Source organism: Mustela erminea, chromosome 4 (genome assembly GCF_009829155.1).
Source record: "Mustela erminea isolate mMusErm1 chromosome 4, mMusErm1.Pri, whole genome shotgun sequence".
NCBI lineage: Eukaryota > Metazoa > Chordata > Mammalia > Carnivora > Mustelidae > Mustela > Mustela erminea.
Window position 1 is genome coordinate 150,177,320 of NC_045617.1, and position 64,416 is coordinate 150,241,735.

General features: G+C 51.3%; 2 protein-coding genes, 1 long non-coding RNA gene, 6 other non-coding genes and 1 pseudogene across 9 annotated transcripts; 4 read left to right on the forward strand and 6 right to left on the reverse strand.

Moving 5' to 3' along the window:
• Positions 1 to 1,010: 1,010 nt before the first annotated feature.
• Positions 1,011 to 5,711, reverse strand: LOC116589462. Its single transcript, XM_032341397.1, is given in 8 exon segments — positions 1,011 to 1,802; positions 1,805 to 2,732; positions 2,791 to 3,118; positions 3,120 to 3,662; positions 4,549 to 4,718; positions 4,720 to 4,746; positions 4,748 to 4,853; positions 5,026 to 5,711. Coding segments are annotated over 8 exon segments (3,228 nt in total). The 3' UTR covers positions 1,011 to 1,362.
• Positions 5,712 to 5,936: 225 nt separating this feature from the next.
• On the reverse strand, positions 5,937 to 6,042 carry TRNAL-CAA. Its single transcript has 2 exons — positions 6,005 to 6,042; positions 5,937 to 5,982 (listed from the first exon to the last, which is right to left on the reverse strand). It is a non-coding gene; the product is annotated as a tRNA-Leu (tRNA).
• Positions 6,043 to 13,269: 7,227 nt separating this feature from the next.
• TRIM27 (tripartite motif containing 27) lies at positions 13,270 to 31,705 on the reverse strand. Its single transcript, XM_032338171.1, has 8 exons — positions 31,060 to 31,705; positions 29,803 to 29,898; positions 26,734 to 26,964; positions 19,684 to 19,706; positions 17,914 to 18,029; positions 17,772 to 17,804; positions 16,496 to 16,522; positions 13,270 to 14,880 (listed from the first exon to the last, which is right to left on the reverse strand). Exons 1-8 carry the CDS (start codon positions 31,477 to 31,479, stop codon positions 14,285 to 14,287), a joined length of 1,542 nt encoding a protein of 513 aa, XP_032194062.1. The 5' UTR covers positions 31,480 to 31,705; the 3' UTR covers positions 13,270 to 14,284.
• Positions 31,706 to 34,733: 3,028 nt separating this feature from the next.
• LOC116587686 lies at positions 34,734 to 35,619 on the forward strand. Its single transcript, XR_004284567.1, has 3 exons — positions 34,734 to 35,025; positions 35,223 to 35,319; positions 35,522 to 35,619. It is a non-coding gene; the product is annotated as an uncharacterized LOC116587686 (long non-coding RNA).
• Positions 35,620 to 48,083: 12,464 nt separating this feature from the next.
• Positions 48,084 to 48,189, forward strand: TRNAL-CAA. The gene is made up of 2 exons: positions 48,084 to 48,121; positions 48,144 to 48,189. It is a non-coding gene; the product is annotated as a tRNA-Leu (tRNA).
• Positions 48,190 to 48,493: 304 nt separating this feature from the next.
• On the reverse strand, positions 48,494 to 48,565 carry TRNAQ-CUG. Its single transcript has one exon. It is a non-coding gene; the product is annotated as a tRNA-Gln (tRNA).
• A 3,208-nt stretch (positions 48,566 to 51,773) lies between these two features.
• On the reverse strand, positions 51,774 to 51,855 carry TRNAL-AAG. Its single transcript has one exon. It is a non-coding gene; the product is annotated as a tRNA-Leu (tRNA).
• Positions 51,856 to 52,444: 589 nt separating this feature from the next.
• TRNAM-CAU lies at positions 52,445 to 52,517 on the forward strand. The gene has a single exon. It is a non-coding gene; the product is annotated as a tRNA-Met (tRNA).
• A 1,542-nt stretch (positions 52,518 to 54,059) lies between these two features.
• On the forward strand, positions 54,060 to 54,221 carry LOC116589520 (annotated as a pseudogene).
• Positions 54,222 to 57,005: 2,784 nt separating this feature from the next.
• TRNAM-CAU lies at positions 57,006 to 57,078 on the reverse strand. The gene has a single exon. It is a non-coding gene; the product is annotated as a tRNA-Met (tRNA).
• Positions 57,079 to 64,416: the final 7,338 nt, after the last annotated feature.

Below are 64,416 nucleotides of genomic sequence, written 5' to 3' on the forward strand. Positions count from 1 at the left end.
GTGATGCGGGGTTTAGGGCCTGAGGGAAGTATAGACTATCCTCGTAGGATTGAGCAATAGTCCCTGGTAGTGGACCATGCGAGCGTTGCTCATCCATCGGTCAGGGGGCTGCTTGAGGACGCTTTCAATGGCGTGTGGAGTGGTCACTCGTAATTCTTGACCCAGTGACAGTTTATCAGCGTCCTTTACCATCAAGGTGGTGGCTGCTATCATTCGGAGGCAGGGGGGCCATCCTGCTGCTACTGGGTCTAGTTTATTTGACAGGTATGCTATGGGTCTAGGCCAGGGGCCTAGATGTTGGGTCAACACCACCTTAGCCACCCCATTATGTTCATCCACGTATAGGTGGAATGGTTTGGATACATCTGGCAGTCTTAGCGCCGGGGCTGAAAGGAGGGCCTTTTTCACCTGTTGGAAAGCCCAGTCTGCCTCTTCCGTCCACTCAAAGGTCTGCTGAGTTTTAGAGGCTATGTACAGGGGTTTGGCCATCTCAGCAAAGCCCGGTATCCACAATCGACAGTACTCTGCCATCCCCAAGAATTCTCTTACCTGCCGTGGTGTAGCAGGTCGGGGAATGCGGATTACAGTGTTCTTGCGGGCGTCGGTGAGCCATCTTTGTCCCCCTTTCAATAAGTATCCCAGGTACATTACCTCAGACTTGCAAATTTGGGCCTTTTTCGCTGAGGCCTGGTACCCCAGGTCGCCGAGAGCCTGGAGGAGGTTTTCAGTTCCTTGTAGGCAGGCCTGTTGGGAATCTGCAGCTATTAAGAGATCATCTACATATTGCAAGAGTGTTATATCAGGGTTTTGCTTTCTATATTCACTTAAATCCTCGTGAAGGGCCTCATCAAACAGGGTGGGCGAGTTTTTGAACCCTTGTGGGAGGCGAGTCCATGTCAACTGTCCACTTATACCTCTCTCAGGGTCTGTCCATTCAAAGGCGAAAAGATCCTGGTTCTTGGGGGCCAAGGGCAAGCTAACAAAAGCATCCTTTAAGTCAAGAACTGTGTACCATATTCTGGTGGGCCGCAGGGCACTGAGGAGAGTATAGGGGTTAGGGACAGTAGGGTGTATGTCCATAACCCGTTTATTAACTTCCCTTAGGTCTTGTACAGGTCGGTAGTCCCCACTATTGGGTTTACGCACCGCTAACAAAGGTGTGTTCCAGGGCGAGTGACAGGGGCGTAGCACACCTGAGTCCAGGAGACGTCTAATATGTGGGGTGATGCCTGATTTGGCTTCCATGGGCATGGGGTACTGTTTGACTTGGACAGGGTCAGCCCCAGGCTTTAGCTCTATGAAGAGGGCCGGCCGATGTCTAGCCAGCCCCATGCCTCCTGTTTCTGCCCAGGCTTTAGGGAATCAGTGAAGCCAGGACTCAATGTTGAGTTCCTGGGAAGGGGGGGTGGTTTGGTGGAGTAGATGTTCATCCTCCAAACGCATTGTGAGTATTGATAACGGCAAGGTCTGAGAGCTAGTTACCGTGGGACCGTCGGGTTGAAAATAAATGTGCGCTCCCATCTTGGTGAGTAAGTCTCTTCCCAACAGAGGGCAAGGGCTATCAGGGATGATGAGGAATGAATGAGTTACTTCTCCTGTACCTAAGTTAACAGTCCTTTGAGTTGTCCAAGGGTACCTTTTAGTCCCAGTGGCTCCCTGGACCCAGGAAAATTTGTCTGAAACTTCCCCATGGGGTCTGGTCAACACTGAATGTTGAGCTCCGGTGTCAACCAGAAATTGTACAGGATTCCCCTCCACTTGTAGGGTTACCCTGGGCTTGGGGAGGGGATCCGAACCCCGTCTCCTCTATTCTGAATCTCGGGTAACCAGAGTGGGGCTGGGTTTCATTCCCCATGGTTGCGGTCTACGCTTATTTTTGGGGGGCAATTACGTGCCCAATGTCCCTTTTCTCTACAATATGCACATTGATCTGGGTCCAGATTGCATCGGAACCCTTGGGCCTTTTGAGGTTCCCTTCGAGGGGTTGATTCTTCCTGGACAAAGGCAGTTAGGACTTTGGACATTTCTTTTGTTAATTTGAGTTGCTTATCCTCCGGGGTATCTCGGGCATTATAAACCCATTGTGCAATGCGGAGTAGATCTTGAATCTGTTTGCCCTCTAGGTCCTCTAGTTTCTGTAGTTTCTTTTTAATGTCTGATGCTGCCTGATTTACAAAAGACATGACTACTGCTGCCTGATTCTCAGGGGCTTCAGGATCCATAGGGGTAAACTGCCTAAAGGCTTCCATTAATCTCTCTAGAAATGCTGCTGGACTCTCTGTCTTACCTTGCAAAACTGCATATACCTTGGCCAAATTGGTGGGCTTGCAGGCAGCAGCCCTGAGACCCGCCATTAGAGTCTGGCGATAAATGAGTAGCCGTCCCCTACCTTCGGCCGTGTTGTAGTCCCAGTTGGGCCTAGTTAAAGGGAAACTCGCATTGATGAGGTCTGGATTCACGGTTGGTCTACCATCGTCTCCGGGAACCAGCTTCCTTGCTTCCACCTGCATTCTCTCTCTTTCTTCGGCAGTGAATAGGATACACAAGAGCTGCTGACAATCATCCCAGGTGGGCTGATGGGTGAACATAATGCTGTCTAGAAGGGCTATGAGATCTTTTGGATTATCTGAAAAGCGCGTGTTTTGGGCTTTCCAATTGTAGAGATCACTAGTTGAGAAGGGCCAATATTGGAGTCGGGGATTACCAGTATCATGGGGGGGGGGGCAATCTCTCTAAGGGGCAAAGCCACAGTTGAATCTGCTGGGCAAAATGGATTTTCTCTCTGAGTGCGCTCCCTAGTGTGCCCGGCAGGGCTGTCAGTCCCTCCATGAGCGGCAGGGACTGCAGCAATTGCTTCTCGACCTTCTGCTTCAGGGCCCGGCGCGGCGGCTTCAGCCGGGGCAGGCACAGGGGGAGAAAGCTCAGCCGCTCAGCCGCAGCGGCGGCTAGGGGAGGGATTTGATAAGGGGGCGGATCTAGACTAAGTAAGTCTTGACTATCAGGGAGGACGGTGGAGGGGGTGCAGATGGGGCACGAGGTCCTCGTGCTTCTGTCGGCCTGGCTGCGAGAACCTTGCAGCTTTCTGGGAACAGAAAGGGGGCCAACCAAGGGGGGGCGGTTCCACAAGATCCTGCCAGACTGTAATGTAAGGGACTTGGTCTGGATGTCCCTCTTTACCTGGGAGATATACCTGAGCCTTAACCTTAAGAATTATGGGGAGGCAGAAAGTGCCTTGGGTGGGCCATCCTACTCCGAAGGTTGGCCATTTGGAGCGACAGAAAGTGATAAGTCTTGATCTCCGGATATCCAGGCTCAGGTTATTGCCTCTCGCCCGAACATCCTTAAAGTTAGCCAGGAGAAGGGAGAGCAGGGTACTCTGAGTTTGCCCCATTAGACTAGGTTGTTCCCAGATCAAGATAATAGTTGAGACGAAAAGAAAGGTGCCTAGAATAGGCAGAAAGCGACAGAGACACCGGTGTAAGGGGTGGGAGACGCACGAGCAAGTGAGGAATTCGAAAGGGCGAATTGAGGGTGTGTGTTCCGGTTCAACCAGTCCAAAGGGGTGGATGAAAGCCTTTGGTGGCCTGGGGGTAGGAGCTAGGCAAGTTTCATCCTCCGACGGCGAGAGTAGGAATTCTTTTCCTCTGTTCGCCAGGGTGAACCTGAAAGTGACATGGGTTAGGAGAGTGTGGGCAGGATAATTAGGGAAAGGATTTCCTCCAACCTGGAGGGGCAACTGTTAAGGTACAAGGGACCAGCGGTGTTCAGAACGTTGGGATTCTCATAATTTGTTTACTCTCATATCATTGACTCATTGAATCTGGTTTTAGCTCTTAATACCTATTTCTTATATTCCCACCCGATATGTACGATGTCGCAGACAAGGGGAGGGGGACCTTTCAGGTGCTGTCCTGCTCGCGTCCCTCACGGGAACTTAGGAGCGTCTTAGCTGAGGTCTATCTGTATAAACCCCGGACCAGGCTACTCCATGGAGTAGATGACCAGGCTACTCCATGGAGTAGATGACCGTTATGCCGTATGACGCTCCGCGAGACTCAGGGTGCAGCCCACTCAGACTCCGCAGCCAAAGGCGGTGGAGCCACACAAACACATTCATACAGTCAGACATTCCTCAGATTCAAACCGGTCAGACACCCTCCCCTTAAACAGAATGGAACCTTCATAACCAGTACAAGGAACATATAACCACATTTAAAGACATAACATGAAGACATACATTGTTGGCCTCCGAGGTGGGACTCGAACCCACGATCTCTGAGAGGCCCTGCCGGCCCCCAAGGTGGGACTCGAACCCACGATCTCTGAGGGACCGTTCCTGCCGGGCACGAGGGACGTCTCCGTCGGCCCGCTGGCAACCCTATAGCGCGTCCGCCAGGGCGTATTTGCCAGTCACCGCCCTGGGACTCTAACCCAGGTCCTGGGACTCTAACCCAGGAATAATCACAGAAAGGACAAGACACACAGTCAGGACATAAGAACAAAGCATACGAAAAATATAGGGACAAAAGACAAAGCCGGCTTTCTTACCGATCGGTTGCAGTGACCCGTTGTCTGGTGGGCTTGAAGGGGAGGTCTCGGTGGGGCCTCCAAATGAAATACCAACTGAGTATTACTCCCACCTTAAAAGACCACCAGAGACGTGAGTCCAAGCCAAGCAGCAAGGGTCGTTTATTGCAGGTTGGAACCTGGACCTCTGCACCGCTCGCTGCGGATAACGCGGAGAGGTCCGCAGCTGGGCCGGTGCAGGGCTTTTATAGACAGACACTAACAAGCTCCGGGTGGGGCTGAGCTGATTGGTTGGCAGTTTGAACAGGCGTACTGGCGCCCCCGGATTGGTTCAGCGGCCGCGCGCGAAGGCGGACAAAGCAGTCTTACCGGGGCAGAACCGCGGGTTAGCCGCGCGCGGAAAAGCAAGCGTTGGTACAGAAGCGGAACTAGCTGGTTAACAGGATAAAAACGCACGTCTAGGCAGGGGGTTCTTTTGGTCTTTCACTCCCTCCTCACCGACGGCGAGAAGCGCTCCGCACCCAAACCCGCGTCAGCGCCGAACCGACTGGGGACGGACGCTGGTCCCGGACGAGGGAGCGCGGCCCGCGCTCCGGAGCCAGAGCCGAGGTCCCTTCCTTGTAACACAAGGGCAGGAACTTACTTGATTCTAGTTTCTTTACCCTGTTTGGTGGCGTCCCCGCCGCAGCCCCGGGCGGCCGCCCCCGGCCCCTCCCGGACTCCCGCCGCGGGCGCAGCGGTCCCTCCTCTCTCGGGGAGGCAAGGGCGCCGCCGGGGCGGGACGCAGGGCTGGGGCGGGACGCAGGGGCGCCGCGCGACGGGCTGCGGCCCGCGGTCCGTCCGGAGGTGTTCCCGGGGGCAGCCGGGCGCTCCGCGGAAGACGGCCGGGCCGGAACACGACCAGCGGGGGCGGAGCGGGCGACAGCCGTCCCGGGTCGGTGAGAAGGACCGCGTGGACCGAGCACACGAACCGGACGCTGCCGCGGGGAGGGGCGTCGGGCTCCACGGCTGCTGCACACGCCGACCGGCTCGGGGACCGTGAAGGCCTTCCTGGGCACTGCGGCGGGGACGCGGTGCGGGGCAGAGCCGGCCGCCGGAGCCCTTGAGGAGAGACCCGCCATCACGCCGCCCCTCCCGCGCGCCGCAAGCCGGCGCCGGCCCCAAGTCTCGCGCTTTCCAAACATCTCGCGATGCCATCCTCATGGTCGCGGGTCTCCTTTAGGGCGCGCCAGATCGCTCGGCTTCAGAACATATCGCGATATTTTCGCTTCCGCTAGTTTCGGTGTTTTAAGAGCCCCTGTAAGAAAAATTTAAGTTAATTTTTAATAATATAGCTCGGTAAGACCCCTATCCCTGCTGCTGCGATCCGTCTCGTTGTGTAGGAAATTAGGAGGAGGAGAAAAACGATGTGTCAGAAGTGGGATTCGAACCCACGCCTCCATTCGGAGACCAGAATCCCCAGCGCGGGGAAGCGAAGCTTGAGTCTGGCGCCTTAGACCACTCGGCCATCCTGACACCCTGCGGAAGGCGGCAGATTTTCCGCTAAAGTAGCTGTGGAGGAGTGACGCGCCTGTGACGTGCGCCCGCGACTGGCGGGAGCGCTGACGCCGTCGGGCGGCCGCCGCAGGAGGGAGCTCGCGCGAGGACGCACTTCCTCGGGCCGGACCGCGGCGGGCGCCCTGGAGGACCGAGCGCCGGCTTCCCCGTCCCCCGCTCGGCTCCCGCCTCTCGCCCGCAGCCGCGTCCCGGCCCGCGTGTGCAGGTGCAGGGACAGGTACCGCGGCTGCGGCAGGTACAGCGGGAGGGTCAGGGAGAGGGACAGGGCAGCGGCGGGGCCGGGGAGCGGCACAGGCCCCACTCCCAGCCCTCGGGCACTCTCGGGCGCGGGGGTCCGAGCCCTCCGTCCCGGGGCAGGCGGGGGACCGCTGCGGCCCGGCGCGACGCCCCCCGACGCGGGCTTCCCCCGCTTTGCCCTCTGTGCGCGGCGTCCTCGGGGCTCGGGGCTCGCCGGGGCCGGTCTGCCGGCGGGACGCAAGCGCGGGGGCTCGGGGACGCGGCGGAGACCGCGCAGCCTGCGGGCGGGGACGCGGCCGGCGAGCGCCCAGGGCGCAGCAGGGTCGACTCGTTGCCCCCGCCGCCCTGCTGGGGGCCGACCCGGAGCGGGGACGGGTTTGGGACTTGGGAGGACGTTTTGTCGCAGTGTATTCACGCGGACCCGTTTTTCTTGGCGCTGTTCGGTGAGGAGCCGTGTGGGGCTGTGGCGCCGTCGGCGGACGGCCAGACCCCCGGCCTCGCGCCGGGTTTTGGTGGAGCAGGGACGGGCGGCCTCGCCCTACGCGGCGGCCCCGTTCTGCCCCTGACCCCCATCGGCGGCCCGGGAGCACCGTGGCTCCGGAGCCTGCGTCTTCGTCCACAAAACCGCCGTAAAACGCGAAGCTGCGGTTGCCGCCGCCCTCCCGCCCCAGCCGGGCAGCTCCGCGCGCTCGCGCTCTGCGCTGGGAGCACGCGTCTTCCGCACACGTGACGGATGTGAACACTCACGACACTGTCGTGCTCTGCAGCCTGCCTGCTTCACGGCTGGGTCTGTTGCTGAGGTACTCCTGTGGGCAGCGTGGTTCACACTTGAGCCGTCTGTGTAGAAAACTAAAAGCCCCGTCAAGTATTTTATAATTTTAGGCTGTTTGTGTCATGCTCGGGATGTTGTTCGGAAGAAAGAGAAAGACACCTCAGCTATTCCTGCGCCTTCGTGTCCTAAGGAAACCTGTGGACGACTCCGTGAGGGGTCAGCGGACAGGCGTCTCCGGCCACCAAGGACCTGCGTGTGGCTGAAGTGAGTCCCTAAGTTACGCAAAGGACAGTTGGCACCGGCGCGTTCTTTGCGGTCCGCCCTGAAATGAACATCTTGTCGACCGTTCATTCCGTCAACGGGTGCGCGTTCCAGAGCTCGTGACGGTTTTGTAATCTCACTGTATTTTAGCTACTTTATTGTTTTCCCTCTGGGGGGTACATGTAATGTGGTGTCGAAAATGCTTGATGACATCTTCATACAAGGTGCTATAACCTTTCCTACATAAACATAAAATTTGTTGTAGAAAATTCTTTAAACCAAACATTGTGATCTCGGACTTCAGTTTAATATGTTCCTTGAATCTGTTTTTATGTAGCCCCTAAAAACACCTGAAAATCCATGGCTAATATGGCAATAAAATACTTTCGGTACGGGCAGCCTCTTTGGAGTGTGTTTATATAAAATTGCAGACTTGAATTCATATTCTTTTCTGTGATATGTTGTACTTAAATCAAAAGGCTTTTGCACCTTTTTTTAAGACAATTTTTTCTTTGGATGTTGGTACCAGATTTACCATACATGACTGCTGCTTTTGGAGTTGAACATTTTGTTAGTGAAGACACAACCAGAACACTCCATTATGGGGTAAAATTTTCATAATAGGTGGCATAGGTAAGTATTTTTAGGCTTCATTTAGAATTTATTATCAAGCCACGCCACTTTTTTCTGGAAAGGAAAAAAAAAAAGACGTGTTTTTCATCGTTAGGTTATATTTTTCTGTAGGAAACAGGAAATTTTTTGGTCTATGTTGTAAGCCTCATTCATACTTCAATTTTAAGGTTGTCTTATGTGTATTCTAGTAAATAGATGACTTTCAGAATCAAGCCTCTTATGAGTGTGGTTTGCTCATTTTTCCTTAAATATTGTTTTTCAAAAAAAAAAAAAAGCAAAGAAAATGGTACTGAGGAAGACAGGAAACAATGGTTTCCTAATTTCCCTCCCTCAGAGATGAGAAATTTGCTGTACTTTCTTTCATAAGCGATAGCTCTATGGGAAGGAAGTTACCTCAGAAGTGATTCTAAAGGAGGCAATTGTAACCTCTTAAAAATGTGTAATTGCTCCTGTTCTTCTGATTGCAAGCTACTGCAGATACCCCGTATCAAACCAGCACATTGGACACCAGATTATTTCTAGTTTCTCTTGTCAGCAACACTCAAAAGAATTCTTGTGTAGATAAATATTTGCAAATGTGTCTAGTTATTTCCTTACCTTTCTAGAAGTAGACTCCCTAGATTAAAGTTTATCCAGTGTCAAAAGCTTTTGATACATACTGTCCAACTGCCTACCAGAAAATCTGAAGCAATCTAGATATGGCAAACCTGACCAACAAAGGATACTATGATAAGCAGCAGAACATTTTAATGGGTGAAAGGTGGCAAGTCATTGTTCCAGAGCTCTATTAGTGAGGCTCAGCATTCATGTTTGCAGTTAGTTGCTTATCCAATTCTTAGCAAGGTGTTCATCTTTCCTTATTCATTTGCAAGACTCATTAGATGAAAGATAAGCCCTTGTGATAGGTTCTATTTACCAAGAATCCAGGCAGAAATTCCTTTTACTATTTTTTTTAAGGTTTATTTATTTATTTGACAAGTAGAGATCACAAGTAGGCAGAGAGGCAGGCAGAGAGAGAGAGAGAGGAGGAAGCAGGCTCCCCGCAGAGCAGAGATTACCCCCCGCCCCATGCCAAGGGCTCAATCCCAGGACCCTGGGATCATAACCTGAGGCAGAGGCTTTAACCCACTAAGCCACCCAGGTGCCCCTCCTTTTACTATATTTTATCTTTTAATGTCATTGTCCCTTGTTTACTCAATTTTCATCTCATAGAAACTATGAGCTATAAAATTAACAGGGTTCCCTTAACAACCTTTAAAAACCAAGCTGTGGGTCATATTTGTTTCTCATTACCATGCTGTATACGTTTACTTGTATTCCTGGTCACTTTTGTCCCATCCTTATTTCTCTTTCTTCTTTTACGGCACGTCAAACTCCTGCTCCTTTTTGGAATAAGGTGAGGTATAATTAAATATGTAAATATTTTATTATTTACTAACATTATTTACTGTGCAATAGGACCCGCCCATCCTACAAGTTTTTATGAAAACTTCTTCCACAAGAGGGACTTTGAAGGACCTGAAAATTTTAAAGGGCAGAGGGAACTAAAAAGAACACAAGCTAACAGTGGTCTGTACCTATTTTTTAAAAAAATAATTTAATTCCCAACCTCTAAATCAATGTTTTGATTTAAAAACACATCTGATTCTTTGATTATCATGTCCAAGATTGGCTTTAGAGTAACAGGGATAGGGTGGTGGGTGCCTGGGTGGCTCAGTGGGTTAGGCCGCTGCTTTCAGCTCAGGTCATGATCCCGGGGTCCTGGGAGCCTGCGAGTCCCACATTGGGCTCTTTGCTCAGTGGGGAGCCTGCTTCTTCCCCTGCTGCCCCACCAGCCCAACCAGCCTCTCTGCCAACTTGTGATCTCTGTCTGTCAAATAAATAAATAAAATCTTAAAAGAAAAGAAAAGAAAAAACAGGGATAGGGCAGAAATTCAAAGGAGGTTACACTGGAAGTGGGACTAGCCATAAATTGATTGTTGAAGCTAGGGGATGCTATAGGGTTTCCAAATCGTTCTCTCATTTTGTGTGTGCTTAAAGGTTTCCATAGTGAAGGGTTCAATACTGGTGGTGGGGGGGAATCATTCATAATCTCATCAAAAGCATCTGTTAATACTTTGGCATATTTCTTTACGATTTAAAAAAAATGTAGGTTGAGATATGTGAAATCTCGACATGAAAATAAAAATCTCTGTTACATTCTTGTCGCGCATCACAAGTCCCAAACTAAATTTGGCAACTGTGTCCCGCACTATTATCCAGACACATCCTTTGCCTTCTGAATGAAGCATCAGGGAAGAGTGTACCTCAAAAAGTGACCTTCAAATGCCCTGATTTCATTCAAACTTCAAGGATGAAATTAAGCCCACAAATAAGCCAAATCTGAGGCATTTGTGCTTTCTCTCCAATAGGGAAAAAGGAACTGCGGCGGCCAGTACTGTCGGGATCAGTTCCGGTGCGGAGTTTGAAATCCGAGCTACCCGAGTCCAGGCTAGCAAGGCCAGTGCCCGGGATCCACCCCGATGTGGCTGGTCTCGCTCCCTGTTCCCGAGACCTGGCACAGGGGACTTCCTGGGATGGGGAGGTGCTTGGGCCTCATGCTTTAGTCACATGATCAAGGACAACTTCTACCGCAGGCAGGAGCTCAGGAGTACCCGCCCCTCACCCTCGGAGTGAGGTTGTGGCACTGCAGCCTCCTCAGACCGGGGCCATCTGTGCCACACGTTGCACTTGCCCACAAATGAGCTTCTGTTGACACTGCGTTTTCATTATTTTTTCCCCCCTTAACTGACTTCATGAACTTTTCCAGGAACAGAAGCCATGTTCTCGTCTCCTCCTGGGTAGTCAAGTTCCGCTGGGGTCCCCAACACTGCGTAATTGTGTCATTTGAATCAAGGAATCGTTGTCACCCAACAGTGCACGAAGAGAGAAACTTCGAAGTTTTTTGATTTTGCTGGGAGGTGTCTGACCTCCATCTACCCTCTGACTGGGACTGCAGACGATGGGAGGCACAGACAAACGGCTCATTCACTGTCAGGACAGCAATTAGCTTTCCATCTCCTACACAGCACCGGTGTTGGGCACTTACCCCAAGTGTTTCTCATCTTCTGCACTGCACGTCCTGGGGGCAGGACCCATGTTGTTTCCTCTTGTTCTCTGCCCTGGCCTCTTCCAGGGCGAGGTGCTCTTCTCAGCCTGCCAGGCCAGTATCCGACACAACAGGGGCAGCTGCAGACAGACAGTAGTAAATATCCTGGGGCAGCAAGGCCTAACCAGCGAGTGGTTGAAGTCCTGCTGCCTAATCAACAACTTCTGGCGTTCTGAGGAAAGGGCAGGAGCCAAAAGGATGGTACTGGGCCCCGCGTTTGCCTCGAGGGCCCAAATCCTGATTCAACGAATTCAGATATTGCCTACCTTTTGGCAGATGCGTAAATTTAGAATCATTTACAAGTTCATGCGTTATCCAAAATGGCAGGGTTTTTTGTTTTTTTTTTTTAAAGATTTTATTTATTTATTTGACAGACAGATCACAAGTAGGCAGGGAAGCAGGCAGAGAGAGGAAGGGAAGCAGGCTCCCCGCTGAGTAGAGAGCCCGATATGGGGCTCATCCCAGGACCCTGGGATCATAACCTGAGCGGAAGGCAGCGGCTTAACCCACTGAACCACCCAGGCGCCCCAGGGTTGTTTTTTTAATTAAAAATTTAAATAATGTTTGAATACCTAGGGACCCACAAGAACCAGAAACTAACCAGTAACATACCAATCTCTCCCTCACCTCTTTGCCATCATCCCACACTCCACTGGTAACCACAATCCTTTGCTCATATTATAAAACTGGTATCGTGGAGCGCCTGGGTGGCTCAGTGGGTTAAGCCTCTGCCTTCCCTAGGGTCATGATCTTGGGCTTGTGGGATTGAGCCCCACATTGGCCTCTCTCCTCAGTGGGGAGCCTGCTTCCCTCTCTCTTTGCCTGCCTCTCTGCCTACTTGTGATCTCTGTCAGATTTTTTTAAAAAAGGGTATCATGAGGTATGTGATCTCTTGACAGCCCCTGACACCTCCCCCAGCATGGCTGGGAACACTCACTCCTGAAAGCATCCGTATCTTGCCGGGAGTCGTGTTGTTGAACCCGACACTCATCGCTGCTTTAGCTGCTGCGGCTGTTAGAAAAAATGCTGCTCCCAGAGCCCTGGGTGTCCTGGGGAGCCCTGTAAGCCCAGACAGCTCCAACACTGGCCCCAAGGACTGGGTGTCTGCACCAAGGACATTTGCTCTGACGCCTGCAAGGCATCCTCTTTGCAAGCTCTTACTCCTCCTCCCTGCCCCGTGCACTAAGCTAGGGAAGACTGGAATGCAGTGTGGACTGGGACTCTCATCCAACGGCAGACCCTTACATGGAGTAGACAGCTCCTGGGAAGGGCAGGTGGCCTGGGCAGTGGACCAGCACTGGACCAGCACGGGAGGCTTCCAGCCCACGCTCTGCCTTCCCGTGCACGAGCGCATCATCTGCACATCCTGAGGGGTGGGGCGAGGTGTATGTGATCAATGTTCCATCTTGTTTGGTTCCTGGCTTGGCTGCTTCTGGGCTGTGCACCTTGGATGAGCGAGGTGCTACCCTGTGCTTCCGTTTGTGCATCTGTAAATTAAGGGCAACCCTAGAAACTACTGTGTGCCTTGGTCTGTGTCTGTTAGAGTATTTTACCTGGCGTATGTATGTAAACAGCCCTTTCCACAGGCCCTGAGTGTATTAGCCCCTTTAACAGGATGAGATGAATAAATTAGGACCTCATTCATGATCTTCAAATACAGAACCTCAGTGCTCTGACAGGACTAAGTATAGACCACACAATGTTGTCTTCTGAGGCCATGTCCAGATGCAGAAAAGATCCAAATCCCTGGAACGAAGCTGTTCTCAGCCTGGTGCTGCCTCCTCAGCACGGGGTGGGTGACCTTTGCATCCCCAAGGGCGGAGGCTGGTGGCTCTCAGCCCTCTGATCTATGCCAAGCGTTGCTGCGTTAACCCACTGCCAGCTATAAAAAGGGCTCGAGAGAACCCTTTCCTACTGAGATTACAAGATCAGCCAATACAGAGCTGCAGGCTTCTCCATGCCCTGAGACCGTGACATGGTACCACCGAGCAGTTTTATCGTCCAGTCTGACATAAAAGATTGGCCAGAGCAGGATTCTGGACCCACGAGGGAAATCAACACCCTTAACCAAGGCCTTCACTCCCACCCCGACCTCCACCAACCCAGTCCTACCAAGCGCCAGAAAACGACAATGTAAACAACATCCATACTCACTTTATTTTCAAACAGAGGGCATGTATCCAAAGGGAAGCAGGACTAAGAACCACTGTGGGGGCCTGAAGTCATCTGCCTTAGCCTTCTGGCCCCAGAATGCCTCGTGACCTGATGGCCGTGGGGATGGAACTGCCCCTTGATGGTACACGTCTCAGGTCAATCCCCCCTTCCGCAATGGGGGCACAGAATCAATGGGCCCCCAGAATACTGCCTCAATCATTCCAGGGACGGCGTACGACCGACCGTCAGTCCACAAACGTGAGTGGGAGGGGATCCAGGAACCACGGATGGTGTTGGCAGAAAATTATCCTGGGTGAGGGGCGCCCAACACCAGGATGCACCTTCCGTTAGCATGAAGGGAGCAGACAGAGCCCTCGGAAAAGATGCAGAGGCAAAGAGCACATTGATTAGAACATTACCCCGGGACAGAGGTGGGGCCACTTCCCACCGTTACCGTCAAATAACTGTAAAGAATCAAAACACAGAGAAGCCTCTTTACTGGAGTTAATCAAACTACGGCAGAGTGGGAGTCAGGGCGGAGGTCCTATTCCCAAAGGAAATACTGGGACAGGGGGAGCCATGCTCACAGGGCCAGGTAGGTCCACTCTAAGTCCTCAGAAAGGAGCCCTGGTCCGGAAAACAGCAAACATCCACGATCACTATGTGGGGCTGAACCGGGGGGAGCCAGGTGAGCCGCGGCGAGGAATCTGCTCTGGCTCTCCAAGGTCATCCCTGCTCTTTACCCCTCCAGTGACGCACAGAACCAAAGCGTGGAAACACCGGAGGTGGACGTCGGGTGTTTATGTCTGGGCAATCTTCTGACAGTTTGCATGGGAAGGGAGAGGGCAGCGGACGCCCGTCTCCCACGGCAGGGTCACGGGGAGCGGCGAGGACATCCAGCTGTGACACACGGGAAGAGGCAAGGCAGCCAGACGCCTTAGGCCTGGGGCAGGGTCACGGCCAACAGCCCTCCCGGCCCCAGCTCGCCGCCTGCCTCACGGGGAGGTCTCCATGGAATGAGCATGATTGCCAACATGGCCAGAAAAGCCATCGATGCCGCTCATGGGGCAGATGATGAGGGGGGCCGCGCTCTTCCCCCCCGAGTAACTCAGGCTGAAGTAGGGCCGGACAGGCCCACAGAAGGTGGCGTGAGAGAAAGTAAAGGTGTGACACCTCTCGGTCACGTTGTAGAAGGAGACCTCGCCAGCATCATAGTCCAGGAAAATGCCCACCCGCTGGAGGGGGGTCCGCAGGGGGAGGGCAGTCATCGGGGAGGTGAGAGCCCAGTACTCCTTCCCATACCACAAGGACACTGCCCAGAATCCGTTCTGGGGGGCCGAGGTGACTCCGCCTTTCCTGCACACGGAGTCTTCGCAGACACCTATGGTCCACTTGGCTTTATCTCCCACCTCCACCTCCCAGTAATGTCTCCCAGCGATGAAGCACGGAGAGCCCAGGACACAGGGGAACAGATTGAACCGCTCGGGGTTGTCAGGCAGGTCCTGCTGGAGGTAACTGTACCGCACTTGCCGCAGGTTATCGGAGAGGATCAGGCTGGGGTAGGCCGTGTCTGGGTCCAGGGTCACGTCCACTGCGGAGACACAGCGGGGGACGGGGCGGTCAGCCAAGGGCTGGGCGCACAGCGGAGGACACCCAGCTCGTGTCCCACCTCCCCCGGAGAAGAGAGCACGCCCACCCCACGAGAGGCTGTGTTCTCTCATGAAGGTCATCCTGGAGTTTACGCTCCAGAAACTGTCTGCGTTGGCCGACTGCCTTTCTAAGCCAACAAACGTGGAAAGTACTGATTTCACCTCTGCTCCCTTTTTTAAAAACACCCTAAGCCCCATTATCCATTATAAACTGAATTCCCTACTTAAATTTTAGCGTTCTGGGTATGTGAACAGGGGACTGCAAATCTGTATCACTCGGGCGCAGCCGGCTGGGCGTCTGACTCTTAGTTGCGGCTCAGGTCCTGATCTTAGGGTCCTGGGACCGGCCTGTGACAGGCTCTGTGCTCAGTGGGGGGTCTGCCCGGGCTTCTATCCCTTCCTCTCTCTCTGTCCCTCCCTACCACTTGTTACACACACACACTAAGATAAATAATCTTTAAAAACAAACAAAAAACCCCAAATCACTATATTATACCCTCCATTCCACGAGCTCTTACTCACACCTGCAAACTCCTTCATCCTTGTCTAAGGTCCACGCAACCCCCGCATCTCCCTCCAAGGGCCGCTGCTCACCAGCTTTCACCCTCGCCCTCTCCCGAACCTAAACCCATCCTTCCCGTCCTGGTTTTCCAGTCTTGCTTAGGCTAAACACTCCCAACACGGTGTCCCTGGACCACGGCTCAGGCGGGCTGAAGGATTCCCATGGAATGTTCGTGATGAGCAACCATGGAGGGACCAGGAGCGCCAGGTCCCAGATTCGTGGTTCACCCACCCACCCGTGCACAGCAGTCACCGCTCTGTCCCCCAGGCCATGGGTGTGCTCCCCAATCAGACAGTGAACTCCAGGCTCTTTCGCACCCCCACAAAAGCCTACATGATGTTCGATAGTGTGGGACATGCGCACGGTCTCCAGCTAACACTTGCTGAAAGAACAAAACATGGACCACACGGGAGGGCATCATGGAAAGAACACCTGTTGCAGGCCTCTCTCCACGAGGAGGGTGCCATGTCACCATGGGATGTACACACCCAAGATGCGAACACCCCCAGGACCACAGAACTACCCAGTCCCCGACCCTCCGGTGACGGTGACGGTCAAGGAGAGCTTCCACTCCTGCCCCGGCACAGGGAAGGCACGACCCGAGATCCCCACACTCCCCAGCACTCAGGAGAAGAGCCGAAACCCCTAACTCTTTCTGGAAGGATGACTGCTTTCTGCAGAGCACACGCTGCCCTGAGGGCAGGCGAGCAGGCAGAGCCCCTGTTTGAGGACTGCACTTTCTACTCAAGCACCTGACCTTGATTTCCTCCTACTCCAAAGGCCACCAGCTTCAGCTCTGAGACATTTTAGGAGGCAAAGATACTGTAAACACATAGGAACAATCAATGGTTTTTTTCACGGTTGCTGTTTATCTCTTTGATACACGTCATCTAGAGAACCCCAATTCAGGCAATTTCCAAGATCATTCACAACCACGGTTAGGTGTTTAGGAGTTTCACTCCTGTTTCCATCACCTCCTTGTCTCCATCACCTACCTGAGTATAACTGAGCTTCCCTCAATTCTGAAAGAACAAGAGAGAAGTAGTTACGGACCTGTGAGTATTTCCAAGAACTACCGAACCGAACCGCCAGAGCCTGCGTGAAGCCACGGTCTCAGGAGACAGCCTGGGACTGCTGTCGTGGCCGTGGGCTGTCATCGGCCGTGGGCTGCCGTCTCTACCAACGTCTGACTCCATCGTTCAACCAAGAGCCCTAAAGGAATAGGGCTGGGAACTTTGGGTGGAAGGTAACCATGTGCCTGAGACGGGGAGCAAACGGGGTCAAACTGAGCCAAGATCAAGGATTCCGCCCTCCAGCGGGCAGCTGGCCCTGCAGCGGGAAACACGGTTCCATGTCCCCAGTCATGCGCAACTCTCGGCTCTCCGAAGCCACCTGTTCCATGGCTGGGGGGCTCCACGTGTGGTTGTCCACCACCATGGGGGGGTGAACACCACTCCCTTGACCGGCACTTAACAGCGGACAAAGCATGTTCACAAACAAGCTCTCATGAGCCTTTTAAGTGGCAGGAGAGAAGGAGAAATCAGTGTGAACCAGTCAAGGAAAGTCCTGCCTTCTGGTGTCACCCACTGTATCTAGGGCGGCCTGTCCCTATTTGTGTGATTGTGGAAGACACCGGAGTGTCTCCTACATATGTATTTGGAACGATAAAACGCAAACAAAGTCTTAGGATACATTGCACAGGAAATCACCTGAGATTACGGGGATTTGTGATTTGTAACAAAGAGAAAAAGGGTTTCCTTATTTCAGATCCCAATACACTGTCCAGGAATTTTAGCATTTAGGATACAGCCAACTCTTTATTGAATGTGGCTCACGAAGAGAAAATTTTACATTTAGAAGGCCTTCCCTTGAATACCCAAGCCACTGTATGTAGTAAGCGCGGCTTGACCCCCTCCATCCTGGCCGGCACCAACGCCCATGAGCGGGAGGAGCCCAGCAAATTACAACTTTAAACACTGCTTCAAATGAAATGCAGCCAGGATAGTTTCTGTTCATTCTTCTTCCCAATTAAAGAAAGAATTAAGCAAATTCTGGATTAATTTTCAGATTGCCCGTTTTTCAGCCCCATTAACAGAGACTGAGAACTGAGTACGCACGAGGCCATTAACGGAAACACAGAAGAGGAAGACTCAGAAGATCAGAGAGGCTGCCGGGGGGTGTACCCCCTTGCCTGTCCCCCGGCTTTTAAAGCACATGTCTATCTTCCCAGGAAACTTCAACATCAAAAGCCCAGTAAATACATAAATTTACCTTGGATTTTCTCCATATCTGACTGCATTTTTTCTAAGGGGAGAAAAGAAGACAGTCAGTTTTGATCCCACACCTGGCTGAGGCAAGACAGACATCCAGAGCACGAATGCATTCCCCCGACGGACGCCTCTTCTCCTATTACCTGTGAACTGCTTCAGGCTCTCGGTCAGGAATAGACATTTCTGCGCAAAAATGTGGATTTTCTCTTGCAGATCTGGAGGTGTGATCCAGGGCTCAGGGATCCTGATTCTTTCCGCTCTAAAATTTAAAAAAAAAAAAAAAAAAGTAAATCCCTCCCCCAACCCGACACCTTGTAGAGCCCAAAGCCCGGGTTAAGCCAACCGGCAGTCTCTCAAGCGCAGCCACGCCAGCTCCCCCCCACCTCCTCCTAGACTGTACTGCTCTACACGGGAGCAGGAGAAACAGCTTACTCATGGTCACTACCCCCACAGCCCCTAGCTCATGGATTTTCAAATGGCTCGTCCTCAAAAAGGGTTACGGAACTAAACTGAATACAAGGCTGACCTTGCCAGAAAGCCCTGGATTCCTAGACAAGATCCTAGAGATCCAGAGTGGGCAACATCCCAGAGCCCTCAGGTTCCCAAAACGGTGAGAACCCTCCAGACAGGCACCCGCCCTGCTCAGGTCCATGGCGAAAATGGACTGCCGGATGCCTGCCCAGTATCCCGTCTCCCATCACCCAAGTTCTACAGGGTTCGTGGCTGCCCAATCTAGATGTGAGTTCTGCCCAGTAAGAGGTAAGGAGTGTCTTGTGGCAGCTTGAGAAGCCTGCTGAAAAAAGGACTGTGCTGTGACTTCTCTCCCCCGTGCCGGGTGGCATTCCAGCAACCATCGCACTGTCATCTCGGGCTGTCCCATCAAGGCAGGAGAGTGAAGGGAAGGAGACCAGCAGCCCAGCCCAGGGGTCCCTACCTGCACACTTCCTACATGGTGACATCGTCTTAAATTATGTTTAAGCCTTAAGCCAATGACATTTTGGGATTCCTGTCTCATACAGCCACAGCCAAACACTAACGTCACGGAATGCGAGGCTCTGTACCTCTGTATCCCGGTGCTGGACCAGAACCAGACTGGCCTCAGACAGCAAAACTGACCAGTCAGGGCAGTAATCGCTGGGGCATCTGGCTGGGGCTGGACACGCACTAACTCCTCTCCCTCAAGACCCTCAACTCTACCCACACAGTCTACCCCCTGCACTTGCAGCCGACCTATTCCACCTACACGGCCCTGCCCGGCCCCTCAAACACTCCCACGCAGCCCCGCAGCCCGCCTCTGGAGGGTCTTCCCTGTCCAGTATCTGAGCCAGCTTCAAAGCCAGTCTCTGCCCTGTGGGCACTCCTGCACAGGGAGCACGCTCCCCACGCCGGCCCCACTGGCCCGCGCGGCCGCCCCGGCATCCGGCCCACTCGGAGCTCTTCTCACTCCGCGCAACAATGAGAACAAGGGCCAGGACCCAGGAAACTCACATGAATTCGGTAACTCTGAGCCAGTCACACTCTTCTAAGACCGTATTTTCCTCACAGAGGGACTGGGGTGGGGGGTGGGGGTCATTGGGGGAGGACTCTGAAACCTGGAGGCAGCGATGACCACAACAAACCCTGCACTGTGCCCACGTGTGTAGGAGCCTCCACTCTCGCCAGGGCTACGTCCTCACGAACCATGGCAGCCCCAGCCGCCCACACCCCCTCCCGGCTTGTCCGGAGGTCCTGAGCTTTATGGAGAACTGGTCCATCCAGCTCTGTACTCGAGTGACTTGTGCAGAGACGGGCAGGGAACATGTCGCTCTGGTGAGCTGTCCTTCTCCGGCTCTGGGCTCCTTCCAGGGTTCACGAGCACAAGGCAAAAACAGCCTCTTCACTTGCTTTAACACTGGGGAGGGGGAATACGGTACCTGCTCAGTGTGTCCCCGATGTCCTACAAGAGAAAGGAAAAGGAGGTTCATGAGAAGTCATAACTTCAGTTCTCTTTCAGCTGTTTGCTGAAAACCCAGCTAACCTGACCCTCCTGCGAGAAGCCAGGGGGACAAGGAACAGGAGCAGGACTCAGAGTCTAGGAGCAAGAAATCTGGGAGGTGCCATTCACTACCCCGGCATTTCCATGTCCTGCTCCTGCCCCACCAGCCAAGGATCTCACAGTTTCAAACTTCCTAACGAGCACTCCACCTGTGAACCACAACGGCCTACCTGTCCAGCTTTCTTTGACTTTTTATTGTGAAATAATTTCAAATCTGCAGAAAAGCTGCTAGCACAGAGCTCCTGTATATTTCTTCCCAGATTATTATACCCACGTTTATATTCAGAACCATTTGAGAGATCACTCTTTACATTCTATAATGTGTCCCTGCCCCCTTAGCCTTCTGTATTTCCTAAGGGCAAGTACATTTTCTTACACAACTACAGTAGTTATAAGCAACAGTGATCTAAAGATCAATGAATCAAGGGTCTAAATGACCTTTATCTAACCCACAGTCCAGAGCCCAGTCGGACCAGTCTTCTTAACGAAGCGCCTCGCAGCTGCCCCCCTACATGGCCCTTCTGCACATACAGCATCACGACACATATCTCGAACAGTCCCTTCGCACCAATCTGTCTCTCGTGGCGGTGCCACAGGTTTCACGCACGCTGTGTCGTCGTCTACAGGCGGCCATCCCTCCACGGCCTGTCAGTTCTTCCCCACGTGACTAAGGCCAGGCTGTATCATCTTTGGCTAGTGCATGGTATGTCCTTCTAAAGGTACATGATACTCGCTTGCCCCTGACTGGCTCTATTTTGATCGTGGTATAGCTACTATCTTTCCTTTTGTAACAAAGAACCAATCGAAAAGTGATACTTTGAAATTATGTTAATACTCCAACCCTTATCAGACTTGCTTACCAGATTTAGCATCCATTGATAATCACTGGCTGAATTACCTTTTACTATGATGGTTATTAAAGGGTCATTGGCTAGCTTCAAAATTCCTTCTATATTAATCGACATTTTACTAGGAGTGATTTCCCCATTTATTATTATATGGACCCATATATTCTTATTTTATTTAACAGGTTATAATCCATCACTGTTTGTTTTTATTTTGGTGCTCAAGAAGTCTGAAACTGGGTCAGAGTCTCCGTCACTTTCTTCCTATCTCTTCCCACCCCGTTTTCCCCATTCCCATCTGGTTTATCCTTCCCGTTTCCTCTGCAAAAATAAGCAGATACGTGATGTTCCAATTATCTTTTTTCTTACACAAAAAGTAGCACACTTCATATTTTCTGTACTATGATTTTCACTTAACAGCACATTTCTGGAAACCACTATCAGTTCAGAGGTTATCCTCCCTACTCTTCTACACAGTTGCATAGTATTCCACTGTATACACACACAGTTGGTTCAACCACCTTTTCTTGGTTTGGAAGGTGGTTCCCCCCATATTTTGCAGTTACAATGTTACACTGAGTACCTTGTATGTGTATATTTCTGTATCTACTTTCATACTTAAGTATTTCTTCAAGGTAAATTCCTGAAAGGACTCTTGGTCAAATTCTAACTGCATGTATACTTTTGTTAAATGCTGCCAAAACAGTTTGTCTTCCCACCACTATGTGAGACTTCTCTCCCACATCCTTGCTAACGGCGTACCGAATTAAGAAAATTTTGCTATTCTAAGGGCGCCTGGGTGGCTCAGTGGGTTAAAGCCTCTGCCTTCGGCTCGGGTCATGACCCCAGTGTCCTGGGATCGAGCCCCACGTCAGGCTCTCTGCTCAGCGGGGACCCTGCTTCCCTCTCTCTCTCTGCCTGCTTCCCTGCCTACTTGTGATCCCTGTCTGTCAAATAAATAAAATCTTAAAATAAAAAGAAAAGAAAATTTTGCTATTCTAATGGGGAAGAAAGGGTATTATAGTATGGTTTTTAATTAGCATCTTATTAAAAGTACAATAGAACACTTTTTCACAAATGCATGGTCCAATTTCATATTTTTTTGCAAAGTGCCTATTCATATCTTTTGCTCATTTTTCTTTTTCTTTTTTTTTTTAAAAGATTATTTATTTATTTATTTGAGAGAAGACAGTGAGAGAGAGCATGAGCGAGGAGAAGGTCAGAGAGCGAAGCAGACTCCCCATGGAGCTGGGAGCCCGATGTGGGACTCAATCCCGGGACTCCAGGATCATGACCTGAGCCGAAGGCAGTCGTCCAACCAACTGAGCCACCCAGGCGTCCCTTTTGCTCATTTTTCTACAGAACTTGCCCCCCCCCAATTTTTTTAATGTTCTTTATATACTATTTTTGAATGTTCTTTATATATTATTTGTGATATTTGCTGCAATTTTCTTTCAAATTGGCACTGGTCTTTTGAAGACTTGTTATTTTAGAGAGAGTCTGTATGTGCACAGGAGCAGAGAGAGAGGAAGAAAGAATCTCAAACAGACTCCTGCTGAGCACGGAGGCTGACACGCAGCTCAGTCCTAGGGCACTGCAATCATGACCTTAGCCAAAATCAAGAGCTGGACACTCAACCAACTTAGCCACCCGGGCAGCCTGTGACACTGGTCTTCTGAACGGTTACAGTGTCTATGCGTTTTTCTGTGGTGCTATCATGCGCTGTCTTAGTTTGACCAGCATCACAGTACGTTTTCATGTCTAACAGCGCCAGCTCCCACCCCCAGTTCTTTGTTCTCAGTGTTTCCCAGCTATTTTTATGGGCTTACTTTTCTATCTGAAATGTACCATCCATTTGTCTAGCTCCAGATAAAGTGTTGTGTTGTGTTTTTGTTGGGATTGCATTAAGTTTATAAATTAACTTAAGATGAACTGATGGGATGATGCTGACATGTCTTAGACAAGAACAAGAAATGTCTTTTTATTACTTCAAGTCTATCTTGTGTCCATCAGGAGTGTTTTATAATATTTTCCACACAGATTTTCACACACTGTTTGTAAGTTTATTTAAGTTTATTCCCAGGTATTTTGCCTTTTTTTTTCTTTTAAAGATTTATTTACTTATTTGACAGAAAGACAGAGATCACAGGTAGGCAGCGTGGCAGGCAGAGGGAGAGGTAGGAGGCGGCTCCCCACTAAGCAAAGAGGCTGATGCGAGGCTCAATCCCAGGACCCCAGGATCATGACCTGAGCCAAAGGCAGGTGCTTAACCAACTGAGCCACCTAGGAGTTCTCTTCCGTTTTTCAATCGGAAATGGGGTATTCTTTCCTAAAATGTCTTCTGGTGGTTATCTGCACATACAAAGCCTGCCGATTTCTGTCTGTTAACCTTACATCCTGCTGCCTTGCTGAATTCTTTAATTAATTTTAGCACTGATTCTTTACTTTATAATTATATAATATATATTCTCCAAATGACATGGTTTAATGTCTTTTATAATGCTGTTCTTTTTCATTTTTTTCTTTTTAAGATTTTTATTTATTATTTGACAGACAGAGATCACAAGTAGGCAGAGGCAGGCAGAGAGAGAGAAAGGAGGAAGCAGACTCCCTGCTGAGCAGAGAGCCTGATGCGGGGCTTGATCCCAGGCATGATCTGAGCCGAAGGCAGAGGCTTTAACCCACTGAGCCACCCCTTTTTCATCCTTTTTTTAAAAAGATTTTATTTTTGGGATGCCTGGGTGGCTCAGTGGGTTGAGCAGCTGCCTTCGGCTCAGGTCATGATCCCAGCGTCCTGGGATCGAGTCCCACATCGGGCTCCTTGCTCTGCAGGGAGCCTGCTTCTCCCTCTGACTCTGCCTGCCACTCTGTCTGCTTGTGCTTGCGCTCACTCTACCTCTCTCTCTGACAAATAAATAAATAAAAATAAAATCTTAAAAAAAAAAAAAAAGATTTTATTTTTAAGTAAACCCTACACTCAACTCGGGGATCAAACCCTACCATGAGCTCGAGAGTCACCTGCTCCACCCACGGAGCCAGCCAAGTGCCCAGGCTTTCTCCACGCTTATGCTTGCAACTGCTTCATCTACACAGGCTGAAACCTCCGTATGAGGGTAACAGAGGCACAGCGGCGGGCATCTTGCCTCTTCCTGACCTCGGTGGGAACGCATCTGAGTGTCTCCTCGAGGAAGACTTCGCTTGCTCTTCCAGGGACATTCGCCTCAGCCCTGCCCCCTCTCATTCCACGTCCCCGACCCCCTCTTTCTTCTACAGACGATCTCTTCAAAAATGTCCTCACGAATATCCTCCACCTTAAAAAGAAACACTGAAGACCTCCAGGGCCCGACCCTGCAGCGCACAAACGCACGCCCGACGCGGCCCCAGCACAGGCGAGGCCGCAGCCGCCAAAGCACAGGCCAAGCCCGGGTCCACTGGCGGCTCCCGGGCACCCGGCGGCGGGAACAGACCAGCAGCCCGGAGCTCCTGGACGCAGCCGGGAAGCGCGCAGGGCTCGTCCCGCAGCAGAGCCGCAGCGGGCCCGAGAGAGGGACTGACGCGCTCCAGGCGGATGAACCGTGACAAAAGGACTCGCCGTGAAAGAAATGGAAGGCGAGAGGCCACCTACCGCAGGCAAGGCCGGGAGACGGGCCGGACGAGCGACTGTTCAGCGACACACAGTGCCTTCTGCAGCGACGCCCGCGTTCCAGGGCGACACAACTGTGGTGACCGAACCCTCACTTTCTGACCTGCCGGACGCGACCGAGTCGCACACCCTGAAACGGCTGAAATGACGAACTACTGCTGCACGGATTTTATAACCAGAACAGAGCAAACCCAGGCCCTCAGCTCCATCCTACGAAGCCCTAAGGTGGGCGCACCTGCATGTCCCGCGTCTGCACCGCGGCAGTCCCGTGAGCGAGCGTCACCCAGCCAGGCTGACCGGCCTGGGACACGCGCACTTGGCCGCCCGAGGAACCCCCGTGTCTCACAAGCTACCTGTGAACCGCTCCAGTCTTCGGAGCGACTGTTGTCCTCAGGCCTGCTCACCGGCCGCAGGGAACCTGCTTTCCCACGACGGGAGAATGGAAGCCGCCGAACCGGGACTGCCCGCACCCGCCTGCCCGAAGACGATCTCCCAAAACCACCTCCGAGACGCGCGCCTCAGTCCCCTCCCCGCCTGTCTTCTCGGGGCAGCCGGGAGGGGCAAGTTCATCAATCACCGCTGCCTCGACTCTCCCCACCAGGATCCTGACCCAGACTCTTCTGCAGACTCTTCTCCACCAAGTTCAGCTCGTTTCTTGAAGCATCCCTCTCTGGGAGCCCCACCGGCCCACCATCCTCATGGCCCTTCTCCCTGACAGTCACCTCCTCCCGCACCGGCCCTCACCCTGCCGGTCCCCACTGCCCCCAAGGCAGCCCCTGCCCAAACTACTTAGCGCGGCAGCCCCTCTGCCAGCATCAGTGACACCCACGGCTTTAAACCACTCGGATGTCAGCCCTAAGGGCCTGAGACTCTGCCGTCCACTCCCTCTTTCCTGGTCATACTCTGCGTCTCTGGCCAAGTGTTCCCACTGCAAACTCCTCCTTTTCTCCCTGACCATTAAATACTAGTGTTCACGAAGGCTCAGGGCTAGGCTTCTTAGGAGTCTGAAGCAGGAGCCAGGCAACGTTTTCCTAAAGGCTGGACGGTACATATTTTGGGTTTCGTAAGCCACGCGCCATCCGACAGGTACAACTCTGCTGGGCTGCGGCAGTGGAAGGTAAGTGCGCACAGTACCGTCCGGGGACGCGTGTGGCTAATGCTGACGTAGGGACAACGGAGCCTGAGTTTTATATGATTTCACTTATTGTGAGATAAAATGCTTCTGATTCTTCCCAATCATTAAAAACTGTAAAAATCAGGGATGCCTGGCTGGCTTAGTCGGTTAAGCACCTGCCTTTGACTCAGGTCATCTCAGGGTTCCGGGATCGAGCCCCACATCAGGCTTCTTACTCGGCAGACAGCCTGCTTCTTCCTCTGCTGCTGCTCCCCCTGCTTATGCTCTCCCTCTCTCTAAGAAATAAAATCTAAACAAATAAATCTGTAAAAACCAGGGGTGTCGGGGTGAGGGGGCTCAATCGGTTGAGCATCCAACTCTTGACTTCAGCTCAGGTTATGATCTCAGGGTAGTGGGATCGAGCCCCCGGTCGGGCTCTGCACTGAGTGTGGTGCCGGCTTCAGATGCTGCCCCTTCCCCACTAAAAACAACAACAGAAACACCGAGAAAACAAAGAAACAAAAACACACAGAAAAAATCCCCAAACTGTGAACACCATGCTTAGCCTGCAGGACATTCAAAAGCGGAGGGTGGGGCAGTTTGCTGACCCCTGCCTTAGGCCTCCAGGCCCTTCTTAAGGCCTTTATCAACACCAGCCATCCTCACGGCTCACTTCTCTCCCGTCTGACCTCCACAGCAGACCACAAACTCCAGGAGAGCTTCCTCACCACTCAATCCCGCTGCCTGGAACAGTGCCGGACCAGAACTGACAATTCACACGCACCGAATGCACAGCAGCTCGTGTCCTGCGGTCCTGCTGAGGTCAGCGCAGCCGGATCGCCTGGGATCACCCGGGATCGCCCGGGATCGCCTGCACGACACCTAGCCGCACTGGACCACTCGGCCAGTCGCCCCCGCTCAAGGGCTCACTGTTTCGTGGCCGGGCCAGTACACACATAGATGTTCATATTACAAAATACTGCACTGAGACGGTCTCTAAATGGCATGGGGGCTGAACCCCTCATTCCATGGGGTCACCGGGCCCGGAGAGATCAAGAGCCTTGCATGTGATCGGACCAGGTGGCCCAGGACGGGCCTGGGCCTGTGGTCCTCCTTTTGCCCTTTCTGTGAGACAACGCAACCACCCGATCCAAGCCGTGGGGACTGGAGCTTCCGCGAGGCATGTCTTCCCTCTGACAAGCTGAGAGCTGAGCCAGGGCCCGGTAAGTGCCGGAGCAGACGGGGAGGAAGGGCCCCGAGCCGCCCGGCAAAGCAGGAAGGGAGATGTTCGGGCAGGGCCTGGCTGGCGGCCGCCCCGAGCCTCACCTGCAGGAGCTCCCTGGTGGGCTGCTGCTGCTTCTCCTCCAGCTGCGCGATCAGGCCGCTCAGGTGGGAGATGTTGCAGGAGAACTGGGTGATGGCGCCGTTGATGCTGTTGTAGACGGCCAAATCCAGCTCCTCCAGCCGGGCCAGGAGGCGGTACTCGTGCTCCTTCAAGGAGTGGTAGAGCTGCTCGAACTCCCAGACGATCTTCTCCCTCTCCATCTGGGTCAGGCTCTGTGCGGGCGACAGGGAAGGGCACTGACCGGAGGGAAGGCTCCCCCAGAGCCGCTGTGTTTGCTCCCCACTCCCCAGCCCAAGAGCTCATCCTCTCATCCCAGCACCCCGTTCCCTCGCTCCCGGTGTCAGGCTGTGCGGACTGGACACACAGCGGCTGAGAGGCGAGTCGCCCGGGGATAATAAAGCTATCAGTCCCACGACAGTCGTCCCAGATGGGAGGCCAGGGCGGCCCGCGCTGCGAGAACTGGTACAGCCTCCACAGGAGCACGGGGCAGTCTTGTCCCCTGCGGCTGGAGAGCAGACGGGGCTTCCTGACAGGGGAAACGTCACTGGAAGGACGGGCAGAGGAGCCAACGATTCCGTCCAGCAGAGCCGTGAGCGCAGAGGGGAAGCCAAAGAAGGTAAGAGGGTAAAACACCTGCCAGGCCAGGTGGGGCAAGACTTGTGGCAACTGGGAGCCACAGAAGACGCCGGGGAAGGGATGGGGTCAGCCAGATGCCGCGCGGCAGTGGACCGGGACACTCCATCCTCGGACGGGGACTGGGACCACGGCCCTGAGGCCCTTCCTGTGTAGCCCAGACCCCGTTTCTGGCTCCCAGCAGTGTTCCTCAACCACCCCTCTCAGCCATGGGTGCGGCTCCTTCTCCTGCAGATTTGTTTCCGAAGCCAAGGTGCCCTTCCTTCTCCCCCGCGCCCCCTGACAGGACTCTAGGGCTCTGTGCTCAAGAAATTGTCAGCAACTCTCTTTCTTTACTCCTGAGGAAGGAAGATTTTGGGGGACACGGCCATATGTGGCCCACAGTGCCAAAAACACTGTCCGGCCCTTTCCGGAAGCTTGTTGACACTTGCTCTCAGCTCCCCTCCCCGAGAATCTTCCCGTTAACGGTCCCCTCTGTCCCTCTCACAGCCCTTCCTGAGCACTCACTGGGCAGCACACACCTTCCTTCCAAGTCGCTTTGGTAAGGTTACAGCTCCCTTCAGCTAGAGCCTTTCAAAGACACAAGTGATACAACGTAAACCTAGAAATGGAAAACTAAGGGGCGCCTGGGTGGCTCACTGGGTTAAAGCCTCTGCCTTCGGCTCAGGTCATGATCCCGGAGTCCTGGGATCAAGCCCCACATTGGGCTCTCTGCTCAGTGGGGAGCCTGCTTCCTCCTCTCTCTCTGCCTGCCTCTCTGCCTACTTGTGATCTCTGTCTGTCAAATAAATAAATAATATATTAAAAAAAAAAAAAAAAGAAAGAAAGAAACGGGGGGGGGGGGGGGAGCCTGGGTGGCTCAGTGGGTTACGTCTCTGCCTTTGGCTCAGGTCATGATCTCAGGGTCCTAGGATCGAGCCCCGCATTGGGCTCTCTGCTCAGCAGGAAGCCTGCTTCCCCCTGTGTCTCTCCTGCCTGCCTCTCTGCCTACTTGTGATCTCTCTCTCTCTCTATCCAATAAGTAAATAAATAAAAATCTTAAAAAAAAATAAAAGAAAGAAATAGAAAACTAAAGCTGAAATTGACCGTAAGGAACAACTGATTCTCAGCTTCTAGAAGGGGCAGCTCCTGGGGGACTGGTTCGTTGGGGCGGCGGAGGGGGAACGAGGGGAAAGCAATTCTGCCCAGCGTGGAACTCCCTTGGAAGGCAGGACATTTGGCATCTCTGCCCTCCCTCCCCAGTGACTCAGTTCCTCGAGTGACAACCAAAGGGACAGCCACACGCCACAGGAGGGCAGGAGAAGGCAGCACCAGCCTTGATGAAAAACCGCAGGTCGAGCCCAACGTCCTCACCCCACAGAGGAGGAAGCAGGCAGAGACGGTGTACCACGCTCCCCGTCTTTCCAGCAGGGAGGGTCAGAACCAGGAAGCATGTCTAAGTGTCCTCTCCGGGAAGGGCTTTTTCTGCCCTGACAGCCCTCCCACAGGGGATACAATGGCTGTGTGTGGGGGGATTCTACGCAGGCCCGCCAGGAGACTGTCCAACCGGCAGCCCTGTTTTCAAGCTCGGGGAGATGAGGTCTTGGGCGGGGGAGTGTGGGGGCAGAACAAATGGTGGAATCTGACGTTCCCTGCCCAAAAGTCCTTTATGACACCCTGGCCAGGACTGACAAAACCTCACAAGTTTGTTAACAGTTTGCTCCTCTTGAGAATTTCTCATATTTTATTTACTGTTAAAAAAAACAGAACTGGGGGCATCTGGGTGGCTCAGTGGGTTAAAGCCTCTGCGCTCAGGTCGTGGTCCTGGGGTCCTGGGATGGAGCCCCGCATCAGGCTCTCAGCTCAGCGGGGAGCCTGACCCCCGCCCCCGCCTCTCTACCTACTTGTGATCTCTGTCAAATAAATAAAATCTTAAAAAAAAAAGAAAACTACTTAAGCACCTCTGTGGTGCATATAAGGATTTATTATAAAAGTCTCCTTTTTTTTTTTTTTAATTTTTGGTTGTCAGAACAAAAGCCCCTTATATCCCTATCACAAAAGGGCACATCCGTCATCCCCTCCTCAGCCACCATCAGCAGCCATCTGCAGAATGGCACCAAAGGAGGCTAACTGTGCCCAAGAACTTCCCCTATATCAGTGTCGTCAAGGATCAGCCCTGATCTACACAAGACTAGCGGGATAAACTTCCGATAAGTCAGATCCCCACAGGTTCCAACTCAGCTACTCTATCTCTTCCCCCCGAAAGTGGGACTCCTCTGGTTCTCCGGGTGAGCCCCCCACTCCCACCTGGGGCCGTCTCACCCACAGCTGAAGTTCTGGGCGTCCTGACGGGGTAAGGGTAAGGGAAGTAACGTCAGCCTTACAAAACACAGTGGCCCGCAGAAGCGGTGTCATCTGTGAATTCCACACCCCCTTACCAAGAGTTCAGCCCGTGCCTGCTCCCCCTGTGCCCGACGCCTCTTCTTTAAGTCCTTCACTCTTTTCAGGTGGTCCAGCTGGTTCTGGATTTGCTCCTGAGAAAAGCAAAACAGGTGCACAGTTCAAGATTAGACAGACCTTAGCATCAGCACGGCTCATGTGCTTATCTCGTGCAACCAGTCCTCAGGCCACATCCCTGCTTAGCGCCTGTCCTTGGACTTCCTGCCATCGGCAGAGCACAGAGGTCTCCACACCTCTCTGTGGCAGTCTGTGTGTGTCTTAAACTGGTGGGTCACCTGCCCATCCCTGGACAGATACCGCACTGCTCAATGGAAAGGTGAGTGGGCTGTGAGACTTAGAGCTGGGTTGTGGCTCTCCACAGACACATAGATTTGAAAATGAGTTAACTTCTCATTTTCCTCACATGTGGCATAGGCGAATACCACCTTCCCAACCTACTCCAGAGGTACTGCCAGTGTAAAACAATATATCCGAAAGTACCATGAATACTAAGTGATTAGTTATGCACAAACGTACACACATTTAAACATAACTGTATACCCTTCTGTCCTCCAGCGGGCAAATACACAGATAACAGAATGTTGCCTTACAACTGTTCTAGTCAACACTTTGTTTCCATGTCATTGTTTGGCTGTGTGCCTCCACCGGTCCAAGGGTTCACAAAGAGCTACCGACTCATTTGATTTCGTGTAATCTTCATGGTAACTGTGTAATCTGGTTAAAGGACTTCAGCGGGAAAGAGCTGCTCTTTTCCATGGGCTTCTAGAACAGGCCGGAGCGCAGGGAATGGCTGGGGAAATGCTCACAGACTAAGTGATGGGCACCTGCGGGCGGGGCACACAGCCAGTTGACGTCCGAGTGTGTTTTGTGTGAGATCACCCGGGATCCGATAGGAGCACGAGCGTGGCGGTGGGTGCCTGCTTTTACGCACATCCTTTACACCGTCAGGGAGCGGGCGTGTTCTCGGTGCGTAACGTGCCGGAGCGCGGGGAGACCCAGGGGCCCCGGGGGGGAGGGGGGAATGGCGGGGGGTGGGGACACTTCTGGCTTCCTCACCAGCTACAGGTTCTCCCAAATCTGAGTGCGGAGGCTCTGGAGCGGACAGAGAGGAAATGACGGCTGTGAACCACACGTCCGGCTCAGCCATTTTCTAGGCGGAAAAGAGGAAGCCCCTTGGCTCTCTCCTCCCTTTGTCCGCTCGCGCTCCCGCCCCTCCCTCGCCGCGCCGCCCTCACCTTGAAGCCCTCCACCGCCTCCTCGAGCGGCAGCACGCTGTGGCCGCGGTGCTCGCGGGAGCGGTCGCACACCACGCAGATGGGCATCTGGTCCTCCTCGCAGTACAGCTTCAGCGGCTCGCGGTGCTTCTCGCACACGCCCATCTCGCCCCCGGGCCCCGACGGCCGCTCGGTGCGCAGCTGCTTCACCAGCTGGGTCACGTTGGCCAGGTGCCGGTTGGGCCGCATGTGCCGCTGCGGGAAGGTCTCCCGGCACTGCGGACACGACACGTTGGTCTCCGCCGCGCCCCAGCAGCGGGTGAGGCACGCGCAACAGATGTTGTGGCCGCAGTCGAGCATCATGGGCTCGGCGAAGTACTGCAGGCACACGGGGCAGGTGGTCTCCTGCTGCAGGCACTCGGCCACGCTCCCGGAGGCCATGGCGCGGGCCCGCGGGGGCGCACGGGCATGGGCCCCGGCGCCCAGCTCTGCGCGGAGCCCAACTCTGCCGCGCGCCCTCCCGCTCGCGGCTTCCGGGCGGCGCGGGGAGGCGGGCGGGCGGAGGGCGGCGCCTCCCGGCCCGGATCCCGGGCGCGCGCGCGCGTGCGGGTCCCCGGCGTGGCTCGGGCCTCCCTGCGCCGCGGTGCCCCCGCCGCCCGGGCCTGGGGGGTTCGCGCGGCCCCGCCGAGCCCCGCGGCTGCGCGAGGGGCCGCCGAGGGGCGCCGCCGGCCGGACTCGCGCAGCCGGCGCTCGGGGCGCGCAGGACAACGTGGCCGCGTCCGAGCGGATCCCGGCGCGAGCGGAAGGGGCGGCCCCGGGGCGGGGCTTGGCGCGGGCCCCTGGCGCGACGCGCTTTCGCGGCCTCGGGGGCGCACGGTTCCTCCCGGAGCAAATGGGGAGGCCCCGCCAGCGCCCGGGGCGCGGCGCGCGGGGGCGAGCTCCTCGGGGTCCGGTGACCGCGGCCGACGGTGTCCCGCGGGGACGCGGTAACCCCGCCTGCGCGCTGCGGGCCCCGCGCCGAGCTCCCGCGGCCTGGGCCTGGACCCCGAGGCTTTTGTTGGGCGTCCTGCCGGGCGCCAGGCCTCGGCGCCGCGGAGCGCGGGCTTGATGTGGGTGCGGCTCGGGAGACGCCTGACCTCCCCGGGAGGCCGGAGGAGGGGAGTAGCCAACTGAGTTGCATCATTCAACATCCCTACTTGCAGGCCCTCGCAATTTTGTTTCGAAAAATAAAGTTAATTACCTGATGGCAACATTTCTGCAAGACAGAATGAGTCAGACAAGCCTTGTTCGGGTTCTTCCCACTGTGCGGGAGCCAACTGGTGTCTCTTCTCCTGAGAAACCGGGATGAGCATTATAATGCCCAACAAGGTGGGAGACCTCATCACATCTTTGAGGTTCTTAACCAGCCGGTGTTCATCCATTGGCGTAGAAAATACACAGTGCGTGCGGTATTGAATAGGACCCAGCTCGCGCGTGCTCCTTCCCCAAGCGCAGGAGAGCCACAATCCCACTCCAATAGGATCCAGTGATCCAGTAGATTTACCCACAGTTCCTGCCTTGGCATTTCCGGGTCTCCTTTGCTGTTTTCCTCAGTATTGACCTCCTCCTCTTGATTTCATTGAATCCAGACAGACTTGCCTTGCTTTATTTCTCAACTTGCCTCTAGGTACTGTCATTTCCATTATTACACCTTGACCGGAATGATTTCAACACGTGTCAGTTTGCAGGTGTGTTTTAGATGAGTTGGTAGCAGGCTGGCTGTGAGCGTGTCCACTCATTTCCCTATTGCAAGTCTTTCCCTCTAACCCTCTCACCTCCAGGGTGAGAATCATCCTTAGAAAACTCCTTAAATGCTCCTTTCATTCTCTCCCTTCTCACTCAAAAATCTTCACAGCCTCCTTTTGGGCCTCCAGGACATTGTTCAAACCCTTGAGCATGGGGTTAGCACTTCTGGCCTCCAGCATGAACTAACGCCTTCACTCCCCTCCTAGGAAGCCATCATCCCAACCCGGCCTGGTGGGGCTTGGTCTGTGCCACCACAGTCTTCTGCAAGGCCTGCTCAGCAGTCCTGCTCCTTCCTGAGCAGATAGCCTAAACAAATGACCACACTGACCTCTCTCCTTTCCAGTCAGCCTCCCACATTCACATAGAACCTCAAATTATGAGTACTTATTTTCTGGGGGAGGACTTTGATTACCTTGCATAGAACACTCACGTCTCTCTCAACGTTCTCCATCCGGGCCTACGTTTAAATTAGGCAGTGTCTTTGGTTTTTATGTAGTTCAATATCTTGCTGATGCCTGAGATTTCCCCAAATGTGGGAAACTTTGTGGGAGTGGGGGACTGTGCTCGCCCTTTCCCCTGTTAAAAAAGAATAAATAGGGCGCCTAGGTGGCTCAGTCATTAAGCGACTGCCTTTTGCTCAGGTCATGATCCCAGGGTCCTGGGATTGAGCCCTGAGCCCTTCATCGGGGCCCCTCCTCAGCGAGAAGCCTGCTTCTCCCTCTCCCAGTTCCCTCTGCTTGTGTTCCCTCTCTCGCCGTGTCTCTCTCTGTCAAATAAATAAAATCGTAAAAAACATACAAACAAACAAATAAATAAATAAGGAAACTGGTATCAGATGCTTAAGTGGAAACAGAGACTCCCCTTCAGGCTCTGATCTCAATTTGTAGTCCCTCTAATCACACTGAAAGTCATCATTATTATTTATCTATTTGTAAAGTGACCGGGATGCAAACATAAATGCTGGTTAAAAGCCAGAGGGGAACTGCAATGAGCAGTCTAGACCGGAGGCCAATAGAGAAAGATGAGGACAGTGACTCACTGTAGGACGGATGTGCCTCCCCAGAGGCAGCTACTTCTCTTGCTACAGATTGCCATTGAGAATCTGGGCCCAGCATACTGCCAGATTCTCAGTCAAGAGAAGGCAGAAATCTGGAGGGTTTTTCTTTTTTTAACGGTTTATTTATTCATTTTAGAGGGCCGGGAGAGCCTGAGCTGGGGGCGGGGGCAGAGGGAGAAGGATAAGCCGAATCAGTGCTGCGTGCAGCCACCGATGCCAGCGTGATGCTGGGACCCTGGGACCACAACCTGAGTCGAAACCAAGTTGGAAGCTTAACCAAGTGAGCCACCCAGGCCTCCCAGAATCTGGAGTTTTATATGAAACCTATTGACTTTTAAGTGTTGAAAATTAAAAATTGTAAAATCATCTGTGCAGATGAGGTCAAGCTCCTGGCCTCCAGCCTGGGACTTCTGGTACACATATTTGTTTTAATAGGTTCTTTTCAATCTTAATACAGCATAGAAAGGACTGTTCACTATTTTATTGCCAATCTCCACTCCTTCCTTAATTTTATTCCAGATGGCGATATACTCAGCTCAAAGGTACTGCCCTTTGCGGCCAGCACTCAGCCAGGCTCAGGAAGGCAATGCTACCGGCGGAACCGTGTCCAGGGGCTTATGGTCTGTCACGCAGGTCCTGAGGCCTCCACCCAGCCTGGCCCAAAAACGTCACCAAAGGTTCTTGATCTCATCAGGAGACAGAATTCAAGGACAGACACACAACATAGTGGATGAAAGACACAACCAGGGAAGTTTACTAAAGTGAAAGTACCTGAGCACCTGCCTTTCACTCAGGTCGTGATCCCAGGTGCTGGCATGGAGTCCTGCATCAGGCATCTCGATCAATCGCGAGTCTACTTCTCCCTCTGTCTCCTGCTCTGCCTGCTTGTGCTCCGTCTCTCTGGCAAATGAATAAATAAACTCTTTTTAAGAAGCAGTGAAAGTACCATCTCAAGATGTGAGAGCAAGAAACAGAGAGATGGAGTGGGCTACAGGGGTGGAGAGGGACAGGGCAAGGGAGCGTGCAAGCCAGCGAGCCGCCTGCCTGTGGGGTTCACCTTCTGTCTTCTACCAACAGTTGTTAACTAGGGCAAGGATTTCTTGGAAGCAGGGATTCGACGTCTTTTCCTTCTCACTTGCTCAAGGGTAAGCATGCTCGTGTCGTGGCGCCGCCATCTTGGGCCTGTCTGGTGGGATCCTTCTCATGCTGCCAGGACCTGCCTCTGACCTTCCCCATAGCCGGCCGTGGCCTCCTCCTTTTGGTCTCCAGGCATCCTGTTAGAGGCTAAACTAACTGTCTGCTCTAACACTGGGAATAACCTCTGTCCTTCCTTCTTATTCAGCCTGGAATGTGCACAGGATGGTTGGAACTTGGGCAGCTGCCCTGGACCATGAAGCAGTCTTGAGCGCTGGGAGCCAATTAGCATGGCGTAGTGAAAGGTAAATAAGCCAGCTTGCATCAGACTTTGTATATGTGAGCAGGACTAAAGCCAGGGTCTTGTTTAAGCCACTTATTTGGTTTATCTGCATATGCAACAAAAAACTAAACCTAACTAATAAAATAGTTATTTAAAAAAATTTTTTTCCATATTTTTAAAATTTCTATTCAATTAACTAAAATATAGTCTATTATTACTTTCAGAGGTAGCGGTCATTGATTCATCAGTGTTATCTTGTTGGGTCCATGGTCAAAGGAGCGAGACTGATACACAGCGAAGGTCAAGCAAAGCTTTATTTCACGCCAAGCATCAAGAATCAAACTGACCGGCCAGGGACGTCTCTTGCAAAGAGGCAACTCCTCTCTTCTTTACAGACTAGCTTTTAATGGCAAAGGCCATGTGGCTGGGTCACATGGTTGGCCACGCACAGGTGACCAATGAGATTGTAACACAGAGAAAGTTGCACAGTCCTGCTAGATCCCACGGAAGTGACCAATTGAATTACAGTTTACCCTGTAGTAGATATTTGAACTAGCCTATCACCTTGGTCAGAGTTCGTGCCCAAAGGGTGGGGCCCATACTCCTTGGTAGCTAGGGAGACAGTATGCGCCCCACTGATTGGATACCTCCACCTGGCCTGACCCACCCTTGTATTTGGGCTTTGTTACCTGGGACTGGTTTCCGGGACTTGTTTTTAAGTAAGTTCCCTGAGGGGAGGGGGTGCAGGGTCAGGATGGAGCTGCTCTGGCTAAATAGGCCCTTACAGTATAAAACCCAGAGCTCATTGCATCACCTGCATCCCCCATTACCGCCACTCACCTCTCCTCCAGCATCCTGTTCGTTTCCTACGATTAAGAGTCTCTTACGGTTTGTCTCCTTCTCTGATTTCATCTTGTGTTATTTTCCCCTCTCTTCCCTTATGCTCCTCTGTTTTGCTTCTGAAATTCTACGTGAGTGAGAGCATATGGTAATTGTCTTTCTCTGACTGACTTATTTCACTTAGCATAAAACCCTCTAGTTCCATCCACATCATTGCAAATGGCAGGATTTCATTTTTTGATGGTTGAGTGATACTCTACTATGTATGTGCGCGCGCGCATGTGTGTGCCACATCTTTTTTTTTTAAGATTTTATTTAGTAATTTGACAGACAGAGATCACGAGTAGGCAGAGAGGCAGGCGGGGGGGGGGGGGGGGGAGCAGGCTCCCTGCTGAGCAGAGAGCTTGATGCTGACCCTGGGATCATGACCTGAGCTGAAGGCAGAGGCTTTAAGCCACTGAGCCACCCAGGCACCCTGTACCACATCTTCTTTATCCATTCATCTGTTGATGGACATCTAGGTTCTTTCCATAGTTTGGCTATTGTGGACATTGCTGCTATGAACATTCGGGTGCATGTGCCCTTTTGGATCACTACGTTTGTATCTTTGGGTAAATACCCAGTAGTGCAATTGCTGGGTCGTAGGGTAGCTCTAGTTTTAACATCTTGAGGAACCTCCGTACTGTTTTCCAGAATGGTTGCACAGCTTGCATTCCCACCAACAGTGTAGGAGGGTTCCTGTTCACATCCTCACCAACATCTGTTGTTTCTCCTGAGTTGTTAGTTTTAGCCATTCTGACTGGTGTGAGGTGGTATCTCATTGTGCTTTTGATTGAAAATACAAGTATTATAGTAATAAAATATTTTATTTCATTTTATTTATTTATTTTATATATATTTTTTATTTTATTATACAATATTTATTTATTTTATATAGAGAGAATGTACACAAGCAGGGGGAGGGGCAGAGGGCCAGGGAGAGAGAATCTCAAGCAGATTCTATGCGGAGCATGAAGCCTGAGGTAGGACTTGATCCCATGACTCTGAAACCATGACCTGAGCCAAAACCAAGAGTCAGATGCTCACCCAGGTGCCCCTTAAATATTTTATTTCAAAATGAATTCCCACCTACTCCCTCTACTCAATCCCACTACCCTAAGGGTACCGGTAATTTCTACCAGTCTTAGCTAAATCCAGAGGGCACTTTGCAGTCTTTATCTTAACGGTTTGGGGACTTTGACACTCTTGACTCCTTCCTCCTTGGACCCTTCATCCTCAGGACACTAAACTGAACAGGATCGACCCCATCACCCACGCTCTAAAATAAAACCATATTTCTCGTACTAAAAATATCTTAAGAAATCTTTCTTGACTGTTGTTGCCACACCCCAACATTATACCACATTGATGTGGTTTTGGAATACAGGTGAGGTTCAGCGGGGTAGAGTCTGGAGCCCATGACCAAGAAGGAGCTGTGGAGGCATCTTTGGTGCAAAATTGTGCTTTGTTAAGGCATGGGGACTGGGCCTGTGGGCAGAAAGAGCTGCTGCCTGGGGTTGTGGGGGGTGGCTGATTATATACTATGGGGTTTGGGGGAGGTAAGGAAAAGGGAGGGTTTGAAAGAACTTTCATATGCTAAAGAGGACCGAGAAAGATACCAGAGGCCTTGCCATTGTGGACTGGAGGTTGTTTTCCCCTCTAGCAAGGCATTACTTTTGAGAGGGCTGGGAGATCCTGGAGGAATGTCCCACCCCAGGAGTAGGGGGTAGGGGGAGGTCGCAGGGTGTCAGCTTCGGCTTTGTCCTCAACTTGCCTCCTGCACCCTCGTCAACGTTGTCCCAGATAAAGCGAGACAAATCATCACACTGTCTTGAAAATCCTATTCAGAAAGTAATTACCTACAACCACTTTCCCTGAAATGTCTTTGGCCCCTGCGAATGGACGTTGGGAAGGGCAGTCTTTCTGAGCACATATTGCTAACCGGTCGGAACACCCGGCCTCCTATGCAAAGAAGGAGGAAGGAGAACATGGGTATTAGCAGTTTCCGTCACAAGCCCTGAGTCAGCAATATCTGTGACCTAACATCAGTGTCTAGGAAACACCTTCTTTTGCCTCTTCCCTCCCCCCCCATCTCTCTGAAGTCACTCAAAATAGTAGGTGAAATATGACCAGAGCCAGTCCTGCCCTGTTCCGCATCTCGTCCTTGTCCGCTTCATCTTCCAGCATCTTCCCTCAGCCCAGAGCCAAACGTCGCAGGAAGACAGCCTGAGGGGGGTGTGTGCAACGCAGGCTGAGTCACGGGGGCCACACGAGCTGTCACGTGCGCTGGGAGGGTCCATGGAATAACGGAAGCCACTGTGCTGGGGGGAATCCCACGTTCTGGAGAAGATGAAGGCCAGACCTGTCATTAGCCAAGGCCCAGTTCCTGACGGCACAAACACCATGAATGCAAGATGAGAAAACCTTCATAACAAAGGAGAACCATCTCCAGTGCAGTGAAGGTAAGAAGCCTGCTCCTCCATCGCTCATCTTACCCCAGACGGATGAGCATTTCGGGGCAGTGTGCAGAAGGGGACAAAGTCGGGAACCCTACAGCCCCTTGTCAGCCTCTCGTTTCCTTTGCCATCTTGCTGATCTGGAAGGGATGGATGGGTAGCCAGGAGGAGGGGTGCAAAGAACAGGGTGGAGGAAGAGGCTTGCCAGGTCCACAATTTTAAAGTCCTGCCGAGAAGTGATCAGACTCCCAGGAATCTGGAGGCATTGACTCCCAGGAATCTGGAGGCATTTCCACATTTCTGCATTGGGGTGAAAAGTTGGGGGATCCTTTGTATCTTTTGAATTTTGTGCCATGTGCATGCCTTCATTATCTAAGGCAAATTAAAAGAAAATAAAGACACAGACGAATTCTCAAGGATGTAAGGCACTCCTTTCTGCACAGAAAAATGGGTACTCTGCTTTAAATTTTGACCTGTCAAAATGGTTTTGCCTGAGTAAAGGAATGAGTTTTGTTTCAGGAATTGTCTTTTTGATTTTGAGAAATATTGGTCCATTTACAAACAAGCTGAAATTTCTTCTAACAGTAAAAGAAACGAGGTATTTCATTTTGAGATAACAGTCTCTCAACTTCTCAGCATCTGGAAGTTTCTGTCATAAGACGTCATCCATCTTGCTATTTTCAGGTTTACTTACTATTCAAATCTTTTTTGGGGGGGGGGTGGGTCTAGTGAGAAAAACAAGGAGAACCAAAGTAGTTAAAAAGAACAAAGAGCAAAGAGGGGCGCCTGGGTGGCTCAGTAGATTAAGCCGCTGCCTTCGGCTCAGGTCATGATCTCAGTGTCCTGGGATCGAGCCCCGCATTGGGCTCTTTGCTCAGCAGGAGCCTGCTTCTCTCTCTCTCTCTCTCTGCCTGACTCTCCGCCAACTTGTGATCTCTCTGTCAAATAAATAAATAAAATCTTTAAAAAAAAAAAAAGAGCAAAGAAAGAAATCATCAAAAATGTGTTAGTTTAAAAATGATGGTACACACTACAATGTGATTCTGTCATTAAAAAGAATGTAGGGGCGCCTGGGTGGCTCAGTGGGTTAAAGCCTCTGCTTTCGGCTCAGGTCATGGTCTCAGGGTCCTGGGATCGAGCTCCGCATCGGGCTCTCTGCTCAGCAGGGAGCCTGCTTCCTCCTCTCTCTCTCTCTCTCTCTCTGCCTGCCTCTCTGCCTACTTGTGATCTCTGTCTGTCAAATAAATAAATAAAATCTTTAAAAAAAAAAAAAAAAAAAAGAATGTATATAACCATACACAAAGATAAACTCGAAATGGATAAAAGACCTCAACGTGAGAAAGGAATCCATCAGAATCCTAGAGGAGAACATAGGCAGTAATCTCTTTGATATCAGCCACAGCAACTTCTTTCAAGATATGTCTCTAAAGGCAAAGGAAACAAAAGCGAAAATGAACTTTTGGGACTTCATTAAGATCAAACGCTTCTGCACAGCAAAGGAAACAGTCAACAAAACAAAGAGGCAACCCACAGAATGGGAGAAGATATTTGCAAATGACAGTACAGACAAAAGGCCGATATCCAGGATCTAGAAAGAACACCTCAAACTCAACACACACAAAACAGACAATCATATCAAAAAATGGGCAGAAGATATGAACAGACACTTCTCCAGTGAAGACATACAAATGGCTATCAGACACATGAAAAAATGTTCATCATCACTAGCCATCAGGGAGATTCAAATTAAAACCACATTGAGATACTACCTTATACCAGTTAGAATGGCCAAAATTAGCATGACAGGAAACAACATGTGTTGGAGAGGATGTGGAGAAAGGGGAACCCTCTTCCACTGTTGGTGGGAATGCAAGTTGGTGCAGCCAATTTAGAGAACAGTTTGGAGATTCCTTAAGAAATTAAACATAGAGGGACGCCTGGGTGGCTCAGTTGGTTAAGCAGCTGCCTTCGGCTCGGGTCATGATCCCAGCGTCCTGGGATCGAGTCCCACATCGGGCTCCTTGCTCAGCGGGGAGCCTGCTTCTCCCTCTGCCTCTGCCTGCCACTCTGTCTGCCTATGCTTGCTCTCTCCCCTTCTCTCTCTCTGATAAATAAATAAAATCTTCAAAAAAAAAAAAAAGAAATTAAACATAGAGCTTCCCTATGACCCTGCCATTGCACTCCTGGGTATATACCCCAAAGATACAGATGTAGTGAAAAGAAGGGCCATCTGTACCCCAATGTTTATAGCAGCAATGGCCACAGTCGCCAAACTGTGGAAAGAACCAAGATGCCCTTCAACAGACGAATGGATAAGGAAGATGTGGTCCATATACACGATGGAGTATTATGCCTCCATCAGAAAGGACGAATCCCCAAATTTTGTAGCAACATGGACAGGACTGGAAGAGATTATGCTGAGTGAAATAAGTCAAGCAGAGAGAGTCAATTATCATATGGTTTCACTTATTTGTGGAGCATAACAAATAGCATGGAGGGCATGGGGAGTTAGGAGAAGGGAGTTGGGGGAAATTGGAAGGGGAGGTGAACCATGAGAGACTATGGACTCTGAAAAACAAACTGAGGGTTTTGGAGGGGTGGGGGGCGAGGGTTGAGTGAGCCTGGTGGTGGGTATTAAGGAGGGCACGTATTGCATGGAGCACTGGGTGTGGTGCAAAAACAATGAATTCTGTTACGCTGAAAAGAAATTAAATTTTTTTAAAAATGCAGTACTGATGTGAAAGGACACCACATTCCGTTTTGTTAGAAGCAAGTTGTAGCACCTTGTGTAGAATGACTCTTTCTTAAAACATTTGTTTATTTATTTATTTATTTATTTATTTATTTGACAGACAGAGATCACAAGCAGGCAGAGAGGCAGGCAGAGAGAGAGGGGGAAGCAGGCTCCCCGCTGAGCAGAGAGCCCGATGCGAGGCTCCATCCCAGGACCCCGAGACCTTGACCAGAGCTTAAGGCAGAGGCCCAACCCACTGAACCACCCAGGTGCCCCTAGAATGAATTTTTTTGTAAGATAATAATGTACAAATGTACACACTAAAGAAATACATAGAGGAATATAACCCAAATCTGTAAGGGTGTGATGCATTGTGGGCGCCAGGGTGGCTCAGTGGCTTGAGCGTCCAACCCTTGGTTTCGGCTCAGGTCATGATCTCAGGGCCGTGAGATCAATTAGTGTGGAGTCTGCTTGGGATTCTCTCTCCTTCTCCCTTAGTACCCTCTGGTGTCGCTCGCTCTCTAAAATAAATAAAGTTTTAAAAAATGGGTGTGATGTATCAGAAGAACGGGGAGGAGGAGACGAGTGACGTCTACTGTCTAGGCTGCATTTTTCTACAATATGTGTTTTATTTTACTACGAACACTGTTCAGTACAGATAATTTAAGGGTTATAAAGAGGGAGGGATTTTACAGAGCTGGGCAAGAGACCAGAGGGTTACAAGCCAAGAAGTTGAGGCATTCTCTCTCCTCAGACGTTTTTCCGCCAAAACTTAAAACTCTCCCTCTTTGTGCTCAAATCCTTTGCAGCTTATCCAGAGCCACCCAGGTGCCCCTGACCTGTCCTAGACAGCAAGGGTTTGGGGGATTTTTGTTGAGTATAGGTACTTGGGTTTTTTTTTTTAATTAGAAAAAACTTTATTGTTTATAAAAAGGAAAAAAAGACAAAATACAGAAACAAAAGAAGCCAGAGTACGTGTAATAGAAGGCATTACATTTTGCTGTGATTTGCTGACAGATGATGGGAACTCATAGTTTTACCTGTTTCCATTTTATTGGCACTGTACAGAAATTCTTTAGTATAGACATTTTTTTGTGGCATAAAAGAAGTTAAGCTTAAGTATTTTAACTTTTGTAAGTAATGTTTATCCAGAAACATTCGTTTAATGAAAACAAATCTGGAATTAGCAGAGACTTTATTCAAAAGGATAATCATAAGGAAGAAAAAGGACTCTTGAAATGGGGAGAAGTCTGTGCAAGCCCCTGAGAAGTTAGAGTTTTTTGGGATTTTTCAGTTTTGTTTTCTTGTTAGTTTTATTTCTTTCTTTTCATGGTTAATTACATATTTCTTGAGCACGCATCATAATACAGCCCCTGGGGTACAACAGGAAACAACAAAGCCATGTTCCTTGCCCTTATGGTTTCTATAGTCAAGTAGAGAAGACATATAACTAAGGCACCAATCGTAACCAAAATGTATGTTATAAAACTTTTCCAGCATACGGAAAGGTTGAGGGACGAGTATGGCGAACCTCCAATGAGCCCTCATTCAGCTGGAGAGCCCCCGGAGCATTTTGCATAGACGCTGACGTGAGCACAGTGCCTGGTGAACAGCCCAGCCAAGACTCCAGCCCCTCTGCAGCTCACAAACCTCCGGGGCCGGGTGGGGGAAGGGACAGCAGCGGCCCCCAGGGTGCTCACCCGCAGCTTCTCTCCTCCCCATGTGCACACGGTGCCACGAAGATGTGAGGTCTAGCGATGCCTGGGGGACTCAGTCGGTTAAGTGTCTGCCTTCAGCTCAGGTCCTGGTTCCAGGTCCCGAGTCCCACACGAGGCTCTCCGCTCAGTGGGGAGTCTACTTCTCCCCCTCGCTCTACCCTTTCCTGTGCTCGTGCTCTCTCTCAAATAAATAAATAAAATCTTAAAAAAAAAAAGATATTTGGTTCTATTCCACCCTCTTGAGTCTGGGCTGGCCTGTGAACAGAGTAGGGGAGAGAGGTACCCCCATGCCGGGCGGCCTGAGGAGGACTGACGTCCTCTGCCGTGGTGTCTTGGGGCCACCAGCCACCAGAGAAGGTGTCTTAGTCCGCTCTGGCTGCCATGACAATACCAGACTGGGTGGTTTGCACATGCAGAAATTTCTTTGCTCAGTTTGTTTTCTGGAAACTAGAAGTCCAGATCAAGGTGCCCGCAGAGTCGGTGTCTCCTGAGGCCTCTCTCCTTGGCGTGCAGGCGGCCACTCTCCCCGTGTGTCCTTCAGGGCCTTTCCCCTGTGCACTGGCTCCTGGAGCTCCCCGTCTTCTTCTCAGGACACTCGCTGCACCCTCATGGCCTCGCTGCACCTAACCACCTCCATAAAGGCCTTGTCTCCAAATAGGGTCACCCTGGGGATTAGAGCGTCAGCACGTGAATTTCGAGGAGACACAATTCAGTCCATGACAGTGTGTGACTGCTCTATGGCGGGGGGTGGGGGGGTGGGGGTGGGGGTGGGGGGCTGTCCGCTGGGCCCATCCTTCCGGCCATTCCCTGACGGAGGCTGTAGGTGAACAGAGAGCACCTGCCTTCTGACTGACCAGTCGATGCCCCCCAGAGAGAAGGGGTCACCGCAGGGAGCCCTTGTTGGGGTGTACTTTGTTACCCGGTTTGAAAGTTAAAATGAGTGGCCTTGGGTGATCAGGCAAATCAGCATGTGGTTAGGAACTGTGACCCTGGGGGGCAGGAGTGTCATCCTGGAAAGCAAGGAGGAAATCATGGAAGGACCAGAGTCTGCTGGGCCTGAAGAAGGTCACGTCACCTCTTAGAGTGGTGACCGTTTTGTAATGTGTACAAACACTGAGTCATTATGTTGTACGCCTGAAACTAATAAGTATAATTGTGTGAATTATATATCAAAAATTTAAGAAAACTAAAAATAAATAAATAGAATCATATAATAAACACTTTTTGGTGCCTGGCCTTTTTCCTTTTTTTTTTTTTTTCCTTTTTTTACTCATTACATTTGTAAGATATAGTCTTATCCATAGCAGTAATTCAATTTTTATTTCTGCTGCTGTAGGCATTCACTATGTGAATATATCACGATTTATTTGATCATTTTGCCACTGATGGGTATTGTGATGTCTTAAGAATTCTGTTCTGCTGTGAATAAAACTTCCCTGAACATTTCACACTTGTCTGTAGATGGACAGATGCACTCATTTCTAGGAGCAGAATCAATGGATCAAAGATGGCTTATGTTCAGTTTTTTAGACAACGCCGAAAATAGTCCAAAGGGATGGTACTAACTGACATTTCCAGCCATCATATATGAGAATTTTAATTGATCTATGTTCTCACCAACATTTGGTATATTTGCTTTATTTTTTTAAGTTTGGCCATTCAGGTCGATTTGTAACAGTAACTCACTGTGGTTCTAATTTATAATTCCCTGATAATTAATGGTCTTGAGCCTCTTTTCATAGGTTTACCAAGCATTTGAATGGCCTCTTCAGGGAAGTGCGTGATCAAGTCTTGCCCTAAAAAGTTAAGGTATTTGTCTTTTTCTTGTTGATTCACAGGAGTGCTTTGTGTATTTGGCACAAGTCCCTTGCCAGATATATATATATAGATATATATCTCAAATATTTTTTCCCCACTTATGGCTTCCCTTTTAACTTTGCTAATGATCTTTTTCTGATGAACAGTCCTTAGTTTTGAAGAATTCCGCGTTATCAGCTTTTTTTCTTTTTGGTTACTACTGCTGTTTTTGAAATCTTTGCCTACCCCAAGTTCACTCAGATATTCTGTTTCTTCTGGAAGTTTTACTGTCCCTTTCCTACTTAGGTGTATGATCCATTTTGAGTTCATTTTTGTGTTTGATATGTTAAAAAGAAAAACACGATCCCAAAACGACACCACTTAGGTTAAGGCCCCAAGTCATGAAACAAGAGTTAATCGCTATCCGGACTGCAGTTTCAGCCCCCAGGAATGCAAGCTTTTACCAGTCAATAGGGAATCTCCTGGTCAGTGCCCATTAACCTGTCACATGGGCCCTCTTCACCCCCCAAAAGTCATCCGCCTACTAAACCTTTTCGTCCCCAAATGAAGGTGATTGAACCTGAAATAATCCTTCTTTTCCGTTGATGACTTTCTTGTCCTGCCTTTAAAAACCTTCCCTTTTCTGTAGTCCTTGGGAGCTACCCTCTACTTGCCAGATGGGGTGCTGCCCAGTTCACGAGCTGATTAACAAAGCCAACAAGATCTTCAAAATTTAGTCAGTTGAATTTTTGTTATTTAACAGGTGTGAGATAGGGGTCTAGGTCCATTTTTTCCCAGCTGGTCCAGCACCAATTAATGAAAAGCTGGATCATAAATTTGCAAATGCTTATATGTCTGTTCACTTCATTTTAGCACTGTGTCCTTAAAACCAGAAAGTAGATGTGTTAATGGAAAACCAGCTCACCAAATTTACTTGTTTCTTTTAGCTAATTATAAAATTTACATCAATTCATATACATTGGGGTGGTTTTAGCAGCTTTTAAAGATTTCTGTGAGGTTACTTTAAAAAAAAAAAGAAAAGAAAAGAAAAGGGGGAAAAAAAGAAAAGAAAAGAAAAGAAAAGGGGGCACCTGAGTGGCTCAGTGGGTTAGGCCTCTGCCTTCGGCTGGGTTCACGATCTCAGGGTCCTGGGATCCAGCCCCTCGTCCGGCTCTCTGCTCAGCAGGGAGCCTGCTTCCCCCTCTCTCTCTGCCTGCCTCTCTGCCTACTTGTGATCTCTCTCTCTCTGTCAAATAAATAAAATCTTAAAAAAAAAAAAGATTTCTGTGAGGTTATAATTGACCATTAAGATCATTATTTGTCTTAATAATGGCATTTTAGGGAAGACTTAATTTGTCCGTGACCAAGCAGAGAAAGAACAGATTGAGGAATGTAAAAGAGCATATATTCTTGAAAGCATATTTATGATAAGAATATATCCATAAGAATCCTTCATATTTAAGCATATGTTCTTCATGAATTGCTTTTTGTGGATATATTTATTTACTCACTTCCTTATTAATTCAACAAATACTTATTAAATAAATTCTCAAATATGTATTTCATTTTTAGTTTAATCAGCATTGAGTCATCCTCCTTATGACTTCATAATAGTTTGCAGAGCGGGGCTACATGATCTACCATAATTACTTTTCCTCCCTCTGACAACCTTGGTTCCTCCCAGACCTAATTGCCCCCCTCTATCTTTGGTTCTTTTCTAAGTGTTTATTCCTAATTCGACAGCAGCATTCTGACCATGTTACCGCCAAGCAGGGGGCAACGTCCTGTCCCTCGAAGCTCAGGCTGTGATCCCTGCTCCCTGCTCCCTGCTGTGGCCCGCACCTGCTGCTCAGGTGCAAGCCCCAACCCTGGAGAGGGTCCGCACCCTGCGTCCCTATTACAGATTTCACATCTTCTTTCTTACTGGAACTCCATGTTTGGAAGAACAGTTCCTCAGAAGTTTCCTGGAAAAGAGAACATGGGAGGCAATTTCTTATTTCTTCTTCTTATTTTTTGAAACCTTGCAAGACCAGAAAGGCCTGCTAACGCTTTTTTGGCCGCGAGGCTGGGTTCGGAACCCACAGGGACAGGGTTCTCTTTCGTGGAAGTGATCTCCACGTCCTGCTCTGTCTTCCAGCTGTGGAGAAGATGCCATCCTGATCCTAGCCCTAACCCGGTGGCTCGATGGCACACCTCTACCAAACACCATTTCATGTTCTGTTGGACTCTGTCCTGCTTTCCATCTCCACCCCACATTTCAAAGGAACTTTCTGCAATCTTATTTTGAAATTATTAAAGACATTTCTGCCATCATAATATTAATTTTCAGATTTCCCCCTTCTCTCTTTGTTCCGGGAATGTTGCATTTTCTCTTACCTGAGGTCTTAATTTTAACTTTATACAATTCAGTTTCCCGCATGTGTTTGTTTCGCTTTAGTTCTTTTCCCTGGTCCTGTCTGTGAGTTTTGGTCTTGATCCTAGAAACACTTTCACAAGCATCTGATGAGTTTTGTTCGTGGTTCGTGGTTGAAGCACCCGCAGGCCGACTCTGGGACTGTGGGCGCGGGGCAAGGTCTTGGCTGGAGCGCCTGCGGACGCGTGGAGACCGTGTGGTTGCGGGTCTTCAAGGTGCGTGTCCTTGGTCGCCCGCGGACCCCGGCTCCCGGGGGAAGCACACCCAGCCGGCGGACCTGTCCTCGGGCTCCGGGATCCGCGGCGAGGGGCGTCGGGACTCGGCCAGACGTTCCCTTCCAGCCGCGCGGGGTTCCCGCGCGCGCAGCCCCGTGCGCAGCCACCTGCAGCTCGCGGCCCGCTCGCCCCGCCCCTCTGCGGTCTACACCCGCGCGCCAGTGTTCTCCCAGTCTACACCCGCTCGCCCATTTCCCCGCTGGGCTGCGCGCGTCCTTCCCGAGCCGCGCCGCGGGGAGACGCAGGGGCTCTCCAGGGTCAGCCGGGGTCGTTCCTGCGCCCCCGGGTCCGGCGGGGCGGGGAAGGCGGAGGGCAGCAGAGGGATCCCGAATCGCCTCCTGCGCCAGAGCAAAGCCTCGCGAGTTCGCTCGGATTTCCGATCTGCCGAGAAAGTGGTTCCGTTCGCTCCGCTTCTCAGAGGCGCCCCAGGCGGCAGGAAGTCCCAGCGGCTCCGAGCGGGTGTTCGTCCGTAACAACGACAGAGTTTACTCATTTGGGGGCCGCGCCCGCGGGTGTCAGGATGGCCGAGTGGTCTAAGGCGCCAGACTCAAGCTCCGCTTCCTCCGACAGAGGGTTCTGGTCTCCGCATGGAGGCGTGGGTTCGAATCCCACTTCTGACACACCCTTTTCCCCCCGCCTCTCGTCTCAACCGCGTGTCTCCCGGCTTCTCTCTGCTTTTCCTTTTGCGACCCAAAAGGTGGGCCTCGGGGAGGTCGGTCTCCGTCTTCCCCCCGTTTTGGTTGCAGTCGACCAGGGCCCTCGTGGACCCCTGTACCCTGCTTGTGCATCACACGCCGTCCGCCGGCGCGCGTGGACCCAGGGCCGGAGAGGTGGTGGCCCGCGCGTGGGTCCTGCCCCGGCCCATCAAAAATCCGCCGGGCCAAAGAGAAGCGGGGAGGTCAAGCAAAAAGGGGGCAAACAGGAAGGTTCCACCGAGATTTGAACTCGGATCGCTGGATTCAGAGTCCAGAGTGCTAACCATTACACCATGGAACCCCGCCTGGCGACGCGTGTCTACACTGTCCATCTGAGATCTCTTCCTTCGTGGGTTTTTTTTTTTTTTTTTTTAATTTAAATGAGCGCTGTATAGAATACAGCCGAAAAAGAAACACCACTTTAAACGACTGTCTCTTCTTCCTAAGTGATTTATTTTACATCTACGAGGGCATTTTAGGAGGGCGGGGGGGGGGGGGGATGGAACGTCCCTGCACTTCCCAGCCTCAAGGCGATGGACCAGCCAAATACAGGAGTGGCAGGTGGGTGGCAGGTGGTGGGAGGGGGCCCTCCCGACCGCTTTCACCCCGCCTGACTCCCGGTTTCTTTCCCTCGATGTCGGGGCGGCGCAGGTCCGGAGGGTGTTCTGGGGGTTTTGATCCTGCCTTCATTTCTGACTCGCGCAAAGGCAAACTGCATTTTCATCTCACCGTTCAAAAGGGAGAAAAGAAAAGTACAGCATCTCCCTTCTACAGCTTCACTTGCTCATCCAAGTCCCGCAGACGCCTCTAGGGCCATGGGCTCGGAATCGGAAAATCTGTGGTCCGGCTCCAAAATGTCTCCAGCGGCCGACCCGCCTCGTTCCTCCTGACACCGCAGCTCCGGTACTGCTAGAAGCTTCTTTGAGCGCGCTGCTTGGGGACAAAGATAGAAAGATCAGTGCAGGAATATTCAGGGGAAGAGCCCAGCGATGGACTTTTGGGACTTCTCTTTTTCTCCATAGGCTGAATCGGACAAGGCTGAGCGGGGTGACTCTTGGATGTTGTGTTTGTTTTGGTTTGGTTTGTTCTTTCCAGGTCCCAGCTCCCAGGTGGACATTCCAGGGTTCATTGGGAAACAAATAGGTGACCTCGGGTGTCCTTGGCCAAGAGAAGGCATCCTCGTGCTAGGCATTCTCACTAGGTTTTTCCAAAATCTTAACTTCATTGGGACGACATGATTATTTACCGAGGAACTGTAAGAGCAGCACACAACAGAGAGATTGTATATACAGCACGACCGGAAGAAACACTCGGGTGTCAATCACCGTTCACTCAGTGTGAGTATTATTCATTGACCCTCTGTTCTCACTGTGCTCTGGTGGTCGCCCAAGGCTGAATTGCTAAGGAATCCCGGATCATTTTTTGTGACTCATCCTTTTGCTGGATCTCCAACCCAGCAAGGTGCCTGTCACAAAACAGAGGCTCAGCAAACACGGTGGAGGGAAGAGAGCCGTGGAACTGGAAGACTTCGGGCAGGCGACCGAAGTCCACGTGTTTACACACACAACTGCATTCCATGGCCACGAGTCTCCTGGCCTTAGAAGAGGCTCTAATTTAATCTTTGGTCTATCTGAGTAATGAACCAACTCTTCTTCCCCCAGTACAGGTGGTGTCCTTTGTATTCCCATGAGCCAGAACCTTATTTCTTAAAGAGTAAGAAAAATGTCCACTGGCTTTAAAAGGATACCAGCACATCAAAAAGCCCCGTATTTGACTATAGGCTTTCAGCTCCTCTCTGAGGATGGGCAAGGGGGAAGGGGTATGAATGAGTGCTTTTTCAACCTTAGCACATTTATTCCCTAGGAAAGGACAGTGGGTAAAGACCTGGAAACTGGGGCAGACGGCCATGGGTTGGTTCATTTTGGAGGGCGGAATTCAAAAGGCTGCACCTTTCCCTTGGATTGCGGGGCGGGGGTGGGGGGGTTGTGTGTTCACAGATACTGCATGGTGAATGCAAAAAAGAAAAAAAGAAAAAAGAGGAAGCCCACCCGGGAGCGGTGGGGAGGGCGGAGAGATGCCTGGGCTCCACACCCCAGGAACGATCTGTTGTCTGGTAATCTAAGCAAGAATGAATGGCTTGCAGGCACCTGGTAGCAGAGCTGAATCCAGAAAGAGCGAGTCATTGTGGCAGAATCTGGAGTCTACAAATGAGAAAGCTGTTCTTTGGTATGTTTATTCATTGGCATTTAGCACAAACATCTCTTCAGTCTTCCCGATAGGGGGAAGCAAGAGAAACGTTGTTCTGTATCTGAGAAAGGTTATGATGCACGAGGGAAAGCAGGCAATTACACAAAAGTTACCAAAAGTTACAGTAAAGGCCACGTGAGGGAGAGAGCGACAATGGAGCATGCCTGCACAGACCGACAGCGGTACCCAGGGAAGGGCAGGGAGCAAGCGAGGACAGCCTGCCGGGGACAGGCCGGCGCGCTGAGGCCTGCACTCTCCCCAGCTCGCCGCTTTTCTCCCTTGCTCGCAGACTGGGATTTTCATTCACCTATAAAGTCATGAATCCACTCATCTGATTTATGAAACAAATGTGCACTCGTTCTAACGAAACGAACTTTCCGTCCTTGGACACTGTTACCAGCAGAACAAGTGTGTCCTTCTACACCCTGTGCTCTCGCCGCCTACGCTGCTGGCTCTGCTAACACCATCATCGAGCTCGTATTCAGAGTCGAAGCGCTCTCTGGACGGTAGAAGTCGCGTCGCGTTGGGGCGTCCTGCGTCTAATGCTTGTCACCAAACCTTGCTGCTGTTCCTCTGGACGTCTTCAGAGACGAATTGTAATTCTGGAGGGGGAGATCAAGAAAGGCTTCCGGGTGAAGGCGCTTCCAAGCTGAGACCTAGGGCGCAGGGAAGTGCTCGGAGCAGGAACAGGGGGAGCCCACGCGCGCGCAGGGACGCGGAGGGGCGGGCGGCCTCTGGTCCGCGGGATGAGCGCGGCGGAGGCGAGGCGGTGCGCGCAGTCGCCGGGCTCCGGTCCGCACCAGGAAGGTTCAGAGCGTGAACCCAAAGGCTGCGGGCAGGCCCAGCACGGCGGACTCGGGCGGACCGACCGCTGTTCCTTCGTCCGGCGTTTATGGAGTAATTAGTAAGTGCTGCTGTGTCTGCAAGGCCTAAGAAAGCCCCCGGCACACAGTAGGTGCCGAACAAATAGCGTCTACATTCCATGAGTGTATTGAATGGAGGTCTGACACACGTCGGATCCTTCTGGGGGGCGGAAACACGCGGACGGGGGGCGTCGGCAGCACAAGCAGTACATGCTCGCTACCGTCTTGTCGACTGAACGCCCACCGCGCACTCGGGGCGGTGTGCACCGCTGCGCTGCGGCCCCGGGGAAAACGGAGGGTGCAGCGGAGAGGCCGCTGCCTGGACTCGGAGCCTGTGGGTAACTGTCCACACTGCGAGCGAGAAAGGACGCTTCCGCGGAGAGCCGTCAAAAAACGTCTTGGCAGCGGTGGGATTCGAACCCACGCCCCCGAAGAGACTGGAGCCTTAATCCAGCGCCTTAGACCGCTCGGCCACGCTACCGCCCGCCTCTCGCGCGCCGCCTGCGCTTCTCCGACCTGAAGGTCGCGCGTCCCCGGCCCTCCTCGCGTCCCCTCGCAGCTCCCAGCCCCAGCTCGCGCCGGGACCCCGGCCCGCCCTACGCCCCACTCGGCCTCCTGGCGACTCCAGGCTGGTCCTGAACCCGACGCCGCGGGCGGAGCCTCCCACCCGCTGGGGCACCAGCGCTGCAGCGAGGGTGTGGCTGCAGATGAGCTGGGTGGGCGACAAGGGAGCCCCCGACCCCAGGAGCGAGCAAGACCTGCCGTTCGGAGCCGCGAAGGAGGGGCGGAAGCCGGCGAGGAGTCCCGCGGACCGGCCCCTGCGTCCCGCCTCCAGGGAGGTCCCGGTGCCCCGGGTGGGGCGGCGGCGGGACTGCGGTCCAGCCCGGCTCAGGTGCGCGCGCCGCCGCGCCTCCGCGCCTCCGCGGGAAGGGCGGCGAGGGGTCGGCCGCCCCCAGCCCCAAACTGGGTACCCGGCGCGAGCTGTCCCGAAACCCTGGTTTGCGGAGTCGGAGACCACTAGGTCGCACAGTGGTCTTGGTAGACGGTTTGTGCAAAGCGCGGTGGCAGGTGCCTCCTTAGCGCAGTAGGCAGCGCGTCAGTCTCATAATCTGAAGGTCCTGAGTTCGAACCTCAGAGGGGGCACGTGTTTTGCTTTCAACGTTGACGAATCTTTGTTCTTTAATCTTTTCCTCCGCCCCAAACTGTACTATATATATATTTTTTTTATTCGAGGAAATCTCTTGATAAGACTGAAGGGCAATTTGCTGTTGTTCAACAGAACCATGTAATGTTCAGTTACAAAATAGCGATTTTCCACTAAGCATTCAATATTCCAAACTTCTTCCGGTTCTTTCTTATACTAATTGCTGATATGATGAGAAGATTTTCAAAACGCCTTTCAGGTAGGCTTGGCAATTATTTTTGTAACAAAAACACCAGGGTCAGAAACTTACTGGCTCTGGGGCCCTGAGAGGAGGGGTGGACAGAAGGCTGTTTGGGGATGGGGCGATGTAGGTTGGGGTGCAACACATTGTTATTTATTACGCATTAGTCATCTCTTACCATTCTTCTGAAATTGCTTACCGCCAGATCATCAGTGACATCCTATGTGAAAAAAATTACCCTGCTCAGTCTCCTCACATTGTCCCTCTTTTCCTGTGCCTGGCACCGTTTACTGGACTCTCAGTCACCAAAGAGAAACACAGAGTGATGTTCAGAGTCAAAGTAAACACCGGGCTCAGACAAAAGCGAACATAATGGATATTAAATACCTTGCTCTTAACATCGCAGCTTATGGAGCAAGCATTTACTCAGTACGAATAAGTGTAAGAGAACCGAGTATACGCCAGGCACTAGTCAAAGCTCTGTCCTTCCCTCTGAATCCACCCTCTTACAGCTTTAAATCCGTCTTTGTACACTCTATGCTGTGACGTCAGGGCTGGGGCTCTGCCAGTTACATTTCCCAAAGCTTTGCCAGGGGACTTGAATGCAATCAGCTGAACCACATGTTGGAATCCTGGGCCCAGGACGTGCCCTGCACCACTGTCCTCCCGCCATACGGCCACTAGGTCAAATCCGTGAGGCCTTCTACGGCGCACTGGCCTACTCTGTGTTCCCATCACGTCTTGGCCCATTCTGTGTGTGAGACCAGCATAGTTTCTCCAAGATCATTTCCGATCATGTCATTTCTCCCTGCTTAAAGTCCCCAATGACTTTGCACTGCTGCAAAGGTGAGGTCCCCACTCCACACACCTGCCACAATAACCTCAGAACCTGTCAGTCTCTGCTAGGCCCCTGCCTTCCTGTCCCCCCTCCCGGCAATCAGCTCTGTCCCCAGCCTTCTGCCTGCTGGCACCCGGGGCCTGCCTTCAGCTCTCTGAAGGTCTGCTCTTCCGGGAGTGCTGGCTTTTCTCCAACTTATTATACCAAGCCTTCAATTCTCAGTTTAAACAACATTTCTTGGGAGAAGTCTCCTGTCACCCCCTTGAAGGGGTCACCTCCCTTTACACTCCTAGCTATTGGAGGTTGTGTGTGAGGGTGTTGGAAGCACTATTTATAATATGCAATTTAAAAAATAATTTTCTACCTCTGTTCTCCCTTTATCCTAATTTAAGTCTATTAACTTTTTCCAATTTAATCTTATTATAGTGAAGTTGTGAAAACCACCTCAAATCTGCCTTTACTGGTGGCATGCAGTGGCAGTATCGTAGCCAATGAGGTTTATCCGAGGCGTGATTATTGCTAATTGAAATGAACCACATGACCATCATGGTGTTAAAACAAGGCTGTAAGTTACTTTTCCCCAGTGATCTGGGGGCAGAAGTTGTCTGGAGCCTTATTCAAAGGCACAACAGATGGAGTTGGGAATAAGGAAAAGGAACACAATATTTAAAAAGAGAGACCTTAAAACTATTAATAATGAAAGAATAAAAAGAAAGCTTTAGCACTTAAGACACACACTTTTTTTTTTCCACACTAGGACATAAAAGGAACAAGATTTGCTTTGAGGCTTGGGTGGTTCAGTTGGTAGTGCATCAGACTTTTAATTTGAGGGTCCAGGGTTCAAGCCCCCATTCAGGAATATTTCCTGGTGTTCAGTGTCTAGGTCTACCTACACCTTTGTCAGGTTATTTCTTTTATGCAGGACAGGGACAGATTACCTAAGTTGCAAAACCAACAGAAAACCTGTGGAGTCAAGTATTTCTAGCCCACAATATGGATAAGTAAGTGAAAAAAGACAGTGGTGAAAAAGTGGGAGCTTTACAGGAAGATGGCCCAAAACTTTGTGAAGAGAACTAACTATGCATGGTCTCAGAGACAAGTAATCTTTGCCTTTGACCTCATTTAACTAAAACAAATTAGGCCAGAGTGAAGTTACTACACCCTCTTTGCACAGGATGTGTTTGGCCATTTCTAGAATCTCCTGGGGTGATTGGCTGCGGAGGCTTTTTTGGATATTCAAGTTTCATAAGGGTGACAAGTATAAAACTTAAGTAGAACTAAAGACTCCCATCTAACCTTGCATTGTACAATACCTTATAAAGGCGTTGTAATCTTGTTTAGGAAAATACCATGCTATGACCAGAACTCCGTATTTCCAGGTCTGCCGGGGCCAACCACATGGGCGAACAGAACTTTAAATCAACTTGGCCCTGTTTTGGGGGGTGAACGTACCAGCCATTATTGCTTGATATCATAGTCACTGATATTTTATTACTTCCACTTCTCCTATCACAGATGCACATTTTTTTTTTTACATTTTTTATTAACATAAAATGTATTATTTGCTTCAGGGGTACAGGTCTGTGGTTCATCAGTCTTACACAGTTCACAGCACTCACCACAGCACAGACCCTCCCCAGCGTCCATCCCCAGCCACCCCAGCCTTCCCACCCTCCCCCCCATCCCCTCCAGCAGCCCTCAGTTTGTTTTCGGAGATTAAGAGTCTCTTATGGTTTGACTCCCTCTCTGGTTTCATCTTGTTTCATTTCCCCCTCCCTTCCCCTATGATCCTCTGTCTTATTTCTCAAATTCCTCAAATCAGAGAGATCATATGGTATTTGTCTTTCTCTGATCTACTTATTTCATTTAGCATAATACCCTCTAGCTCCATCCACATTGTTGCAAATGGCAAGATTTTGGTTTTTTGTTGATTGCATAATATTCCACTGTGTGTGTGTGTGTGTGTGTGTGTGTGTGTGTGTGCTTGTGTACCACAACTTCTTTGTCCATTCAGCAGCCGCACAGATTCGGTTTCCACTGGAGAGTTTATTTTACACAGGTGAGAATATGCTAATATACCACAAATATGGCTGTAATATATCACATTCTGGCTTGGAAAAGCTCCAACAAGGATCAAGCATTCTCTAAGCACCTGCCTGAATAGCCCATCCAGTTCTTTGGCCTCTCCCAAATCTTTAAGTGCATTTCTTAAACTGCAGCAGATGGAGGCTTCTGGAACCAGAGGCTGAGGGTCCAGAAGACACTAAGATGAGCCATGTTATATGCCTTTTCTAGTCTGCATCAGAATGAACTGTTGAGAGAGCTCCCCTGAAATTCAAGTTCTCAGTTCCAGACATTTTGCAGGAGCCGTCCAAGGACTACCCTCTCCTTCCAAGCACTGACTGAATCAGACAGGTGTGGCCTGCAGGGTGAATTTCAGCAGGTGTGTCTCCTGCGGGGACTATCGAAAAAATCCAGATTTGAGATGTGTTGCCTTGAGTAAGAGAGTGATAAGGAATGTGGTAGAAAAAGATTTAATATTCTAATGAATTCATTGACTTAGTTGACAAGTGTTCCTTGTCCAATACTGAGCTCGGCACCGGGAATACAGGAGTGGATGAGACAGGCCAGGGATGACTTTCAGGGAATATACAGTCTAAGCAGGTAGATGGGTAATAGACAATACTGGTGTTAAATAAAAGGAGAAGGTAACCTCATATAGTAGTAAGGCCTAAGAAGAAAAAGAGGGGCATCAACGTAGTGGGAGGTTGGTGGCTGAGAGGCAGAACGGAGTATTAATTTCCTAGGGCTGCCTTAACCAGTTGCCACAAATTAAGTGGCTTAAAGCAATAGAAATTAATTTACTCACAGTTTTGGAGACTAGAAGCCCCAATCAGGCTATCGACAGGGCTGTGCTGCCTTTGAGGGTTCCAGGGAAGAATCCTTGCCTCTTCTCAGCTCTGGTGGCGGCTGGCAATCCTTGGACATGTGTTTTTGTAGCTCACTGACCACTGCAGTACAGATGGGAGACTAGTTAGGACCAGATTAGACAGGGAGGCCAGGGCAGGAAGATAGCATGCATCTAAGAAGAGGAAGCCACAACACTTGCTGAGAAAATTCAGTGTCAGGTTTTCATTGATCTGTCCATTGTCCCCCCCCCCCCAATAAATTAATTTGCATCAATAGGGGAATAACCTCCTAGTAAGGGATAGAAATCAGAAGAACTTGGACAAAAGAGCTTGTTCATTGGAAAGAGATGAAGTCATTGCAGGTATAGAAGGAAAAAAGGGTCTCCTTGTGTATGGATCTACCAATCAGGAAGAAGAAAGTTGGTACTTGCCCTTCGACAGCGGAAGGTCAGGTTCAGTGGCCAGGATGACATTTCCTGACATAGGGCAAAAACGGAACTGCCCCCTCTGAGGTTCGAACTCAGGACCTTCAGATTATGAGACTGACGCGCTGCCTACTGCGCTAAGGAGGCAGGTGAGAAAAGTTTCTAAGCGCATGAATTTAACAGTAGATTTTACGTTGCTTCAGCGTGGTTCTGTGCCAGGTTTCTTTCCCCTCACACTTCAAAAATGAAAGGTTGTGCTGCGACAGCTTCTAAAACCCGAGTCAGAAGGAGAAAGTAGCCGTTGGCGCTCCTGCCTTAGGTCCCTTCCTCTGAGCTACGACCCCGGGGTCGTCCCCAGAAGGACGTTTCCCAATGTCAGTGCGGGAGACCCGCACACTTCCCGCCCCGCGTCCGCGCGCTCTGCACGGAGACCGCCTGCGCACCAGCAGTGCACGCGCTCGCGTGCGACCACCTTGCACAACACGGCCAAGTTCCTCCTGCAGCCTGCGGCCCTCCGTTTCAGGAGACAGCCCCCAGTCCAGGGGCCGCAGGCGTCGGGCCCGGGGACCCGCGGGACTGTGAACGGTCCCCAGGGGGAGGCGTCCAAAGCGCACGTCGAGGTGCGCCAGAGCTCGGGCTGGGGTGCGGGACGGGAGGAGGGTCCCCCCGGGTGTCCACCTGCTCGGAGACCCCCTCGGTTCGGAGCTCAGCGCGCAGGGGTGTCACCTACTGCACGGCCTCGCCCCTCCAGCCAACCCGGGGCTGTCAAGTGCGCCTGCCCTGTGTCGCCCCGCTTCTGCACCTGCCATCGCCGGCCCCTCCTGCCTGTCCCGCGAGCCCTGGTCTGTGGTTCGCGGGGGCGCGCGCTCGGAGCTGCGGCCCTCGGTGACTTCGCTGCGCCAAGAACCCAGCGTGGTTCTGCCTGGAGATGAACCGCTGTGCTCTGAGTTCAAGTGGTGCAGCTTAACGAGTTCTGATTGCAGTGCGGTTGACCCGCGGTGGGACAGCGGCCTTGGGGGTGGGGCAAGTCTGCACTTCCGCTGTCCCCGCGCAGCGCTGTTCCGGGGCCCTTGGTTATTCCCTGAACTACGTACCTGCCACCCCCCGACTTGTTCGTTCCCAAGCTAGTTTCGTTGTTTTCCCTGTGAGCAGCGTGACCGCAGTGTCTAAGGGTTTAGACCGGGAAAATGAGAGCGATTGCCGTAGGAACGCCAGCACGACCCAGGCGTCACCGAAAAAGTCGAAGCCACTGTGTTATTTCAAGGCCAGACGGACGACCAGGTACAGAGGGATGTGGATGAGGGGCAGGCACAGTATGCAGAAGAGGGTTTGGGATGTGACCTGGGGGAGAAGGAAGTGTGGACTTGCACAGGGAAACTGAACCTACACGTCCACGACATTCTGAATCAAGGATTTTTTTCTCTCCCCAAATGACACCAACACTCGGTTGAAAATAGCGCTGGGTCTAATACTAGAAAACACCCATGCATTATCTTACTGATGGTTCTATTTCCTGATTCGGAGGTTCAGTGGACAAACAACACAGCATTTCCATACCGCCTATTGGCCTCTTGCAGGGAGGAGCTGATTCCAGCTGATGACCTGCTCTCTACAATATGACATCAGACGACCTGCTCTCTGCAATATGATGTCAGACGACCTCCTCTCTACAGTATGATGTCAGATGACTGCTCTCTACAATATGATGTCAGAAGACCTGCTCTCTGCAATATGATGCCAGACGACCTCCTCTCTACAGTATGATGTCAGATGACTGCTCTCTGCAATATGATGTCGACTTGAGTCATGTGTCAAAATACAGCAGCAGCAGCACAACCACCCCCAGCTCCGACCTACTTTTACTTGGTGCAGAGCACAGAAAACCTTCTTCCTGATCAGTGTGTACACTTAATGAAACTATGAGACACATAAAACAAATGATTGTTGGTATCTTGTTCAAATACAAACGGGAACTTGCTCCAAATTCCATTTAGCCAATAAACTTTTTACCAAAGAAAATGAGAAGATATTATCTGGTGAATGTCCCATGCATCTTATAGGCAGCGCTGCTAAAAACAAATGTGGTTTGTTGACTCATGATTGAGGCTGTCATGGTTTATGGAGCTTTATGGTCACTGCTTACTTTCTTCAAAATGTGCATACGCACTAATGAGATTTCTGACTTTATAGAAATGGAAGGAAATAGCCTTCTTAGGTGTGTGTCTCAATGATAGCTATCATTGTTGTGGGCTGTAGGAAAAAGGTTAAAACACTGGCCTTCTGTAAAATCTTCACTTCCAAAGTACGGGATAAAAAGAATGTCTTTCTTGAATTTGGAAACACTTGGAGAATGAGGATTGTGAAAAAGACCACAGTAAAACAGAAATGTGTATGCTCTTTCTCCAACATTGTTTAATGGTATGTGATGTAGATTGTGACAAAGGCTTACACACACACACACACACACACACACACACACGAAAGACTCATTTTTTGGTGGAAATAAGATTGCTTCAGAAAGAAAAAACAATGGCCCCAGGAAAGGACATCCAAGCAGCCAAATGAAACAGGACTTTCTTCATTTCTTTACTAAAAGTGTAACTTATTTAAATCCAGGTTTTATTTCACAAGTTCAAATTCCTGCTGTGCTTTTATCAAGATGAGGAGAACTGGAGAAGGAGCAGGTCTGCGGGCTGAGGAGGAGATCAAGGCCTCTGTGAGCGTGTTCGCGCCTTTTGGCCCTTCAGTGGAGATGGCAGTCCCATCCGCGGCTGTGCTCAGTGGGAAATGGGGTTGGAGGCGTAAGTCGTGGGAATCATCAGGGTGTAGACAGTACCTACAGTCACGTGATCAGCAAGCTCGGGCAGGCGAGGGTGCACGTACAGAATAGACGAGAACTCAGGTCAGAGGCCTGGAGAACTCCAAAATGTAGAGGCTGGGAAGAGAAAGAAATAAAGGAGGAACTACAATGAAGTAGAAAGAAAACAGAGGGTGGGGTGCTCCAGAAGCCAAGTGAAGAATGCGTTTGCATAAAGAGGAAATACGGACTGGGCCGGATGCTCCTGAAGCAGAGCAAACCGAAGACTAAGAATCTCCCACCGGGTTTCTCAAGATGGAGTCTGCTTGGACTCGGCTGGGTTTGTGGAGTGGAGGCTGAAGTTTGGTTCAAAGAGAGGAGATACGGGTCAAAGAGAGGAGCACGGTTAGAGGGTTTCTCTACCCACGAGGACACGGAGATTTTGGAGAAAGTGGTGGTGTGTTTGATTGGACCAGAGGTTGGGAGTGGGACAAAGGACACGAAGGCTATCCAAGTTAGTAATGCTGGGATGGCCCATGAGATCGCGGTTGCTTAAGGAAAGAGGTAAAGAGCTGAGGAGGAAGGAGATGCATTGAATCATTTGCCAGTGGGCAAGAGACAAAGAGCTAAAAAGACCAGAAGTGGTCAGTATAAGGTACAATTGAAATGTGCATCTTGGGCTGCTACTGGAAATTTAAAATAAGTGTAAGGTCAAAGGTTGTGTGTTTTTCAAATCGCAGGTTATGATGCCTTTGTGTGTCAGGAGATCATGTCAATGGATCAGAACTAGAACTTCCTTTAGGAGAAGGAGAATTGAGTCCAAAATGTCGGCGTCATTACAAGTAAGTGAGGGTTGTGATGTGAATGGTATTTCTAATTATGGATCCCAGTAGAAAAGTTTGAGATACATCAGGGCAGGAAGGGAAAGGAAATAATCTTTAGAAATGAAAAGCCTAGGGGGGCATGGGGTGGGATGGGCAGAAAGGCTGAGGGAACCCACACCCCGTGTGCACACCTAGACCCCGTTTGCTCAACAAGGTTTGGCAAGTCCGCGGTGTGCCCTGTGCAGCAGCGGGAAAGGAAGACAGTGTGGCAGGATTTTTTCTCACGAGTTTCACATATACCTGGAGAGGGTGAGAAGTACGGGCAGCTCCCGTCCTGACAGAGCGATTCGGGCAAATGTACCGAAACTGGTTTGTAAGCAGGAGGAAACCACAGTTCTCAGATTAAGGGATGTGTTAAGATTTCTCTCCTTTTGGGCGCCTGGGTGGCTCAGTGGTTAAAGCCTCTGCCTTCGGCTCAGGTCATGATCTCAGGGTCCTGGAATCGAGTCCCGCATCGGGCTCTCTGCTCGGCAGGGAGCCTGCTTCCCTTCCCCCCCCCCCCTCTCTACCTGCTTGTGATCTGTCTGTCAAAAAAAAAAAAAATCTTTAAAAAAAAAAGATTTCTCTCCTTTGGACAAAAAGACTAGCCTAGATTTTATCCTGAAATATTTTCCTGTTACCATCTTCATATCCTTTTTTTTTTTCTCCTCCTTTTTCTTCTCAGTCTCCTGCCCTGTCCTCCTCCCCTGCTGGGACCCCCATTCCGAGCCAATGCTCCAGTGGGTTTAGGAGCTGATTCCCGGCGACATGGCCTCATCAGCTCTGCTGGCTTCCTCTCCTCCGGCTCCGGACCCCATCGTGCTGACCTTGGGGAGTCCACGTGCCAGCGTGCCGGCTCGGCCGTACGTGCCACACTCTGCCAGTCCTGGGAATCCACGAGTCCAGGGAATTCTCCCTCTTCCGAACTCCCTGGATCTGTCTTCCTTCTCTCGCTGCCAGATTTGTGTCCTCCTGCGCCTCCTCCCCGAGGCTTTCCTCCAGTCTGGTTTCTTGGCTTCTATTCTTGCGTGTCCTGTACCGTTTCTCCCAGGAGGCCTGCAGACCTGAGAGCAGGCAGCTCATGGGACAGAGAGCGAGACATCGGTGGGGCCGGGGCGTGGGGACTGAGGTCGGCCTGAGCCCTGCAAGCCGAGCTGTGAGTCTTTGAAGAGAGGCAGCCTTTCCCCTTCTGGAACTTCATCAGGCCCGAGAGCTGCCTTTCTGGAATTCATCTGTCCATGTGGGTCATTATTGCATGATTTGTGTAAAGGCTCCCTGCATGCTGGCTGTGGTCGCCCTTGCATGTGCTGGCGTGACAATACCGGCTCCGCTGACCTCCGTGTTCAGAGGGACACTTCTCTGGCTCCGAGAGGCTCTGAGGTCAAGCCCGAAGTCTTGAGCCTTGTCAGGGTAGAGCTCACAGGTGTTCTGACGATCTACCACAATGTAACGAAGATTTCCAGAGCAGAGTGGCTTGCGGTGGGCAGGGTGATGCTCCCCGCGGACACCCACGAATTGCTGGGACCTGTGAATGGCACGGACCAAAGGAACGTTGCAGACGGGAAGGTTAAGGACTTTGAGACATGGAGATGATCCTAGTAACAGGAGTCCTTGAAAGTGGCGGGGGAAGCAGAGAGCCAGAAAGAGAGGTGACATGTCAGAAGGCCACGACTGGTGGCTCCCACGAGCACGGCCGCCAGCAGCCTGTGCGAGCCAGACCGGCCACCCCCTTCCAGCCCGCAGGAAACAAAGACCCGGGTTCCGCAAGCTTCCCGGAGAGGAATGCAGCCCGCCATCGCCTGGATTTCAGCACGGGGAGACCACAGCTGACTTCGGAGCTGGGCCCCAGGGTGTCCCCAAGAACTCCAGCCCGCAGGGCTTGATTGTGTCCTGAAGGGCCTGCTCTCGGGACCGGCTGATGCTCCTCATCTGCTCATGATGCACTCGGAGCTCAGCCGAGGCTGCTGCCCAGGGTGCCTGGGCCTCTCCTTGAGGCTTGGTTTTCTTGCAGTCCGGTCACTGAGTTCTCCAAGGGAGCTGTCCAGGAGGGAGCTTTCCAAGACACCGGGTTAGAAGCTGCGAGAGTCCTTATGAACTGTTGCCTGAGGGACAGAGAGAGCACAAGCAGGGGGGACACCAGGGAGAAGCAGGCTCTCCGCAGAGCAGAGAGCCTGAAGTAGGACTCGATTCCAGGCCCCTGGGATCATGACCTGAGCTGAAGGCAGATGCTTAAGGACTGAGCCCCCCAGGCACCCTGGCAAGAAAGCTTATTGTCTGCAGACCTGAGAGCGGGCAGCTCATGGGACAGAGAGCTGCCCTCCCTGGGGTTTGGGCTGCTTTCTTTCATGAATAGCTGTTCACGAGGGGGCAGAATAGTCGTTACCTGAGATGAGGGATTTCTTGAAAACAAGCTCACATGCTTTTCTTCTGGTTATTGCCCCCCCCCCCATTTGGTTAGGGGTTTCTAATCATGGCACCCTAGGGAGGAGATTTTAGTATGTTTTTTTTAAAAAAAAGATTTTATTTATTTATTTGACAGACAGAGATCACAAGTAGGCAGAGAGGCAGGCAGAGAGAGAGGAGGAAGCAGGCTCCCTGCTGAGCAGAGAGCCCGATGCGGGGCTCCATCCCAGGACCCTGGGATCATGACCTGAGCTGAAGGCAGAGGCTTTAACCCACTGAGCCACCCAGGCGCCCCGAGATTTTAGTATGTTAATGTAGCACAATCAAGGGAGACGGGAACTGCGGCCTACTTTGCTTCGTCAGCCATCCTGGGCCTGTCTGGGTTAATCCAGTTTCTTGCTGCTTTGTTTTGGGGTGCTGCCAGGACCGGCCTCTGACCTTCCCCACAGCTGGTCATGGCCTCCTCCTTGCTGGACTCCTGTTAGAGCCTCACTAACTGTCTTGTCCAGCAGAACTGTCACAGGGTCACTTCAGTGACATTCCATTAGGTGAGCTCAGATCCACTGGGACTGGGCCATAGGGTGTGACGGTCGGGTTAGTCTCCTGGGCTATTACACAACGTAGGTCTCCTTTCTCTCAGCCTGTGCCCCTTGGACTCTCTCCTCAGGTCTAGTTGAACCAATAACTAGTGATTTTCAAAGTTTGGTTTCCCGGGCAACCGGTGTCCTTCCACAGAGGACCTAGAGCTTTCCAAAGTCACTCCATTAACATAACAAAGGCACCCCTGTGGCTCTCCTCACTGAGGAAATTCCAAGGACTGTGGGAGCTCTGCACCAGGAACACCACAAAGACTGAATATATATTTATCATTGTTAAAAATGAAAACCCCAGGCTCCAGATGGTGTCATTTAGGCCAAGTCACCTAACCTGGGCTTAATACCTAACCTGACTACAGTGTTCACCTCCCCCAGAAATGAAAGTCTTAACAGGTCGGTGTGGAATTTTCTGATCTGTACCAAAGAGATAATCTGTCCCATGCACCTTCTCCAGCCTCACAAAGGAAGGTGAGGTCATCCACCAGTTAAGACCCTCTGGCCCCTTCTCCTCTGGGAAGGCTGACTTCTGTGGGGGATGGGCGTGTGTCTCTCAGGCAGGCTACCTCACTAGTGCCCATCAGGAGATTCTCGATTGATTGGTTTAAGATTCCATTTCTGGGAGAGCCAAAACTGTCCTTAAGTCTTGGTTTGGTGACATGGGGCTTAGCATAAGTGACTCCATTTTCGGCCTTTTTTTTTTTAAAAAAAAAAACAAACAAACACTATCCTATTGTTGGCATTTAGGTTTTGCCGGCGGGGAAGGGCTGTGTAGTCGGTTGGGACTGGAAGAAACTCTTCTTATACACCTACTATCCTGGGGATTTCT

Excerpts from the sequence above, each read along its gene's own strand:
- TRIM27 (XM_032338171.1), bottom strand. The coding sequence starts at position 31,479 with ATGGCCTCCGGGAGCGTGGCCGAGTGCCTGCAGCAGGAGACCACCTGC. Across the intron at positions 29,899-31,059 it reads AGGCGGTGGAGGGCTTCAAG|GAGCAAATCCAGAACCAGCT; the intron begins GTGAGGGCGGCG and ends TGCTTTTCTCAG. Across the intron at positions 14,881-16,495 it reads GGAAGCTCAGTTATACTCAG|TGGACGTGACCCTGGACCCA; the intron begins GTAGGTGATGGA and ends GTGTCTCCGCAG.